The 60,948-nt window shown below is 27.3% G+C and overlaps 5 protein-coding genes and 2 pseudogenes across 5 annotated transcripts; 1 reads left to right on the forward strand and 6 right to left on the reverse strand.

Moving 5' to 3' along the window:
- Positions 1-26,565: 26,565 nt before the first annotated feature.
- LOC149060238 (zinc finger MYM-type protein 1-like) lies at positions 26,566-29,958 on the reverse strand. The gene is made up of 3 exons (XM_089220431.1): positions 29,808-29,958; positions 29,600-29,733; positions 26,566-26,814 (listed from the first exon to the last, which is right to left on the reverse strand). Exons 1-3 carry the CDS (start codon positions 29,872-29,874, stop codon positions 26,602-26,604), a joined length of 414 nt encoding a protein of 137 aa, XP_089076557.1. The 5' UTR covers positions 29,875-29,958; the 3' UTR covers positions 26,566-26,601.
- LOC149060239 (zinc finger MYM-type protein 1-like) lies at positions 27,070-28,969 on the reverse strand. The gene is made up of 7 exons (XM_089222976.1): positions 28,924-28,969; positions 28,811-28,844; positions 28,649-28,759; positions 28,284-28,509; positions 27,865-28,117; positions 27,475-27,729; positions 27,070-27,377 (listed from the first exon to the last, which is right to left on the reverse strand). The coding sequence occupies exons 1-7, from the start codon at positions 28,967-28,969 to the stop codon at positions 27,070-27,072; spliced, it is 1,233 nt and encodes a 410-aa protein (XP_089079102.1).
- Positions 29,959-32,010: 2,052 nt separating the features above from the next.
- On the forward strand, positions 32,011-36,988 carry LOC149060240 (uncharacterized). Its single transcript, XM_089220340.1, has 3 exons — positions 32,011-32,751; positions 36,611-36,796; positions 36,875-36,988. The coding sequence occupies exons 1-3, from the start codon at positions 32,085-32,087 to the stop codon at positions 36,979-36,981; spliced, it is 960 nt and encodes a 319-aa protein (XP_089076466.1). The 5' UTR covers positions 32,011-32,084; the 3' UTR covers positions 36,982-36,988.
- A 9,771-nt stretch (positions 36,989-46,759) lies between these two features.
- LOC149060241 (uncharacterized) lies at positions 46,760-47,973 on the reverse strand. The gene is made up of 4 exons (XM_089228454.1): positions 47,584-47,973; positions 47,268-47,515; positions 47,022-47,181; positions 46,760-46,929 (listed from the first exon to the last, which is right to left on the reverse strand). Exons 1-4 carry the CDS (start codon positions 47,630-47,632, stop codon positions 46,760-46,762), a joined length of 627 nt encoding a protein of 208 aa, XP_089084580.1. The 5' UTR covers positions 47,633-47,973.
- A 3,066-nt stretch (positions 47,974-51,039) lies between these two features.
- On the reverse strand, positions 51,040-52,392 carry LOC149060242 (uncharacterized; annotated as a pseudogene).
- Positions 52,393-52,441: 49 nt separating this feature from the next.
- LOC107171058 (zinc finger MYM-type protein 1-like) lies at positions 52,442-53,383 on the reverse strand. The gene has a single exon (XM_089228466.1). It carries the CDS (start codon positions 53,381-53,383, stop codon positions 52,442-52,444), a length of 942 nt encoding a protein of 313 aa, XP_089084592.1.
- Positions 53,384-55,355: 1,972 nt separating this feature from the next.
- Positions 55,356-57,601, reverse strand: LOC149060243 (E3 SUMO-protein ligase ZBED1-like; annotated as a pseudogene).
- Positions 57,602-60,948: the final 3,347 nt, after the last annotated feature.

Raw genomic sequence — 60,948 nt, forward strand, 5'->3', positions numbered from 1 at the left:
TTATCCCAAAAAATTTCTATGTATACAATAAAATATTAATAAGTTATAATATTGATTATAGTATGTATTGTTTCTATAATATTTAATTTTGACATAAAGTTATGAAAATACTAAAATAGTAGTATTACTTCTAAACAATCTTGGTTTAATTTATCAGTAAGTACATAAATGAATCCATAATCATTTAGTAAATCATTTACTAAATCTATTGTGGATTGTATTGTAATTTTAAGACCGTCTGCAGTTGTTCTGGTTAAAAATTCACTTTCATGAATAGGATTATTTTTTAAATTTGATTCTCATTCTTTAATCCATAATAAACCTTGTTTCAAAACCTATAACAAAAAAAAAATTGCATTTGATCATTATTTATTTTGATTAATGAATTACACATTAAAATATTTCACCTGGATGTTTTTTATTTTTTCAAAATTATTATAATAAAATCTATAAATTACTTTCACGTGTACCTAGGTTAGCAATTAATAATTTATTTAAATGAAACTAAGTAATACTATAAACTATATACTATAAACAAAATTGTTTAATTAAATGTCACATCATCTAATATAAAACACAAACATGCAAAACATACACACAGATATGAACATTTAAGAAACCTCTATATCGTTACTATTCTTCTTTATTCCTTCAGCAGGAAACTTGCGATTAAGAACATCAAAAATGTTATTCATCATAACCGTAAAATTAACTGCTTCTTCAGAATCTTCAAAACCTTTAAAGTTTTTGCTTTTATAAAATTTGATACCTACTGCCATAGATGTGCTAAACAACTATTAATAATAATAAAAATAATATATTTTTTAATGATTAATTGTGCATTTGTAATGAATGTTTTTATTCACTAATTAATATATTACTTATTTGTACAAATATCAATCATACAGACAAACAAATCAACATTAAACTTTATAATAAATATAGACTTACTTGTACTGCTAGTTTGACTCGCATCATTGACAGGTTATTTAATTCAAAATGGTGCTTCCTTATTTTTGGACAAACTTTAGTCAGTGAGTGTTCTTCATTCTTATAAACATTATAATAATGCTCCCATTTGATACATGATTTTTCAGGATGAAACTACAATTATACAAAAAAAAGTATAATAATATTAACAATGTCTTTAATAACTAATACTTAATAGTATATACTTTTTAAATGTATTACCCTGAGTTGCTTTTTCTCATACAAACGATTTCAGACGGTTTTCATAAGATGAGGTGCATCCGAAAACACATATATCTTGCGTGTATTATCAAATGGATTATTAAAGTAATTTTTAAAATTGTCTTCATTTGCACTTATTCCCAATAATTTTAACATGTTGTGATTGGTAGTAGCCCCATCACCTGTTAAGCCAACCACCTTTCCATCAGCTTTCTCTAATAATAGTATCGCTTTAACTATTAGTTTTGTAAGGTCAGTTCCTATAAATATAATAACCAATTAAATTAATAATAAAAATGTAATAATTGTAATAACACACATATTACTAATTTAAAATTTATTTAATAGATAAGTACCTTTTACTGGACCTTTGGAAACAAAGACAGCTATTAGCTGAGTAAAATTATCAGCCAAGCTTTGCCACATGAGGACCAAAGCATGATTTGCTTTTTCAGAGCTATTTATTTTAGTTGGTATTTCATCACCATAGTCTTGTAGTCCAACATAAATCAAACTTAGGCTGTTTACACTTATACTCTCTCGTAAAAAAATTTCATCATATATGAGGCAACCTAGTTTTTGATTTTCAGATTTAGAACTAAATTTTTTTTCCAAAAGTTTAAAAAAATTGAGATCAAAACCACATCCAATTTTTATTGCTAGAAGATTTCTTCTAATAGTATTTACGCTAGGCAAAGGGAGTAAATTTTGATCCCTTAAAAACCTATACCCACTTGGTGATCTGTTAAAAATAACACAAAAACTACTTTAATACAAAATAAATTATACTACAAATTAAATTTATGACATACCTAATTTGAAAAAGTAGGCACATGAGCATCCAATTTTCACAATATTTCCTTTTCTTTGGATTTTTTAATCTTGCTGCAGCAAATATCTCTAGAATCAATTCTGATTCGACATTTAGGTATAGCAGAATTTTCTAATATCTGAGAAATCTTTGAATCACTGAGCTCTTTCATTTTATTTTTACAATCATTTAAACTGCTTTGTAACTTATTAATTTAATACTACATTAGTTTAATAATACATTAGTTAAATTGTGTTGTATTTAATTATATTTTATATAGGTACTTACACTGTACTTTGACACTCCTTGTCCCGATACCCATTGATCAATAATGTCATCTTTTTTAAAGTGACCCACAGTGGTTTGCATATAATATTTTTTTACACATTTTTTAAAGTGGAAAACTTATTATTAATAGCACTATAAATGTATGTGTAGATAATAACTTGGTATAACCAATCAAAATACATTTACAAACGTTTAAAACTGTGAACATATTTTAAAGTATTTATTTTTTACTATGTTGAAACCCCTCACATGTTAAATTGTTGTCTATGCACAGTAATTAGAGGTGAAAAAGCTGGAAAACAATTGTAAGAACCACATGACACATCAGTTGAGCTCTGAATTTGATTTAATTGTCTGAATGTAAACATGACTTCCTAAATAAATAAAAATGGACTAATAAAATTCAAAAATTTTATTACCAAACTGATAAATGATAATACTAATACTTAACACATTATAGGCGTTACAAGTTCCTATATAGTTTATAATAACAAATATTATAAAATATATCATTCAATTTTCTAGCTTATAATTGGATAAGGTATAACAACTTTGAACTCAGTTTTGTATAATTTAACAAATAGTACTAATTACTCTACAACTATTTACTTAATAATATAATGTAGAGTAATTTCAATTTAAACTTCATGATTCCATAATGAAGACATAAAATATTTATTTTATTTAAAAATAATTATAATGTACAATGAAAAAACATCAAAAATGTTCAGTGACCTTTACCGTGGAATTTTGCATTTGAATGTCCTAAATTAATGTTTTTTCCAATGTTGTGTTGTTTTTTGGTGGCTTTATTTTGAGGAGCTGATGTTGGAGGTCTTCCAGCTGAAATTCTTTGAGATCCTCGAGTTACACCTTGTCATCGACGAGCAATTGAAGTTGGTTGAACTTGATTTGTCCTTTTCTTTTAGTTGCAACACTAAGTCCTCGGCAACATACCATCATTAATTTTGCCAATTGTTGTGCATTTTTTATCAGATTTAGATTTTTTGTCAATTTTTGACGTATATCTAATGGCATATCATTTAAAAAAATGTTTATTCTTAAAAACTCTTTTTCAAGTACATAATTTGCCTTGTTATTTGCAACTTTATTATCAGCTAATGATTGAAGGGCATTGGTGTCATTTTTATTTGAAATTACTTCAGATTTAGGGAAGGACTCAATATGATTATAGCATGGTTCACATTATCAATGTTACTACGCGCACCTTCTTCTTGAAATTGAATACCACTTCCATTTTCTTTTAAACCCAGGAACCATGACTGAGAAGGGCACTTGTAACCAAGTGCAAGTTGTCCAAGTGCATATCTTTCAGTGACAGTTATAGGTGGTGCATTAGGTAAAGATAAATTTAAATGTTTGTGTAAAAAGGCTTGGTGTTTGCAAAATACACCAGTATACTCAACGCAACAATCGCAAACACCAATTTGAATATCAATAGTATAAACAGAATTCTCAGTATTAGAACTTCACACTGAGTAACATGTTTCACTTATTAAAGTTACTTGATCAATATTAAAATTTAACTGTTGAGAACAAAGTTTAGCATAATTTTGTTGGATTTCCCGACGATTATGTGCATGATCTAGTATTCTAAGAATCAAATAGTCTTCCCACACATAACAAATGAATTCAACTAGAGCCACTACATTATATGCCTTAGTTCTGTTTAAAATAATTTCTTTCAATATTCGTATGCATGCTTCAGCATAGTTATTGGTATTGTTTTCCTCTTGTTATAACTTATAATATCACGTCTAAACATTAAAACCCATTCATTTTTTCTTTTGAAATAATTTTCAAAGCGTTTAACAAAATTAGGAAATTCAGCTTTTAAGTTAAAAATATGAGAAGTAGCTTCATTTAAATTGACTTCATCTATAACATACAATACCTAAAATAAATAGCTAATATAAATTATTTAAGTCTATATTTCCTGGACAATATCTATTAATGTCTAATGAATGTATTTATCAAGTATTTATTAGAAAATTTAAAATGTTATGCATGCGACTATGGATGGGTTTCATACTATTTATATTTTAAAATATTATTTCAAACATTTTTACTATTTTTGTGTCAAATGTTTAAATGACAATAATTAAATAAATAAATAAATGACAGTTAAAAGATATTCGATATGCTAATTAATTAGTAACTACTTACTTTTTGGAACATCCGCATTAAAGGCAAACGTTTCTCCTTCAACACCATATTTTTAGTCTCTTGTAGCCAACCCCATTCTTTTTGTAGTACATGAAACGGACATGGGAGTAATCTAGATGATGGCCAAAGTGTTTTTAATGCTGATCGTTCTGCAGCAGAGTCATCAGTCATAAAACCAATAGTCACCTATAATGTGATTAATATGAATAATTAAAAATATTAACAATATTTTTAGACACATTTAAAACATTTATTTTTAAACAAATATATTTCAATATCAAATGTAATAAAACAAGTATTTGTTTATTTAGATTACCTCATTACCACCAAAGCATAATGGGTAATGCTTTTTTAGAAGCCCAAAAGCATTTTTATAGCTATCACTTGATTGACCCTCATGCATAAGCATTGCTATGGGAACTGCTCCGGCGTTTGACACTGCAAGTACTGTTGTGAGAGTAGTCTCCATAGTATCACAAAAAATTAATTCTTTGGAGGATGACAAATACACTCTTTTCATCAGCGGAGTAATTACCAAGACTGCCCATGGTTTTTCTTCATGTATTATTATTGAAATACCTAAAAAACAAAAAACAAAAAAAAAAAATTCTAATTTAGTATCTATAAAAAGAATCAAATTTAAATGGTATAGTTAAATCTCATCAGAGTATTAGTTAATACATGAAGTTAATATTAATTAAATTTATCTATGTATATTGTGAACAAATATTTTACCTTTTTCAGCATATGATTGAGTCTTTTCTTTTAATTTTTCCAATGGGTTATTTACACAACCAAAGTTCTTTTTTCGCCATTTTTTGTGTAAATATGCCACAGTTTCTTTATTTGGATTTTTTGAGCCATTTGCTAAAGTCTCCCAACAATTTTCATTCAATAATATTTTGATTTCATGTAAGCGTATCGCTTCAGCTGCACCCATTCTATCTTCAAAATACATATTAAATACTTGCTCCACCTTTAAATAATAATCAAAATTATTAAATTTAACATTTATTTTGAATTATTAATAAAATATGCGTAGTATGAGATGAAAATTTCTTATTAAAAATAATATTTAAATAAAATATAATAATTTTACCTATAAAATATGTGCCTATATAATTTTATATTTCAAATTCTAAAACAATAGTTTCATAAGGTCATTTCTATAATGTTATTTATTGGTTTTGTTGTACATAATAGTATGTTGTATCCCATACAGCAATTTCATAACATAAATATTGTAATATATTTAATACTAAATTACATTTTAAATATTATAATTATAATGTTGGTTTAATATTTTAAAAGGTTTAAAAATGTAATATTATAACTAAAAATATTTTGTTAATGATAAAATGTAATTAGTTTTATAATATTTAAGTTCTAACCAAAAGACAATGTAATAATAATATTTAGATTTCAATTTTAAACAACATTATTCTAACAATATTATTCTGATATTTCAATTAAATTAATTTTGTAATATTTTGATTATATTTCTTGAAAATATTTTAAGAATAAAAAATTATCAATGTAAAATAATATTTCACATCAATTTTAGGAAAACATTTAAAATTAATTAAATTAATAATATTTTAATTTTAATTTTATTTAACATTGCAGTAACTATATAATTTTTTTATACCTAATTATATTATTCACAGTGTTCGGATTAGATAAGTATTTTTCTATCTAGATAAAGATAAAGATGATGCAACTCAAAAGTATCTAAATAGAGATGAAAGATGACTTAACTCATATTCATCTAGATAAAGATAAAGATAGATATTTTTTTATCTAGATAAAAAAAAAGATAAATTTTTTTTTAAATTATTTTAAAATAGGTGTACCATAATCTCTGACCTAACAATATAGTTATTTTTTGTTCATTTTATTTTTTTTAGTGTGTAAAAAATATTATTATATGTTAATGGATTAACATATATAGAACAAGTAAATCACATTTTTAAATTAAATATTAATAATAATTATGCTTTGTTATAATAATAATAATTATCATTTAAATTGTAATTATAATTATCAATAGACAAAAGTTAAATTATAATATAAGTATTTACTGTATGACATTCTATTTATGAATATCCATATTTTATAAGGCAAATTATTTAAAATTTTTAAATTTAAGTATACTTTAATTGGGCACTAGGTACTTACATAATAATTAATTAATAAATAAAAACAAATGAAAATTAGTTAAATTACTTTTGTTAATTTTGTAATTTGTATTAATTTAATGTAAAATAACAAATATCTTAATAAATTATAATAACAACATTTTTTTATAATAGACATAGCCAACAAATTACAATAAAATTAAAAATTTTGAAAAATGTATATATTATATAATATAATAATAATACATAATAAATGCTATTAAACAAAATTAAATATACTTCAATAAAAAGCTTTAATTACAATATAAGTAAAAATTACAATTTAAAATTAGTAATGTTCTTTTAAAAAAAAAATTAAGTTAAAAAAACTATAAAAATTATTTTTACAGAATAACAAACACATAATATTATCAGGTAAATTATATAATCTTAATAATTAATTTTAACACAATACAGTAATAAAAAGTACATAATATATAGATATTTTAAATATATGTAAAATGTAATGAACTTAATATATTATATATTTTGATTCCTACAACATAATAGCATTTCAAATGTTGAATCATTGAGCCTATTCCTTCTAGGAGTTAATATTTGGGAACCACTACTGAAAAGTCTCTCAACAGGAGCAGACGATGGAAGGGACGTATTATATTTAAAAAAAACTTGTTTGACAATAGGAAAGTTATCTAATAATGATAAATCCTTTTTTTTACAGTCTAAGTAAGATAGTGCTTGAACGCTAGCCAAATTATTTTTTTCCTTTCTTTTTTCTCCTACAGTATCCATAAAATTACATCCTTCAAAATTATTATCATCAGTTCCAGTTAGAATTTTATAAAATTCATTATCACTGACATCATCATTTTCATCATCAGATACATTTTGAGAATTTTTTTCAACTGCGTTTATTTTATCACATTCAGAAATAAATAGTTTTTTACATAAATCTGTATATCTTACAGGTACCCAATTAAGTTTAAAATTTGGATGGCTGATAGAAGCTAAGATAAAAGTTCTGCTTTTGGGGGTTTCTAAATGAAAAATATAATCAAACCGTTTTTCAAGACTAGCAATAATTAATAAAGATAATGGTCTGCAATATTGTAAATGAGTAGCTTGAATCAACTTTAGTCTAAGTGCAATTATTGTTGGAGCTACATAACCCAAGAAAGTTGATTTCTCCCCTTGTAATTTATCGAGGGATAATGCTAATGGTTCCATTACTAAACAGTATTCTTCAAGAAACTTCCATTCAACGCTTTTTAATTTATTAATTTTAAGTTCATCAAACCCACACAATAGTTTTTCTTTATTAGATAAAATTTTTTTAACCGCATAGAACATTGAATTCCATCTTGTTAAGATGGGTACTGGAAACTTACAATTGCATATATCATATATTTTGTCAGATGCAACAGTACTCCTACTTATAATATTCCAAAATAACTGTAACTTTTCAAATACAGATTTTGATATTTTTTTGTATGATGAATCCGAAATTTTACTGATATCAGTAGTGGCAATCAAACTTAGTGTATGTGAAGCACATGTCAAATGTTCTGGTAAAATAATATCATCATCATACTCATTTGTTAATTCATTTGAATTTAAAAAAATGTTTGATAATTGAACAACATCAACATTCGAATTTGTATCATCTAACTCAGATTCTATTTCAGAACTGCTCTCATGAAAGTATTCCAAAGGGATTGTTGGTATTACATTTGGTGTCTGTGGCTGCTTAGAAAATGTTCGAAAAGCTTTTCCAAAATTAGAAGCATTGTCTGTCACACAATGTGTAATTTTAGAATTTTTAATATTAAATGTTTTTAGGATTTCAAGTATACCATGAGCAATGTTTAAGTATGTATGGCTACCTTTAACACGTCTACATCCTAATATATAAGAGCATCTATTATAATTTGTTTCATTAATATAATGACAGGTCATTCCAAGATAACTCTTATTATTACAAGACCATATATCAGCGGTTATACATATAAAATATTGCTTAGATATTAATTCAGTTAGCATTGTGACATAGTTTTTATACCTTAATTGCAATTCTTTCTTCATAACTTTACCGTCTGGAAGATGAGCTACATCAGTTATACCAGTTAAACCCATAATTAAATTTCTAAAGGCTGCTTTTTCACAAGTTGCTAGTGGTCTCATTTCTTCTATGATATAATCAAATACCAAATTGACAATCTATAAAACAAAAAATTAAACAAGTTGATTTTAAAGATATTTATAGTCTAATTTATAAATTAGGATTACTAAAATTAAAAAATATATTTACATTTTGCTTTGATATCTGCTTTAGTTGAGATTGTTGAGAGTATGGTAATTTCAATTGTTTATTCGAACAACCTGGTAATGTTGAAATGTCTTTCTTACCTAATAAATAATAAAATTAATTTTTGAATAATAACAATAGCATAGGTACAACAAAAATGGTCTTGCTACAATGGGGCTGAGTTAGAATAATATTATAATTAGAGCGCGGATTTATATATATTAAAAAGGAACCAAATATGCGCTAAAAAATCTTAATTTGTATAAAAATATATGCACTAACATGCACTATGCAATGGTTTAAGTGAAGGGGAAGAGGGGGATGGAGTACCCCTTCTTATTTAAGGTAAGAATATGCGTCCCCTTTAATTTAAGCCTCCAAAGTCCGGACGCTTAAAAAAAATTATTTATTAAATATAAAATAGCTTACACAGACACACACATTGATTAAACATCGAATTTAAACATATTTTATTTTGCGCGAATTATCTCCACGTTCTGAATTTGGTTAAGTTTAGTGCGATAAACGATTATTAAATAATAAATTATTGTGTAGTAATATGTTATCCACATTCACGCGATTTCATGTGATATAATAATTATGATTTAAATAAAATATTGCACTAAAAGAATATAAAATATAAATAATGATATTATTTATTACAAATTGTTTTTTAATTTTTTTTTTTAATGAAATGTTTATAACTAAAATGTAAATGTATTTTTGTTTTTAATTCAGGCAATGAATTGCTATTTATTTTTAACATGGCAGGCATATATATTTAAAATAATTTTTCTTAGAATAACATTTGATTTTACATGCTATTAACATAAACTTTTTATGAACAATGTGTATGAAAAAATCAAATTATAGATTCATACCTAGTAGGTTTCTTAAAAAAGTTTAGTTAAATATAGGCTTTGGATGAAGAACTCGGGAACGCTCCTTAATTTTTGGTGACGTTAATCCCCGTCAACATTTTTCCCACTTTAACCACTGGTAAAATGTTAAAATATGAGTAAAAAAATAAGCAAAAAAAAAAACAATTATAATTATAGTGAAATAATGTCAATGTTCAATCATGATCATAATTGATATCTTATTTCCCCGATTAATGATTATTGACTCTAAGGTAGCTCTAAGCCCTAAGGTCATATTTAGAAAAACAGTTTATTCTTACAAGTATACCTACCTATTATTTTATTTGATATTATTCAAAACTATAAAAATTAAAAATATAATATTTTATTCTTATATTATAACAGACAATTATTGTATGTTTTTAAAAAATGTCCAAAAAGTGAAAAAAAATATCGAAATATGCACTAAATGATGAAATATTATCTATTACAATTTTTAAATAAGCCCTTAAAATAGAAAACGTTAAAATACCTATGTAAAATATGGAATAAAAAATTTTCATTTTTTAAATCGTTATGCCATGTAACAAATGTTGTTCTTAATTAAAATATCATACAATCAATCAGAAGAAATATGCAAATGCATACAAATCCACGCTTTATATATTATAATAAAAAAATGTCTTACTTAGACTAGCATTGATCAAATTTTTTTTTTCATTTTTATTTGCTTGTAGCTTTGATAATACTGAAGGATGTTTATTCTGAAACATAAATAATTTTCATTTATTTTGTTTTATATATTTTATACGTAGGTATTGATTTTTCCTATTCTAGCTTTAATACACAGATAAACTGAATTTAAAAATGATATCTTAAGTATTTGTTTTTTAATGTTAATTAATAAATAATACATAATATGGATTATAATTAACATACTTACCTTAATATGATTTAAAAAGTTTCCAGTGGAATTGATGTTCCCATGTATTGTTTTATTGCACAATTGACACTGAACAGCCAATTTATTTTCAATATTGGAAATCACTTTATAAAATGTACCGTCAAACAAATAATTGTTTATAAATTTATCAACTTTGGTAGTTGATTGAGCTAAAGGATTATGAACCATTGATTCATCTGAGCTAAGTGAAGCGGGTGGAGGATCATCGATTGCTTCTTGAACCAATTTTTTATTATTTACAGAACTTGTAACTAAAAAACGCTTCATTATGTTTAATAATTTACAGTTTTAACGGCGGCGTTTTGAAATTTTATTATTTTTCTGACGTATTAACAAATGCCGAAATCGGTAACGTGACACACTGATGACTGAAGACAGTGAAGACAGAAAAAATGAATAAATGACAACTGACAAAGAATGACAATCGACTATCGGGAAACAGAGACAACACACTCAACAAACCAAACTATAAATAAAATCTAAAATAATTCGAATGCGTATTGACTATATTGGTATATTGGTATATTGTGTATATTATGTTTTTCGCTGGTAAGTCATAGGCTGTAACATTGTCAGTGTGTTTTGTGGGCTTCGGCGACCGTTATTTTTATCTAAGTTGTAACTATATATTTAATATTATGATTGTATAAAATATAAATAGTCCATAATAGACAACCGTCGATAATAACCAGACAACGGCAAGCATCTATTGATCTATTCCTAAAATAGACGAATTGTACATTTTTAATTTCTACAGGCTACGATATCGATATGACGATATGTGACAATGGGAAATGAGTTTAACACAGTCGTTATTTTACGTTATTTGTACATATTATTATAAATTGTATTATTTATAAATAATACATTTAATAAAAATTAAAAAAAATCGTTTGGCCAATTCTTACGATTTTCATCAATAAAAAAAGTATCTAGATGAATTTATTTAGATTAGTAAATTATTTATCTAAGATAAACGTTTAGATACCTTATAACTGTTTATCTAGATAAGATAAAAGATGAACAAAAAACTATCTAGATAAATATCTAGATAAATTTATCTAGATAAGTCCGAACACTGATTATTCATTACTTTATCATACAGTAGGTATATATTATAATAGTAGGTATATTTTTATAGTAACTAGACATTTAAATTAAAATTTTTTCAATAACAATAATGATGATAACAAAATAAGCTAGAATCAATAATTATGATATGTATTATATAGACTTTAGAGGTACAGCTATCCAGCTAATATGTAATATTTTAATAATTTAATATTTATTATATTTTCTCAACGCTTATGCTACAGCTAAATACTTATTTATATTAGCCCATACATTGTGATAGTTTTAATGAATGATAATATATAATAGGCAATAGCAACGTTGCACGCAAATTTTGTTTTTAATCATATTGGTTTTTTGGATCAGCAGTAACCGGCGAGTTCTTTGTTAATTTATTTAACTATTTTAAGTGTTCTGAATATAGTTTGGCCAAAAAGATATAATCATTATTATATAAATATATATATAATATATATATATATACGCGACATATGTACTACGCGTATAGTTCCTAAATAGTAAATTCCTAGAAATCGTCAAAAGCTAAATAGATATTTTATTAGAAACCGATGGATATTGTACGCTTTTGTCTTCTTAGGATATTCATCCGCTCCTTATCAATGTATGTATCTACTGTGTATCGATATATAGGTAAGACTTATAAGGATATACACACGAGTCCCGCATTCGACATGCTATAGAATTATCAATATTATGATTAGTTTAAACTCCCAGATTACCGAACTTGGTTATTGATGAGTCATTGGGAGCACCACTTGTACTTACTTTAATAATCCTGATCTCAGTTTACCCGAGTAGCAATTGAGGTTCATAGAAGGTTCATTTACAAGTATAAATTTGCGGTGCGGAACACAGTTCAAGTTTGGTTCCTTGCCCCGACCGTTGAGAGATTTGAATACGGTTTTTAACACGGAGTGAACCGAGTTCAATCAAAGTGCAAAAAAGTTCATTTACGGTTCTTTAGTGCAGTTTTTAACCGTTCATTAATGGTTCAGTTGACAGTTTATTAACCGTGCACAAATTTAAAAATGACCGTATATTTTTAGTGCTTACGTCAGTTTTGGAACCGATTTTATATTATTATACATGATTTAATGCCATCACACTCATGAACCACGGCTTTGGAGTGCAATATCACCCCCTCAAATGGCAAAAATTATTTTCATTATATTTTTTAATGCTCAAAACAAATTTCAGTAAAATAATTCAGATTATATTATTATTTACAACTTTCCAATCAAATTCAATGTGTAAAACCTGATTTTTTAATTTATATTTTTTTTTAAGTTTATAGACCTATATAAAAATAATTTTACTAATTTTTCGAGCAGAGCTAATCGCTCTATCCACAAATAAATAAGTATAAATGTGTAATTTAATTTTAGTTTTGTGTACTGTCTAGATATTAATATATTATGGGGAATATCAAATGTTTCACGCAGTAGCTGCTATAGAGCTATTTCAGGATTTCAGCTTTTAGCTATACTATATAATATAATTGGGTCTTAGTCACGGATTAATATATTGGATACGCAACGATGCATTTTATCACTGCTTTTTTTGAGTCATTGTCCTTCTTCGACTGCGGCATGACACCTAGCGCTAATGAATGAAAATATGAACTAAGACAGTTTCACCACATGATAATTACTTATTATTGTATACCATAATATTGTATCAATATTACATTATTACATTATTCCATATTTATATTAATTATATTTTAATTTAAAAGTTAAAATTACATTTTAAAATTGTGATTTGTAAATAGTTTATAATATTTAAAATGTTTATAATGTTTATATTCTTCATATAAATATAAAAAAAAACTAAATATTAATTAAATACTACAAACAATTTTTAGAGTTTGAAAATGATTAATGAGGAACTAGTTTTGACAATTTTTTCTTCACTCTGTTCGTAGATTTTATTTTTTTATTACTCATCCAAGTGAATTGTCTCATTCGCATGGTTAAATATGACACAAAAATAAACTGAACTATATCATGTTTATGTTCATCACAAGGAAATGGAATTAAATAATTCTTGTTAAAAAAATGGTCTATAGTGTCATCAAAAGCATTTGGGCTTTGAGCATTAAGAGCAAATGAATTTTCAATTTGTCTTAGCAAAACATAAAAGCCACTATCTGGTTGTGTTAAATAACCTCGAGACTTAAGGTTTGTTAATTTAGCTGCAGGTAAGTTATTAATACAATCATTATTTTTAATTCCTGTTAGGCAAAGTTGACATTTTGTTTTCTTACTAAGTCTTCTTGCCAAATACCTTAAAAATACAAAAATTATACATTTAACTATCTATAAACAAAATCAAATTTCTGTTCTACAATTGGCACGGTACTGAACTTTTGATTTTGATTATCTTCACAACTTTTTATCAAATTTAACATTACCATTGGTACTGCACCTTTCTTTAAGCGAGGCTTTTTTAAACATATCTTGAGATATGTTAAAAGTAAAATTAATGAAATATAAAGTAATATAAAAATATACAGACTTTAATTCAATTATATAGTTAGGCAATACTTAATAGATTTATTCAAATTAGTAGTCATAGATGCATAAATCTTATAAATTGTAATGTTTAATCAATACTTACCGAGTACTTATTAGTCCCTTGTCCTGACACCCAGGTGTCAATTATATCTTCTTTAAGAAAGTGATCACCACAAATCCTTGACCTTTTATTTAAAGTCTTACCAATTACTCTTTCCCATTTTTCATGGGAGGCTATTGGAACACTAAACCTAGATTTAGAATTTCCTAAACAATTTTCAATGCAACATTTATCTAACCGAGGCGGCATGTTGATAGAAAATAATATATATTAGAATAAAAAATATTGGTCAGTTGCCTATTGCATAATATTATCTTTGATTTATTAGGTTATATTGTTAACACAGATTCAATTAAAATATAATCTCAAACCTTTGTGATTATTAATATATTAATCCATGATGATTATTATTATATTATGCTAATAGAGCTTACACAATACAGACTTTTTTTATAATATAATATATTACTATATATTTTCATGTGATAAAATCACGAATTAAAAATACGCGGGAATTAGTTTGTAAATACTACACACGATCGCGCTAGGAATCTTACCGCAACGTGAGAAGGTCAGTGCTTCACTTATCACAGGTTCGTTGCGTATCCAGTATATTAATCCGTGGTCTTAGTTGACCGTTTTGGTGCTGTGTACCGTAAATACTAAACAGATAAACATAATGTGGCAATATTAATCTAATATTATTATATTGATCGTTAATCGTTATTTCTTATTATATTGACTAAATTGTATTATATTTTTTATAATAAGTGTGCGTTGATTGCATCATTTGTAGATGGTTTTCCCCGTTTCCCGTACGATCGTTATCGACGTTATTTTATTTGTGTTGTTGTGAGTTGCGATAATGTACGCCGGGACGAATGATGTATTGATGTCTCACTACTCGACTACTCTCACTCATTGCTGTATACTTGTCTATCTATGGTACTACTTAAACTGCACTCGTATAATTTCGATTTTTTATCGTTTCATTACTTTGTACTTTTGTCGTCGGACGTCAAAAACGTTATTCAGTTTTAAAATTCCAGTAGTTTTGGTAAGTAAAATCTTAAGTTATTTTAATTGTATTGTAAGAAATAAATACAACTTTCACTTACAACGAATTATTACTTTCAATAACTTCAAAATACATACATAATGATACAGTTAGGAACGACGTGCGTCCCACATTCACACACAAAACAACTAGACAACTCAATAAAAAAACCATAACCTCTAACATGAGTAGAAAAGTAATAGTATGATAATGATAGTGATAATGATAATAGTAATAATATCACAGCTCGGCCATCCTGACCTATCCCAGTCTCTGGGATCATTACACAATATCTTTAACTTAACATCATAATTTTTAATAACATCCGACAATATTATAACAATACATAATATGATATTACATTCATAATAGTACATCATACATAAAATATTAATTAACCACAAAAAAAAAATAAATAATAAGTAAACAGTACATTTTAATATAAACATCAATACATAATAACATAATCACAACACATGAAATATAAGAAAGGATCATTTCTCCAAGCTCCTAACCCAATGTCTCATGTTATCTGAGCTAATGACTCCTTCATAAGGCACCTGAGTGTGCTGAAAACCTTCAACGTCTTTGACTATAAATCTATCATTTAGTAACACTTTGTCTATTATATATGGGCCCTTAAATTTTGGTATTAATTTTTTATTCACCCCCACACTAACATCTGTATTTTTAATTACAACAAAATCTCCTTTTTTATATAAAGTAGGTTTCTTATGTTTCTCATCATAATATTTTTTGTTAAATAATTGATTTTTTACTATCTTGTCCTTAGCCTCTTTTCTTATTTCCTCCAAATTCCTGTCCTTATCTACTTCCACCAATAACCTCCTAAACTCACCTTCCACCGTATCCCCTTGATACACTCCAAATAGTAACTTAGATGGGGCTTCACCCGTCGAAGCACATAACATATTGTTCAATGCGTACTCGACCTCATGCAGTACCCTGTCCCACCTATTGAAATCTACTGTCTTTTTTTCCAGCATTGCGGTTATACAACGGTTTACTCTCTCAACCTGACCATTTGCCCGGGGTGTTGCCGTTGCCACTAATACCAAATCTATTTTTTTCTGGGCTAAGAATTCTCTAAATGCATTAGATGTGAACGTTGAACCTCTGTCAGATATTACCATTCTAGGTATACTATAACACCTGAAGTAGTCATTCATATGCTTAATTACTTCTACCGTGTTAGTTGTTTTACAAGGATATAACCTAACAAATTTTGTAAATGCATCAATGATTACAAACAAGTATTTATTTTTTTTACCAGTCTTCTCAAGTGGACCGTAGTGATCGATATGGATTGTATCAAACGGTATTGGAGTCTTAGGAATAGGGTGCAACTCACCTTCCTTCTTACCATATACTGGAGAATATGAAATACATTTTAAGCAATTTGAAATAAAACTTTTCACTTTTTCTCTCAAATTAGGAAACCAAAATGTTCTCAACACTATTTCACTGGTTTTTTCTACATCCAAATGACCATATTCTTCATGCACCGATCTTATCACATTATCCTCCATGCTACTAGGGACGTAAAACAACAACTCACTTTTATACTTCCTATATACTAAACCATTTCTCATTTCAAAGTACTTATCCTCACATTTCTTCAACCGCTCTTTTAACTTGTTAATATCTTTATCTTCAATTTGTTTAATCGACAACGTTTGTTCAAAAGTATTTTCATACAACATTAATATATTGGTATTCCGACTTAATGCGTCAACGTGTTTCATTTTACTTCCTGTACGATGTTCAATACTGAAATCATAATTCTGAAATAACAACGCCCATCTTGCAATCCGAGGGTTTATATCTTTCTTGTTCATAGTCAACTTAAAACTTTCACAATCAGTGAACACTTTGAACTTAATACCATTGAGATAAACATGAAAATGCTTCACTGCATACACTAATGCCAAACACTCCAATTCATAGATATGATATTTAGCTTCTACCTCAGTGGTTCTCTTACTATAATAAAACACAGGATGCATTAAACCGTCTTTCTGTTTCTGTAATAGGATCACTCCATAACCCAATGCACTAGCATCACAATGCACCTAGGTTTCAGCTGACGGGGAATATAATGCCAAAATCGGCATTTGCACCAACTTATTCTTTAACAACTCAAAGGCCTGTGACTCCTTCTCCCCAAACTTAAATTGAGCTCCCTTCCTTAACAGCGCATACAGTGGTGCTGCCAAGATGGAAAAGTTTTCAATAAATCTCCTAAAATAACTGACTAGCCCTACAAAGCTGTGTACATTGGCTATTGTTTTAGGTATTGGGAATTGTGTCACTGCTGCTACATTAGCCGGATCAGGTCTCACTCCATCCTTATCCACCACATAACCCAAATATGTTATCCTTGACTGCAGAAAAAAACATTTATCTTCCCTCAATTCAAGTAAGTTATTATTACATGCTACTAATACCGATTCTATTATTTCCAAATTTTCTGCTATAGTTTATGTGACTATCAACAAATCATCTAAATAAACTAATAACTTTCCAGACCTTATTAATTCCCTAAATACTGTTTCAATATATCTCATGAATGCTGAGGGACTATTGCAGTACCCAAAAGGCAATCGGACATACTCATATTGCACCAAAAATGTTGAAAAAGAGAGATATCTGGACGACTGTTCCGATACTTTCACATGGAAATAGGCATTCTTTAAATCTAACTTTGTGAAGAAGATCTTCCCTCTTAAATTATCTAATAGATCATCTATATGTGGAATCGGGTAATGTTCTTTCACAACTCTTTTATTTAATTCTCTCAAATCCGCACATATTCGATATGTATTATCTTACTTTTTGACTAATACTATGGGAAAACAAAATTCTGATTCAAAACTCACAAATTATATCCTTCACTGCGTTCCTCTCTACATATGATAATCGTCGAGGTTGGTAATTAAAAGGAGTGTGGTCTTTTAAACTTATATTAACTTCGTAGTTTATCTCAGGAGTCTCTGGCTTTAACACCTTTGAGTAACAGTTATCATATATTTTTTTCAACTTACATCTATCACTAAATGATACCTCACCTATGTTCAACTCCACCTCATCTTCCAACTCATACTCTATTAACCCTAAATCAACCAAGAAGTCATTACCATTACACCGTTCTTGCTTCGAATTTACCATAATCCTACCATCTTCACCAAACCAAATATTCATCCCCTTAATAAAACCTCTACCCAATAAACATTCGGATAACATAGTCTGATCATCTACCACATAAAATATTTGTTTCTTACTTAAATCATAATCAACTAATAAAACCGTAGCATTAGTAACCGCTTCAATATTCAATTGAGACCCGTTGATACCCGAAATAAAAATATCATTATTAAACGGTTTTCGTTCACTAGCCCGGATAAGATGAGACTTAATCAAAGAAATTGGGCTACCACTATCTACCAATGCATTAACAGTAACAGTCTCGTTACATAATATTATACTTACCCTTACATTATATGCTGGCTCTAACAGTCTGATCTCTCCTGCTGATCCACTATGCTGCCACTCGTTCTGTCGTCGAGATTCTTCATTTGTGTCATTCCTATTTTTCTGATCACGTTCCGGACACACTGATCGCTGATGTGCTGTTGAACCGCAACCGTAGCATGCTCCTTTTGGTCTTACTGGACTGGGACAACTTGGCGCAATGTGTGTTCTGGATCCACAGTTGTAACATATCCGGCTTGTTGCTGTCTCAACACCCTTTTGACTCCTACTCGAACTTTCCACTTTGGGCTTAGGACTTTCTCCTCTGGGCCACTGCTTCTCATTTGAATTGGACAAAACTATTTTATTTTGAAATCAAACATTTCTGTGCTCCACTAACCGCATGTAGTCCATAATGTCAAATAGTAACTCATTCTCGTCATTATGAGTACGGCTTAACAAATATTGAAATAATTCTTTCGACTGGATACCGTCTAATAACTGTTCCTTGGTATCAAACAAATCTAATTCCAAATCTCGACAAAGTCGAACCTTTTCGTGGAAGTAGTCTAGAATACTTTCGTTTTTACCTTGTACCCGCGCTGCCAATGCCTTCCATCGACTGCCCGTATTAACCTTTCTGAAGAACGTTGCTTTAAACTGCTGTTCAAATTCTGCCCATGAATTGAATATTCGCCCAATATACCATTGGCGGGCTGGACCATCCACGTTTACTCTCGCCGCCTCCAACTTGAGTGCATCCGACCAACAATGTAATGACGCCACTCCACAGAGCGTGCTCAACCAATCCGCCGCTTCGTGGGGCTTACACTTACCATCAAACGTTGGTAGTATTTTTGACAAGTCCGGTGGAGCGTATACCTCCTCTGGCGGTTTCTCCTTTATCGCTAACATCCTCATTAGTAACTCATTCTGTTTGAGTAATGTCTGCATCAAAATCGTGTTCCCGTCTTCCTTTACATGGCTCTGAGTGTTCTGAGAACTCTGGCCGAAGATCACACGATTCACTTCATCCGTAGATTACTGCGTCTCACCGTCGACATTTTTATCCGCATTCATCTGACCATCCATAATTAACATTCGTTCTCTATCCCACTTCTGATGTAAGAAATAAATACAACTTTCAATAACTTCAAAATACATACATAATACATAATACAGTTAGGAACGACGTGCTTCCCACATTCACACACAAAACAACTAGACAACTCAATAAAAAAACCATAACCTCTAACATGAGTAGAAAAGTAATAGTATGATAATGATAGTGATAATGATAATAGTAATAATATCACAGTAGGTATATAAGTTTATTATAAGGACGTGAATGACACACACACAATTTATTGTTGCGTCTTGCCGTCTTACATAGGTACTATACATGTATTGCCTATCAAATTTACGTTTGTCAGAATTTTCAGAACCAAATATTTACATAGTGGTTATAAAGGTTTTTATTTTGTTTCTGTTTTTTAGAAATATTTAGACTTAGATTGTCTTGTCTGTGTTCAGAAAAGATCAGTTTACCTAATACCTACGTTTTATTATGTTTTTATGTCCTACGCGGACCTGGAATAATAAGTAAACTAATCTAACCTTTAAGTTAAAACATTATTTGTGTAAGTAGGTTGGTTTTTTTACAATGTTTTAATTTTAATCAGGTTATGTAATCGCTTTTAAATTGTAATGTTTTATATCTGTTTACTCACAGTTAAAATATTATAAGAAAAACCAGCATACAAACATACATAATATGTTAATAATGGTACTGGAATTGGAAATTAAATAAAAGGGGAATGCAAAAGTGTAAAGTATCTATTAACTAAGTATGCATAGGTATCTGAGAATATTAATGTGTTATTGTTTTGGGTACTGTTATATAATTAGAAGGGTACCACAATAATAGTTTAAAAGAAAAAAAATTGGAATTGGAAATATAATGATTTTAAGTTTGGGTTGGGCATTCTATATAAATTTAACTTAAAATTAAATCTTAATTTGATTAATATTTCTTAATAATTAATTTTAAAAAGGTATTATGATTATTAATAAAATAAAATTTTATCTACAAAATCCAATGTTAAATACAATTATTAGTATAATAATAGTAACTATATGTTTCAGCCTTTGCCATGTTTAGGTTATAACACAAAAACAAATTATTAGGTAATAAATAAAAAATACAAAAAAGTGAATTTGACTAGTAATAAATAATAATATAATATGATAATATGCATAGGCATATGCTTATGTAATACGGTAACATGACAATGTTAGCTATTTACCTACCAATAATTATTTTATTTGATACTGTAGTTTTTATAAATTTGTATTTATAATTGTATTGAATAGGAAAAGTGTGATAATAATTTTTAAACAATAGCAAATCCCTAGGGAAATTATTGTTGTACTCTTTACTTAATAATTATTTTTTACAATTATTATGATTTTTTTAAATCTTAGTTATAGGTATTTGACTTGCATTGCCCCTTACATATTTATAAATTATGTACATTATTGAATATTAATCTAGGGATCTAATACATAAGTATATATTATATTTATTTATTATTTTTAAATTAGAATCACAACAATTGTGATATTTTTATTGGACCTCAGCTACAACCAAGTACCTCAACATAATGTTTCTCTATATATTGTTTAATACTTTACTGCCCCAAAAGATGATGACTCAGAATAAAACATTTTATTGTAAAATCAATTAATCGGTTCAAGATATAAAACAGTTTTCAATATATTTATGTAAAGGATATAGGTATAGGTAGTTGGTAGTAATGGGAAAAAAAGGCAATTGAAAAAAAAGCAACGGAAAAAAAGCAGTGAAAAAAAAGCAACGGAAAAAAAGCAGTGAAAAAAAAGCAAAAGGAAAAAAAAGCAAATGAAAAAAAACAAAAGGAAAAAAAAGCAAGACCCATTTTTGTTTTTTCAAAAATATTTAAAACTCAACTAACTTTATTTAATCAGTGAGAAGCCTAATGTTTATTTTTTAAAATAATTTGGTACTATTTAGCAAACTATTTAAAAAAGGTTCCGCCCACGATGTAGATAAAACGGTGTAGTCACTCGAGCTCAAAAGTGAGTCCATATCTGACGGCACTTTGGTTTGCGCGCCTTCCGCCAGGTAGCGCTAAAAAGGCCGATCAACAACCGGCTGCTATAGAGAAGGCCGTATTAGGCCTATAATGCCGTTTTGCGTATTATCCACGGTAAAGTTTTAAAATTTCAGACTTTAGTATTCAATATTCATTCAAATTTATAATAAATATAATCAAATATGCACTTTATAATATTATAATTTATAATACTATTGACGTAAAAATAATAACTAAAGTGAAGAATGGAAGGATTCTCTATTCCTCTCTCGAGTCACGACCACTTTTACTGGAAGAACAATATGCATTGGTAAATAAATGCATTACTTTGTTACCTAATTAGTTACCTTTTTCTTTGTTATTTTTTCCTTAAAAATAACTTAATAAATCTAACAATGTTAATATCCTGCAAGATAAATAATTTTAAAACGTTCATGTTTATACCAGAATACCTGTATTAGTTGTTATGTAGCTTTTTATATATTTATTTTGTTTTTGTATTGTATAGTTTTCTTTTGTCTTAAAAAAAATGTTATATAAAGATCAGTAGAATAATAAAAAAATTTGTGGACGCAGGCTTCCTCTCGGTGGTCAACGTGTTAAGTTTCGTTAGAGGTATGTTACAGTACATAATTAAGTATACAAAATATTATTATTATTTAAAACAAAACAATAACTATCGGGTAAGTGTTACTCTTGGTGGATGGAACATGACTGGTACATTCTTCCCTGCTGATTTTAATATTTTAGTATTACTTAAGTAACTAGACTTGCATGCGGGAACAAAACATTTGTTGGGCATATTAGCACAATATGAAAAATGTTTAAAAATAATAAGTTTTACTAGTTTTAGGTAGGTGTGGGTTATGTTTCTACTATAGGTAGTGTGTTACTATATAATAATAAAATATAAATAAGCAATGTTCATCAATTTGTTAATAATATGCATATTATTCAAAACAAATATACTTAAATAGACAATATTGCTTATAAAATATTTTCAAATCGGCCTTCTTAGCTCTTCCTGGTGGACAATTCTGTAACTAAACTGCCGTAAAAATGGTACTCATTTATTTCTCATACGTATCATTGATAGTGACTACACCGTTTTATCTACATCGTGGTTCCGCCTTTACGTATAATATGTAGTAGTTGCCTATTTAAAAACAATTTAATTAAAACCTTGGATATGTAATTGTGATTTATTATTATTGTGTTAAAGTCTGTCTTCCTTTATAAACTGTGGATGCTCGTCAAAACTCATGCGGCTTTCCCTGACAACCGACTCGAAACCACGAGACACTAATCAAGTGATTATTTGCGATTAAATACCTCCTATATACGAGGGACTATAATAAAAATGTCAAAATCATATTTCAAACTTATCTTATAATGATTCAAGGACAGATGATGGATAAATAGGTAATTTAGGTTTTCGGGTTTTCAATAATTTATTGATAAAATATCAACAATAATATTATATTGGAATTTTGCTTTAATATGTTAGTACGCCTTGTTATGCTGTGTTCTCGACTGTTCTCTTATTTTACCAGAAACAATGGAAATAATTAAATCTAACAAAAAAAAATTTGTCTTGATGGTCATATGTATACGTTATACTATGAAACTTGTGAATTAATTAAATGGCGATGTTCAAAAATGTCTTCATTAAAGTGTCCAGCAGTTTTGAGTACGGATAAACAAATTACTAAATATGAAAAAATATGTGAAGAATATAGAGATGAGCAGCGTGATCTACCAAATTTTTTATTAGCTATATCTAGCTATATCTATATCTATATCTAAGGCTTATATTATAAATTATATTATGATACATTATTTATGTTTTATATTGACGCAATATTTATGCAATATGCATTTATTTTTATATTTTTAGTTAAATTTTAAATTATTAGTTTATATTTTTTTCATTTGCTTTTTTTTCATTGCTTTTTTTTCCGTTGCTTTTTTTCCTAGATTCGTAGTTGGTATCTATTTAGAAAAATTTAATTTATTATGCCATAGCTAGATAAAATAACAAATCTGAGTTAAAATCCTTATCTTTATAGTAATATAATTTATATACAATGTAAAAAGTAGTTTATAATTAATTGAATTTATTACATGTAGCCAAATGCAAAATATTTTGATTATTTATTGATTTTATAATTAATTTTAGCTTGGAATTATTGGCAATTAACCTGTAAAATTTCTTCAAAAAATATTTGATGCAAATGTGAGTATTGAGTTTTTATTTAAAATGTTTTATTTGTTAAACTAATAAATCTACTTATATATTTTTCATTTTAGTGTTTCCTTAAAAATAATTTATTCTACAGTTTGCAGTCACGTAAGCATAATATGTATTGTCATATTAATATATTATTAATGTAAATTGTATGTAAACTAATTTGTTCCTATCAAAATATTCCTACAATTTTCATATTATTTGTATTAAAAATGATTAAAAGTAGTCGTACTAAAAGGAGACAAATAAAAGAATGTTTAGACATGATAATTAGTACAACTGAAAACCATCCTTTTACATCAAAATGTTCAAATGTGATAATACTGCTGATAATACTATATCTTCTTATGATAATCCTATGGGGTTTATGACTTTCAGTTCATGTGATGCTACCTTAAATGTTGATAGTGAACCTTCAAATTTTATTGATCCACCTGCAAATGTTATCGAACCTATTACTGATATTGAGCAAGAGCCATTACCCGTAGTAGACTTTAAGGATGATTTAGCTACTTGGGCAGTTGAGTACAAAATACCTTTGAACGACGTGAATGGTTTACTTTCTGTATTGAAAAGGCATGATTGTTTCACGGTGATGCTAAGCCTAAAGACAGTTATGATTTTATATTAGATTTTGTAAATGAAGCTGTACATTTATCTATTAATGGTTTAGATATAAGTGATAAACACTTTAAAATTATATTTGATCTTTTATGTTGTGATGTTCCTGCTAAAAGTTTTATTCTTAAAATTAAAGGTCATTCTGGGTTCTCTTCATGAACTCAATGTTTAATCGAAGGTGATTATATAAATAATAGGGTTTATTTTCCGTATTGTAAAACTGAGTCAGCCATGAAAAATGATTATGATTATCGTAATGTTGTACATGAAGAATTTCATACATCCCCAAACATATCTATTATTACTAAAATCCCAAACTTGGATATTACTAAATCATTTGTATTGGATTATATGCATTTAACTAATCTAAGAATAATGCGTAAAATATTTCATTTTGGGTATCGAAAGGTCCATTAAATGTGCGTCTTTCTGGTAGAATGACAAATGAAATTACTTCACGGTTATCACACATAAGATCTTCCATCCCTTGCGAATTTTCAAGAAAGCCTCGAGAAATCCAAAGTTTTCTTCAATGGAAAGCAACCGAATTTCGATTGTTTTTAGTTTATCTAGGGCATTTTGTTCTAAAGAATATATTGTCTCATGATTGCTATGTTTATTTTATGTCCTTAAATGTGGCCATGATAATTTTATTAAGTCCAAACAAAAGTAATTTTACCGAATATGCACAACAATTAATTGAATATTTTGTGATGACCTTTGATCAGATTTACGGAAATTACAATGTGTCACACAATGTTCACAGAATTCTTCATCTTATAACTGACTATCATAATTTTGGCCCATTAGATCAGTGCAGTTGTTACCCTTTTGAAAATTATATGAAAGTATTAAAATCTGCACTTCGTAAACATGAAAAACCATTACAGCAGTTTATCCATAGGTACGAAGAACAGTGTAATTTTCCAAAAAAAAATAAAATCCAAAAAACCTATTTTGAATAAAGATAACTTTATGTTTAAAAAAATGCATTCTATGGGTCCCTTTTCCAAGGATATAATAGGTCCTCAATATCATTGTTTACATTTTAGTAATTTTATGTTAAATACTACTGTTGATCGAGAAAGTTACCTAATGACTAATTGTGGTAAAATAGTAAAATGTATAAACTTTGCTAATAAACAACTTAATAATAAGAAAGTCCCAGTTATTGTAGGTCAATATTTCATTAACAAAAGTCCAGCTTACATTAATCCCCTTTCTACTGACTTGTTAGATATCTATAAAGTTGAAAACATTTCATCTGATGTAATTATTTTAAATATAAAATAATGGTCATTAATGTCGAAAAAGAAATTTTTGCCATACCAATATTCCATTCAGACTGTTAATTTTACCTTATGTCAAACACTGTTAACACTATTAATAATATGTAAATATTATACCATAGGCGCAATTTCAATAAAAAAACTGAGGGTGCTTAAGCTCTGCATTTTCTGCAATTTTCTTAAATTAAAATTAAATTATAACTATGAGGCATTAATGACTTTTTAGTTTTTCGAGCAAAAATGTTTTATAACAATTTAACCTTGAATATTTAGTTTATTAAATTTTTGAAAATTAATACAAAAGCCATAAGTTTTACAATTTACAGAAATAAGAATTATGTATAAGTTTATACAAGATTAATACGCCTGTCTTTTTCTGCAAATGAGTCAATAACTTTATTAACATTAATTAATTTTGTCAAATCTTTTTCTATATATAGAATTGACAAATCCGTTAATCTTTCCTGGCCCATTGAAACTCTAAGCCATGACTTTATCTTGCGTAAAGCAGAAAACGATCGTTCGCATGTTGCAGAACTAATTGGTAGTGTGAGTGCCACCTAAAATTGATACATTCTTCATTACTATTTTATAATTAATTTTAGTTATAATATACTAAAAAAGGTTGATAAATTACCTGTAATAACTTGTATACATTTGGATAAACATTTTTTTCTATTATAGTTTTTAAGTGTATCAAATCAAAATCTTTGTTTATCTGTTTTAGACAATTTTTTGTAACCATCATTTCTGCTTTGAGTGATTCAGTTTGAATATTAAATAAAGCCTGGAATTGTATACAAAGTAATGCAATGTTATAAACGTACAATATTGTTAGCTAGAAATTTATTAATATTTATTTTTACTTTAAAATGGTTAATAAATGGTTGACTTTCATCAAAATTCATCAAGAAAAAGTTATCTACAGCAGAAGCCAATATCAAACTTTCATCAGAAAAACGTTTCTTTAAATTAATTATTACAGTATCAAGTATAACAAAATATACTTGATTTTTCCAATATTTTTCAACAGAATCATCAAGACTTTCATTATCACCAGATGTTGATGTAGTTAGATAAAATTCTTTCAAGCTGTGTGGTTCTTTTCTTATTCTTTTGGAATCTAAAAACACAAGAGTAAGTAATGGTAAAAATGTGTGCAATTCTATGACAGTAGACATTATTATAAATCTTAAACATTTCATTAACTGGGTACATACTTTTCAAAGGTACTTCTAAAGAAATGTCATGATTGTCAGCAAACTCTTTTATTTTTATCCATAATACCAAAAATGAATCATCATTTCTTTTTTTTTCAAAAGTCTCAATCACACCTTTAATAATTCCGGCTGCGTTTCCTAGAGTTGCGGTTTTTTGTTGTAATTTATTGCTCAGTACATTAATTACTATCAATACATCATGAAAAATAAATAAGTTCACAATAAACAATCCTTTAGTTATGGTTGAATAAATACCTAAAAAAAAGAACAATAATATTTTGTAAAAAATTATTCATTATTCAGTGTTTATAGTTTATACACCAACAATTAATATTTATTTTTTAATATTTAATTAAGATGTTTAAATAATTAATACATTTTATACTTTACCAATAGCTTGACTGACATTCCTGTCAGAATTGGCTTCAATTTCTTCATTTAATACTTGTAGAATTGCTTTAAAATTATTTAAAACCACATCACAGTTTTTGTATCTGCAAACCCAACGTGTGTCAGATAAATGGGTCATAGATCTATTTTTAAGTCCCAAATCATTTTGTATGTCTTGCAGCTTAATATTTTTTGAAGGAAATGAAAAATAGATATGTATTGATTCCAACGCATTATATAAACTCCTTGCACTCTAAATAAATAAAATTATAGTAAAAAATTATAATTAAATTTGTTTTTCTAAATTATAAAAATATTAATACCGTTATATATTTGCACATGTCAACCACAACCAAGTTCAATCGGTGTGCCATACAATGGGTAAAAATCGCTGTGGGGTATTTTTCCTTAATTTTTGCCTGAACACCTCCTAAATGACCTAACATAACAGCCGCTCCATCATGCAATTGAGCAATTATATTTAAGTGACTTAATCCAGATTGTTCTAAAAATTTCAAAACTTCGGTAGCCAGAAAATCAGCATTATGCCCTCTAGAGACTTCCAAAAATCCCAAGAACCGTTCATGAATTTCTAGTCCTACAGTGTATCTAACACATACAGACATCTGTTGGCCTTTAAAACTCCTTTAATAAATAAAAAAAGAAATTGTATGATTTAATTAATGTCTAATGAATAAGTAATCAACAACAGCAGTCTGATTTCAATTTAAGTAGTCATCATCGGTTTTTATATATATAGCAGGTACTTGTAATTTTAAATTACCTAGCTTCGTCACACATCAATGCAAAAAACCCATTTGTTTGTACATCCAAAATAATATTCTCTCTGACATTTTCAGCACAGATACTTAAGAGTTGATTTTGTATCAGCCAACTAGAATAGTTTGTAGTACAATTGTATTTATTTGAAAATGTTTGATCAAACTTTGCAAATAATTTGCATGCTTCTTTAAAGTTACCTTTAATATTTTAATATGATGAATTATAATTTATTATCAATGTTCTATTTTTTTAATTTTAATAAAAATTATTACATACCTTGATTCAAGGCATTTTCTTCTTCAGAGTGACCTCTAAAAGCCATACCTTGCCCACTCAAATACAGTAAAATTTCAATCAGTTGTGAAAAGTAGTAACGATTTTCTTGAATTTGTTTTTTATATCCATCTGATAACTGACTTACAACTGATCCTTGTAATTTTCAACTTTTGTAGCTTTCAAATTTTGATTTACTCATAATATGATATTTTCGGGTAGAATGCAATTTCAATTTTTCATTTGTCTAATAATTTGAACGTTAATTAAAATACAATTTTTTATAACAGTCAACAAATATTCATATTTCATAATTTCATGTATTTCTATCTCTAATTAGAAGTAATAACCAGTTGGTAGTTATCGAAGAACAATTAAATGAAGTATAACAAAACTATTATGCATAAAATATAATACTTTTCTCCAATTTTGAAAGCCTTTCTCTGTGAAAGTGTCTTGACAATTGTTTCCCAGACCAAAATGTCGACAACAAAAACAAAATGCTAAGTCCTTACTTATACTATATTCTAGCCAATTTTATTCTGAATAATATTTACAAGAAAATGATCTGTTTTGGGATCCAAATCTTGTTAATGGATATTCCTAAAGCCGGTATTAAAAATATCTTATAAGTTATAATATGTATATTGCATTATTGTATTTTTATAGATATACTGACTTGTAATACAGGCTGCTTAGGTCCGGAATTCAAATCTCCTAAATCGACTGGAAATGAAACATTTTTTTCAGTTTCCTGGATTGTAACATTGAAACTGTCATCCACGTCTTGCTCACTTTGCTGTTCTACTAAGTCTAATAGTGTTTCATGTTTATTCAAAATAATTTATGTTAGAAAATTTGGAATATAAATTATAATTTATACTTACTAGAAGTTGTATTCGAATCACTGTTATTGACGTTTTTGTTTTTTAATTTATTAAAAATTGAAAACATTTTTTTTCTATTTAATTAAAAAAAAAATATGACGTGATATTATTGTCGTAGCTTCGAGTCGCTGCTGAACGTGATAATAATATAACCGACAGCGACGACCGTGTTTAGTGGAAGATAAAAATTGGAAAATAATAAATAATGATCTATAAATAGATTAGACTTCGAAAAAATGTCAATTGTTGAGTAACACATGTTTCATTCAATATACTCTGATAACTGATAAGTGATAATCTGGTGTCTGACGAATGATAATATTATGATAAACTGTTTTTGGTTTATTTTTTTTTTTGTAACTAGACGTTTTGATACATAAACACGACAATTATTTGAGGGTGCTAATTTTAAAATTGGGGGTGCTAATACCCCCTAAGCCCCCTCCCTATTTGCGCCTATGCTTCTAACTAAATTTTATTTAATAATTAAACTTAAAAATTGATGTATAAAATTATTAATTATTAATTATTGTTACTAATAATAACTAGGTAGGTAATAAAAAAAATCATTAGGTATTTTTACCTTGGCCTGGCCGCCAGTCGATTCCAGTGTGCAACACGAAGCACGTATTGTTGTGTGCGTGCAGAAATTATTATTTTTGAGTATTAGTTGTGCGGGCGCTAAGCGCCAAATTTATTATATTCTTCGGCGCAAATCGCCAGCTTATTTGTATTTGTGCGGACGCGAATCGCCGCATTATTTTTGTATACTTTACGGGCGCGAATTGCCATTTTTATTATATATATATATTATTGTTACGGCTCAAATAGCCAAAAATTTGTATTTTATTTGTGTGCACTAATTGCCACTCTTTTTATTATATTATAGTGTGTGTGTCAATTATAGTTTATTCCAGGCATAGGTAGCAGCTGGCCAGCCGAGCACCGCCAATTATGTGAGTTTTTCTTTATATATTATTATTTTGTATACCGCTCTAATAGCGGCTCTATATTATTATTTTGCATACCGCTCTAATAGCGGCCTTATATTTATATTATATTTTCATATAGGGGCTCGCATAGCAGCACCCTATATTTATTACATTTTTACCTGTTGGGCCAAAAGGGCCATATTATTATGTCTTTCTATACCTTTTTTGTTGCTGTGATTTTTATATTATTTTGTGTATTTTAAATTATTTGTATATTACAGCAACTTAGTTACCAAAAACCGTATTACCTTTTATTTTAGTTTTAAGTCCACACACCACATATATACACACCTACACACCCACCACACACTAGCGTTCAATAGTCTTGCTCGGCGATCCCGTCCACCTCTATTGAACTGCTATACACGTATACACACATACACAGGTCGATCGGTGTGTGAGTGTAGCGCGCGTAGTTTTTATTTCGGTGATCGGGCTCGCGTATTACAAATATACGCACCCGGCCCGTCCAGATATTATAGTTTGATTTTAAAACATATTAGTATACTATATCCTATTATGTCTATTACCTAAAGCAGAATCAATTTTTTAAAACATTTTATGCTTAATTTTTATCAATATACTGTCATATGTATATTGTATATAGCTTATATAATTTTAAACTTAAGAGACATAGCATACAGTTTATGCATAAATATTTACTTCAAATATTTACAGTGGGAATGCAAATAATAAGGTTTTCATTAAATAACTATTTACAATTTTCTTATAATTTTAAATATTTTATCTAACAGTTTTGAATTAAACCTTCATAATTATTGTAATGACTAATTATACACTTAATTGATATTTAACGTAATGATATGGTTTGGTTAGTTTAATATATGATTTAGATAATGTGGCAAAACAAATAATTTATTTTAATATCAATCAGATTTTGTCGTTTTTTCAATATAATATATGTGTATTGTATACCTATAGTATGTGGGTCGTCGTGCATTTTACAAAAGACAATAGTGTCGAGGCTGTACCAAGTACATGGTACAGTCATGGTACTTGTGCATGGCCAAATAAACTATAAATGCAGTTTGGGCTATTCAAAAAAGAACACTGTTATGGGAACACTGTAATTATTATCATCATTATCAATATTACTATTGTATTAAAAACTGCATGAAGGCATGTAGCATTTTCACTAATCAAAAAAGAATACAATACATAAATGTTCCAGTAAATTATTATAAACTTTATTAATTATTAAATATAACATGGCGCAGTCGAAAAGGATAAAAATATAAAATAATAGTTCAATTTCCTCATCACCATGAACCAATTACGGCAACCAAAGGATCTATCATCGGGAAAGGATTGGACTAGATGGAAAAATGTGTTCAGTCTTTACATGGTAGGATCAGGTGCAATTAAACTAAAAGAAGAAGAAAAAATAGCAATTCTCTTACATTGTATTGGTGACGAAGGAAGAACAGTAAGCGAAACTTTTGAATTTACGGAAAAGGACAGGACATATGATACCATAATTAAAAAATTTGATGAATACTATGTGCCAGCGCTAAATGAAAGTGTAGAGACTTTCAAATTCAACAGTCGAGTGCAAGGTGCAGACGAAACATTTGAAAAATTTGAAACAGATCTACGACAATTAAGCAACAATTGCAATTTTGGTTTACTACGTGATAGGTTAATCAGAGATCGTATTGTCGCAGGAGTAAAATGTAAAATTGTACAAGATCGACTATTAAGAACTCCAAATTTAATACTGAGTAAAGCATGTGAAATTGCTAAATCAGCGGAGCAAACAACGGAGCAAGCAGCAGCAATCAACAACGGACGACCAACCGAGGTTCAAACAGTTTTTCAACACCAGAAAACGAACAAAAAAGAACAAAAGCAGACTATATGTGGAAAGTGTGGAAAAATACATAACTTTAAAGAATGTCCGGCATATGGAAAGCAGTGTCACACATGTAAAGGTAATAATCATTTTAGTAACATGTGTTTTAAAAAAATAAATAACGGTAATCCAGCGTATGTAAAAAACAGATATGTGAGGAATAATAAAAATAATAATGTAAAGAACAGTAAAAAAGTGTTTGAAATGAAGGAAGATGAAGTATTATTTTTAGGCAACATAAATGTAGATTCGATAGTAGATAGAGGCTGGTTTATAAACTGTATGATTGAAAATCAAGAGATACATTTTAAAATAGATAGTGGTGCTCAGGTGAATGTATTACCAAATCATGTTTATATGAAGTTTGATAATAGACAAATAATAGAAAAAATTAAAATAAATTTGAGCAATTACAACGGAAGTTACATAAAAGTGTTAGGAAAGTGTAAACTAAAATTTTATTTTGAGAATGGTATGGTTGAATATATAGATTTTATAGTAGTAGATGAGCAAAGTCAACCAATTATTGGGTTTGAAACAATGATAAAATTAAATTTGGTTAAAAAACTATATGAAGTAAATGCAAACATAATGGATGATCCAAAATACAAATCAATAAGTGAGGGAATAGGACTCATGAAAGTAGAAGAGTATGATTTTAAAATACAACCTGGAGCTGTAGGGAATATTACGTATACAAGTAGAGTACCATTTACGGTTATAGATGAATTAAAAAGAGAGTTAGAAACAATGGTAAATAATGATATAATTATTAAAGAAGAAGAACCAACAGAATGGGTGAATCCAATAGTAGTTGTTAAAAATAAAAACAAAAAGGGGATAAGAATTTGCTTAGACCCATTTCACTTAAATAAGGTACTATTGAGGGAACATTTTAATTTACCAACATTTGAAGAAATCTCTTCTAAATTTAGTAGAGCTAAATTATTTACAGTATTAGATGCTAGTAAAGGATTTTGGCAACTCCCATTAACACTGAAGAGTTCAAAATTGACAACATTTATAACTCCATTTGGTCGGTATAGGTTTAAAAGACTTCCTTTTGGAATTAAAATAGCCCCAGAAGTATTTCATAAAACATTTAGTAGAGTTTTTGCAGATATAAAAAATGTATTTGTCTATATAGATGATTTAATTATTATAGCTAAATCTAAAGAAGAACATGATGATATTTTAAGAAAAGTATTAGATAAAGCATTAAGTGTGGGGATTAAATTTAATAGAGAAAAGAGTCAAATTGCTGTTAATGAAGTGAAATTTTTAGGACATATATTTTCAGAAAAGGGTATTCAAATTGATAAAAATAAAATAAAAGCTATTGAAAATATGGTAGAACCCAAAAATAAAAAAGATCTAGAAAGATTCTTAGGTATGATGACTTATGTACAAAAATTTGTTCCTAACATGTCTCAGCTAGCAGTACCCTTAAGAGAATTATTAAAAAAAGACTGTAATTGGTATTGGGGTGAAACTCAAATAAAAGCATTTAATGTATTAAAATGTGCTTTAACTTCTGAGCCTTTATTACAATATTTTGATTTAAATAAAAAATGTACTCTATCGGTGGATGCATCAAAAGATGGATTGGGAGCAGTATTATTACAAAATGATTATCCGGTAGCATATGCTTCCAAAACTTTAAATGATACACAAAAACAGTATGCACAAATAGAAAAAGAATTATTAGCTATTTTATATGGTTGTGAAAGATTTAAACAATACATATATGGTAAAAATATAAATATAGAATCAGATCATAAACCACTAGAAACAATTTTTAAAAAACCACTAGATAAAACCCCTGCGAGATTACAAAGAATGAGAATTAAATTAATGGCGTATGATTTAAATATAATATACAAGCCAGGTAAATTTTTAAAAATAGCAGATACACTGAGTCGTGCTCACATAAAAGACAATATAGATTTATGCGAATCAGAAATAGAATTGCAGGTGAATATGATTATAAAGAAATTAAACATATCTGAAAACAAATTGAGGCTGTTCAAAGAAGAGTCTAAGAAGGATACAGAATTACAAATGTTATTAGAATTTGTTAAAAATGGATGGCCTTCTATAAATAATATACCTGATCAAATAAAAAAATATTTGACGTTCTCAGAAGAACTATTTGAAAAAGATGGTTTATTGTTTAAAGGACAGTGCCTAATAGTGCCAAAAACTTTAAGAAAAGAGATGTTAGATAAAATACATTATACACATATGAGCATAGAAAAATGTAAAAGTAAAGCGAGAGAATGTTTATTCTGGCCAGAAATGACTAAAGAAATAACAGATAAAATAAATAAATGTTCAATATGTCTGAGTTTTAGAAAAAATAATAGTAAGGAACCAATGACAGTTAGAGATTTTGGAGATAACCCGTGGGAAATAGTAGGTACTGACGTTTTTCAATATCAAAACAGGCAATATTTGTTAATCATTGACTACTTTAGTAAATATGTGGATATAGAAATACTTGAGGATATGAGCAGTGAAACAACAATTAATAAATTAAAATTAATATTTTCAAGATATGGAATACCATTAGTTTTATTATCTGATAATGGACCACAATTTTCTAATAGTAATTTTAAAAATTTTTCTAAAGAATGGGATTTTGAACACAAAACATCAAGTCCTAGGTACCCACAAAGTAATGGTATGGCAGAGAGAAATATTCAAACAGTTAAAAACATATTTAAAAAAGTTGTAGCAGACAAAAAAGATATTTATTTAGCGATGTTAGAATTGAAAAATACACCCATTCTAAATGAAAATTACACACCAAATGAAATAATGTTCAATAGGAATGTGAGAGGGATTGTTCCTAAGATTTGGACAAGAAAAATTAACTATAACTCAGTTAAAAAGGCAATAACTAGTAAACAAAAAATTGATAAAAAACAATATGATAAAAATGCTAAAAAACTAATACCAATAAAGGAAGGTTATCATGTTTTTGTTAATATGGATAATAGGAAACCACACATTCATGGAAAAGTGATTTCGGTATGTAATAGACCAAATTCATTTGTCATTAAACTAAGTAATGGACAGACAGTTGAAAGAAACAGAAAACACCTAATATGGGATCCTGGATATGATTATGGTGATAGTAGTGATACTGAAATAAGAATAAAAAAAACAGAAATAGAGGATCAAGAGAAAAAGAAAAGTGAAAAGGAATTAAATAAAGGAAACCAAAAGAAAAGTGAAAAGGAATTAAATAAAGGAAATCAAAATAAAAAGGAAATAGTTAAAGGAACACAAACTAAGAGTGGGAGGATAATAAAAAAACCTAAGCATTTAGAGGAATACATGTAATAATATAAAAATTTAAGAATGTTAAAAAAAAAAAAAAAAAAAAAAAAAAAAATGTTAATAGGTATAAGAATTTAAGATTGTTTAATATTGTAATTGTTATTATTTTGTTAATATCAAAATTGAGAATGTTACCTATGTTTAAAAAGGGGGATGTTATGGGAACACTGTAATTATTATCATCATTATCAATATTACTATTGTATTAAAAACTGCATGAAGGCATGTAGCATTTTCACTAATCAAAAAAGAATACAATACATAAATGTTCCAGTAAATTATTATAAACTTTATTAATTATTAAATATAACAAACACTACCCAATAAATTGGAATTTAAATGGTTGAATGCTAGAAAACTTGGTTCTATGTCTGGTAATTATATTTTGAACTATAATCTATATGATGACTAAATTTTATTCCATTTTTTAAAATTAAAATAACTGTGAATTTAAAAATAAGGTACATTAACTAAACTTTAATTTTGTATATTTTCTATTTTTTCCTGTCAAAATTCTTAAATTTCTCAATACTAAAAATAAGTATAATCCACATACCTGATAAAATATATTATATATTTAAATTTATTTACAGATTCTTATGAAGAAGCAAAACGTAAAGCAAATATTGCTCTAGAATCATCTGATTTATCTGAAGTAGAACTAAAAGAAACAAGTAAACAACGAGCTAAAGTGGTAGAAAGTTCACCTTCACCTTCTCCTAAAAAATCTAAATCTAAATTAAAAGAAAGAAGTTTGTTAACACCATCCAAAGTATTTAGTTAGTATTTTCTAATTCCAAAATTAGAATACCATTAATATAATATAAAATAAATGCTTATTTTAATTTAATTTTTAGAAAATAAAAAACTGAATTCTTACGATGAAGATTCTCTTAGCATTAACTCATTTGATGGTAACGATAAAGATCCAGATTTCATTCTCAAATGTAAGAGTGATAATTGATTTCCAGAAGAATTATACTTATATATATACCAGGTGATTCTTTTATCATTGAACACTCATTATTTCAAAAATTATTAATGTTTTTGAAAATATTATTTTACAAAGTTTCAAGTTGTTAAAAAACCAACGTTTTTATTAAAAAAATTATATTTTAATTACTAAAATGCTGATCTTTTTTTTTGACTAACTGATGGTAATTGTTTTTAAGTATTAAGTAGGTCGCGTGGCCATTTACGTTTGAAAAATGCTGATCTTAAAAAATAATTTTAATATTACATATGGTATATTTAAAAACATAATTTTTTAATAAAAACGTTGGTTTTTTAACAACCTTAAACTATGTAAAATAATATTTTCAAAAACATTAATAATTTTTGAAATAATGAGTGTTCAATGATAAAAGAATCACCCGGTATAAGTTATTATATGTTATTTTTTAGCTCCAGATATTTGTGTAATAAGCTCACCAATCGGAAAGATAAGAGTAGAATCAATATCTGATTCAAAATTAATGAATAACAAAAAAACTGAGTTAAATTTTACTTCAAAATCTATGACTGATGTACTTCAGCGTTCCACATCATCCACTAGTAAGCACCAAAAAGTACATGCAAATAAAAACCTTTTCAATAACTCGCAACTATACAGTAAGATTCTTGATTTATTTACAAACTTTATTTATACAATATTAAAACTACCTATTTATCATAGCTATAAACACTATTAAGTAAATCATACTCATTATTCTTATTAACTTCAACAGGTTCCATTTTTAGTGTTCTATGGTATGTATTGTTATATGTCTTAATAATCTTCGGCAATTCAGAGATCCATACATTATTTAAATAAAGTACTTTCTTTAATTTATCACCTAATGTACGGTTAAAACGTTCGATCATAGAACTCTTTTTATCAGTACCAGTACTATACATTGTTATGTTATATTTGTTTAGTAATTGTTTTAAATCTTTATTATAAAATTCTTTTCCTTTATCAACATGTAATTTTTTTGGTACAATATATTTAAATATTTGTGAAAATGCTTCAGATACTTCCAATCCAGACTTTGTCTTCAAAGGTGTTGAATAAACATATTTAGAAAATGTATCGATAACACTAAGAATATATTTAAAACCATTATAAGCCTTATATTATATATTAGTCTTATGATTATCATTAACTTTAATTTCATTATATTTATTTCTTAAATAATAATTGGGATCAATGTTTTTTGATTTTGGTCTATTAAAACAGTATAAATCAGCTTGCCAAGTATCATTTATACCTCTTTGTATAAAATGTCTTGTATCAAAATGTTTTCTAGCTGGTTTAAATAACTCATAAACTTCTATAAGTTTGGGTGGTTTTGATATATTGTTCTTTTTTGTATTACATTTTCTACATACTGATAATCTCCTATAATATATTTTATTTTTTTCAATAAATTCTGGAATTCCATTATTTTTTGTTTTTGTTTTACATTTTTTACAATAATCCATTTAATTAAGATATTATCATCTATATATTTTCTCTAATTGTATTATTTGGAAGATTATAAAAAAAATTCTAAACCAGATACTAAACAAATATAACAAATGGTATTAACAGGCACATCTTCATTAAAGTCTGCATGTAAGACAATACTTGTTTTAGATCCAGAAATCTGTGATGGCTGCCGACTCATATTAATTACAAAAAATTGTGTGCTATCTTTAAATTGTTGTGGAGTTATATACATTAAAGACAAATCTTGATGTAATCTATTATGAAAATGCTTATAATCCATCAACATATCATAAGCAATATTAAATTTTTCTTTTTTAAAATCTAAATTCAATAGTTCTTCCGGATATCTAATACTATCAATATCAAGCCAAATATTTTTTAAATTACAATTATCAAACTGTATTGAATCTCTTAATTGATTATCTAGTTTATCTGTTTGGAAAGCTATGATAGCAAACAAAGGATTATTAATATTTCCAAGGCTGGGCATTAACGAGTTAAAAATTAAAATTAAGTTAAAACGTTAAGTTAATATTAACTAAGTTAAATAACTCGTTACTTTTTTTTTGAAACTAATTTTTAACTTAATACGTTAATTTTTATACATATTTAACGTGTTAACTTCAAGTTAATTATACACAGATTTCTTAAAATTAAGTTAAATTTTAAATTTGATACAACTCATTCATTTATAACTTTGTTGACTTCAGAAATATTAGATATAATAGAAAATAAATGGGAAATTGTTTAATTAACAAATAATAATATAATTGTATACACGATACGGGTCGCGACATTTGTGTACTCAATTAGTTTTCTTGTAAACCAAGGCATAAATCAACCTAATGACATTTTAACTCATACGCCACACATCCCGAGAAATACGTCATTACAATATTACTTATTACCTAAAATTATTAAAATAACTCATGGGGAAAAAATAATTTCTCAAAATATTTGTTAACGCTCCGATTCAAAGTATTTATACTCCAGGGTTTATAGTATATTTAAAAATAAATATAAAAATAAACTCCACGGTGATGTTATTTTGATGACTAAAAATGATGATAAAAATTGTATTTTAAATTATTATTTTATTTATTCAAACATAATATTACCATTTATGCATTTATCAATAAATTATATTATGTGCTTATGTAAGTCATATCCAATATACTTTTGTCTCTTATTTTACTGATTGTGTTTATACTGTATAATTTATATGGATATCCCAAATATTTATGTGTAGCAGCTTATGCCTAATAGTATAACTTGTATCATTTGTGTATTTATACTATTTTAACTTCCCCCCCCCCTTTCTTTAATGGGTGGGAGTGAATTGGATAAATCATCAACTGCCCACCCTAAATCCTCAGTAAATATTGCTAAGCATACTACATGGTTGTCCACGTGAGCCCAAAAATCTAAACTTGACCCAAATTCCAAATTTGTCATTCATTTCACCTATTTTTCTTATAAATTCAAAAAAAATTAAATTTTTAATTAAGTTAATTTTAACTTAGTTAATTTTTTTTATTCATTAATTATTAACTTAACGAAGTTATAAAAAATACTGTAGTTAACTTTTAACTTAACTTAACTTATTTTTTCTTATATTAACTTAACTTAACGAGTTAAAAAAAATCGTTAACTTGCCCAGCCTTGAATATTTCTATACATATTTGTTATGTCTTTGGTTAGTGTTTTACCACTAATATTTCTTTCTCTATACATTGCCATGATTTGAATATAAACATATATTCGTTCTTTTAGACAGTAAAGTTAGTTCATTTATCAACTTAGTTTTATTCAAATCATCATAAGTCACAATTGGTATTCTAATAAGTAATTCATCAATAACAATTTTTCCAACACTAGCTAGATCACCTTTTTCATTTTGATCTCTAAATAAAGCATCATTGTCAGAACGTCTTAAAAAACTTATTTCAAAACCTTCTTTATATACTGAATATTCTATATCTTTAAAAAATCCTAAACATTAATTAGACAATTTACCAACAGCACTAAAATAACCACCTTTATTAAATTTTGATTGAAATCCACTATTTTTGTGGGACCACTAAGATCTGCAGAATAACTAACTGTACCTTTAATTAAACTACATCTTCCAACATTATCAATTCTATCTATTTCTTTACCATGTTTTTTAACATAAATCTCACACCTTTTTTATTATTTTTAGCATTAATTAGTTTATTTTTTTGTCTATCAGTTAAATTAATGTATTTAATTTTAAAAATTTTACTTAAATAAATATATTTTTACCATTTCCAATCTGTGTATGTTTTAATTAAATAACTACATCAATCTTATTTTCATAAGCTTTTTTACTTGAGAATCATTCAAATCTAAATTCATTTAATAAGAATTAAAATTATAAAATAAAATTAAACCCATACCAAAATATCTCTTTGCTCTCATTGCATTTGCGGTGACAAAAGCAGCTGTTTTTTCACCTATAGATGCATTTGAATCTAAAAATCTATCCCATGCTTTATTTCCCAAAATTTTATCTCCAATATGTCTTGTTTTAATATCTTAATGTTTTTTATAAAAATAATCATGTTCCATTGCTGCCATATCTAGTTTATTTACTGGTTTTTTATTTTTTTCTAAATCAGTAAAAGGACCAAGATAATTATAACCAGGCCAATGTATTTCTGACATCAATTTACTGTTTTAAAAGATTATTCATAAGACCTGATCCTTCTACAATTTTTTCTGACAAACTTGTTACATAAGATATTAAATACTCAATTCCTTGTGGGGTATTGACTATTCTTTATAATTCAGAAGTAAAAAAATGCACAATACAAATTTTTTCATTATGAAAATTATTATGGCCTGCTTTTTCTTCACTAGCAATAAAATATAATCTCTTTAATAATTCATTTAAATTATGTATATATTTATACTCAATACGATCTTCTGAATACTTTTTTAAACCATCTCCTTCTTTTTCTTCATCTTCTTTTGGTAATCTCTTTTTTTCCTTTTTGGCTACATTTTCAGGTAAACTATGCCAAATAGGTTTAATCATTTTCAAATATTTTTCTCCTCTACTTGATTTAACAAGCCCAGTTTTTTAATCATTATTTTGATACATTGAATCAGTCTGAATTAATATATCTTTATAATTGTCAAAATCTGTCTCTGTATAATAATTAGGGTTTGCATACACAGAATAGCATAATAAATTAAATAATCCTGTTGTTCCTTCATATGCTTTTCCATTTATAATTAAATTATCATCATTAAATTCTACTACATCTTTTCCAATCATATATTGTTTATTATGAGTATTATAATATAATCCAAAAACTGAATCATTAATTCGAGGTAAATATTTGGGTTGTATTTGGACCTAAAGTTATTATATTCTTTGAGGGCATATTTTTTTTAATTGTTGACCTTATTTCTAGAGGTGATTTAATTGGAGTATTTGAACCATCTGCCAGCCTTAATATTTCTGGTCGTTTATATGGAACCATAATTTTTTTCATATCTTCATCAGTTTTAATATTTATTTCTTTAACTTCATTAACTGCATTTACAATATTTTTTAATTCATTTGTTACTGGTCCAAAAGATTTTTCCTTTTCTTCTTCAGCATATATGTTTCTTAAAGCCGCATTTTTATAATCCTTCTTTAGTTTATTTTTAAGTTCAATTATTCTGTCTATTTCCCTAATTAAAACTTTTTTCATTTTTTTCATTACAGAACCTCCTCTTTTTTCTATCTTTTTCTACCCCTTTCATTCCTTGTAAAAAAATATTTCTCATATGCTTTATATCCATTTAATATGAAACAATTTTAATAACCGTTTGCGTTTGCGTTTATGTTTGTGTTAATATCTACGTTTGGGTTTGCGTTTGCGTTAATATCTACGTTTGGGTTTACGTTTGCGTTGCTGAATTTGTTATAAATGTGTATAATGTATATCTGTTAAATCAATAGATATAAACCCAAACTTATTTTTCCAGCAAGTTGAACATAAAGATTTAAATTTATCAAAAGCTATATCATTACTCAAAAAATCTTTCCATATTCTCCCAATATAAAAATCTGACTGCATAAAAAAAATTAAAAAAATACAATTTGTTCTTATTGCTTTTAAATCTAATAAACTATAATTCTGACTTATATAAATACATGAAATATTTTTAGATCTAGATGTTACAAAATAATCTTTTATTCTATCTTGTTTATCTAAAATATAATCATCAAAAACAACTAAACTATCTGATTCACAATCATCAACAGATACTATCTCTTCATTAGATATATATACGTATGTCTCAACATCATCCACACCATCAAATATGGCTTTCATTTTTTCATAGATTGGTTGCTTAATATTCTTTGTAAAAATATAAAGATTTTCAAAAGGAATCCAATACTTAATAATAATATTACTTAATAAATTCGTTTTCCCCGACCCGGACGATCCTATAATTAAACATTTCATAGGTATTGGAAATATTGATTCTGATATAATATTATCATCTAAATGAAACAATGTAATTTCATATTTTTTATCCATTTAATATAGAAAAATAATATAAGCTTAAAAATTAAATTTCCTATTAAATTTTTCTCTTACTAAATATAATATAAAAAATAAAAATATCTGATTTAAAAATGTCTGACACTATACCTTTAAAAGTACGTTTAAATAAACCGGGTTACAAATATAAATATATTAAATTATCAGAATTGGAAATTAACAAAAAGTATGAAGTTACTGGTTTTGAAATTATTAACACTAATCAAAATGAAAAAATCTCTGTAATACTGGATAATAAATATAAACTCTTTTTACCAAATAGATATTTAAGAATTATCTCTAACAATCTATATGAAATGAATGATTTTCAGTGGAATACATTTTACATTTATTACAGATATGAAAAAATGTTTGATAATGGAAATACATACCATCATTTAGAGTTTGAAGCTGATATTCCAGATAATGTTGCAGATAATTTACTAAAAGAATTAAATACAGATATCACATAATCACATACAAATATATACAATTATCTGATCTAAATATCAATGAAAAAAATAGAATAACATCCTTTAAAAAAGTGACTACAAAATATGGAGAAAGAGTTTCTGTTTTATTTGTTTTATTTTAACTGAATGTTTATACTGGCATTTTCTATACATGATAAAATTTTCAAATCTTTTAAAGTTATTTTTAGACATTTGAAATTTTCAATCTTTTTTAGTTTTTTTTTTATAAATGACCATAAAATTTTATTCGTTGGGTAAAAAAGCTTCAAAATTTGATACAATACTTCTAATATATTTTCGCAATAGTAGTTAAAAAATATTAAAAATACATTGTCACAATTTTTTCAATAAGCATTGAAAGTTCGAATTTTGACAAAATACGTAAAAATCACGAAAATTCGCCATTTATTTTGAGTAAGAAATTCATAAAAATTTTTCTTTTTAAATCTAAGATTTGAAAATTCTATACAAGATTCTTCATGAATATGTTTATATTTATCAAGTAAAAAATGTCTACCGGAAAGTCAAAATAAATTTTTTGAGCATTTAAATTACAATATTAGATATTCACTCAATTTCTATTGTACTGATCTTATTTTGTTCTTATATAAAAACGAATAATTGTAGAAACATGAAATTTACACCAACTATTTATTTCATCAATTTCTATACTTGATAAAATTTTCTAAATATTTTATCAATTTTTAATTTATTTATAGACGTTTGAAATTTTCCGTTTTTTAGTTTTTTATTCTATAATAATTATAGAATAAAAAACTAAAAAACAATTATTGTCAATAAAATTTTATTCGTTGCGTCAAAAACCTTGAAAATTTAATACAAGGTTACCCCATAAGTTAATATAATAGCAGATACAAAATATTTTAATACATAGGCACGATTTTTTTTTATAACCATTTTAAGTTCAAATTTTGACAAAATTTGTGTAATTGAAAATTTACAAATTCTTTAGTTGTTAAACATTTATAAAATGCTTAACTTTTATAGTGAAGGGTTGAAAATTTGAAGCAAGGTTCCATGTAACATAATGATTTTAATTTGATTAATTTGGAATTTGTTTTATTTATAGGTACCTACATTTAAAAAAAAAATAATAACAATATAATTAACATTGTATAAAATATCCTAGAGTGGCAATAAATCGTCTCCGATCAGAATCGTTTTTCGTATACAATGATATTATATCATTGAATTAAAATTTGATACTATCCATTACAGTGACCACTATTAAACTACTGTACAGTAGAGCGACATCCACTTACTTACCTGCATTTTTGATTTTTGTAACTAGAAATTTTTCGCTAGCTAAAAAAGCTTAAAAATAGTAATTTAAAATTCTTCATCAATATTTAATTTACCTAATATAAAAAGTTAAGTGTAAACTCTTCAAATATTTTTTTATAAAGGGGTTAAGTAGCGTTAAATTTGTCGAAATTACGTAAGATTTCGTAGTATTTTATGGTTAAAAAATTATAAGATATTCAATAAGTCGTTTTTAAAAATAATAACATTATAAATTATTTTATATAGGCGATAATTATTGGATACCGAACAAAAAAATAAATACTTTTGATGGGAATTCGAAATAAATGTGCTGTTTGTCAAAAAGCTGAATCCAACGAGAAAGAAGTTTCTGTTCATAAATGTTTTAAGAACTGGGAAGGAACTTCCACTTCAATGGAAGCAGACATTATTGTTGAAGGTTTCCGCCAAAGCATGTCAATGCATAATGTAATTTTTAATAAACTTATTGGTGACGGGGACTCAAGTGTCATGAAAAAATTATCATTGGCAAAACCTTATGGACCCAATATATTTATTAAAAAAATAGAATGTGTAAATCATATTCTAAGAAATTATTGTAACCGTATTGTGGATATATCCACTTGTCGGAAGAGTACCTCCGGGATAGTAGTACCAGGAGTTTTGAGGAAAATTTTAAAAGATAGACGACTTAAATTACGGTTATGAGTTTTTATGAATATTTAACAAACCTATGTATAATAATAATTTTTTTTTTAAAGATGTGCAGTGATGAAGGCAATAGCTTTTAGAAAAGAAATGAATCTTAGTCGCGATTTTAAAACATGATATTTTGAATAGCCCATGCCACCCAGAAAACATTATAACATTTAAATATTATTTGTCAAACATTTGCTAGTTTTTTTAAAAAATTGTACATCATTTCTATATAACTTTATTTACATTTGCAAATATCAACCAAATGTTTGATAAATGTCATTTGAACCAGATCATATTATTTAATAAAAAATTGAACACAAACTTTGGCCAAATATCAGTCAAAAATTGTACAATATTTTAAAATTAATTGCCCAGAAAACATTCCAACATTTAAATATTATTTATCAAATATTTACTAATTTTTACTACAGTATTCCTATAAAATTGTATTTACACCTGCAAACATCAATTAAATGTTTGACAAACTTCATAATGTGACTCAAAAAATATGTTTTCAATTAAACACTAACTTTTGCCAAATATTTGTCAACAATTGTACCCTATTTACAAAATCATTGTTCATGATCGGTATTTATATATACTTGGAGTATATTAATATATATATATATATATATATATATATATTAAAATATTTTTCAAAAACCGAATGATAATAAGATAATAAATATTCATAAATTTCATAACAAACATAAGTAAAAGTGCTTTGGTATAAGATTTACAGAAATTTCTGTACTGAAGTATAATACTAAGTATTATTATGTCTTTTAGGTTAATTGATTCTTAACTTTAATATGATTAATTTTATTAATATATCATTAGAATGATAAAGTTATTTCATAAAAAAAACATGATTTTTTAAAGAAATAAAATAAATAAACAAACAAATTAAATTACATTTAAATATCATAAATAATAAAATATATTGTAAATTTATATATTTATGTAGGTATTAATATTAATATTATGCATAGTTCTGAATTAAAAATTAATAGCTTAAATTTAATCATATAAATTTACTTTAATCAAAATACTATAGTGTACTACATGGAAATATGTTTAATAATTAAATAATAAAAGTACCACAGGATAGGTTATATTATAATTATAGGATAGGTTAACCTATGCATTAAAATATTATTATCATAATAAACTTTATTATAATAATAATCCTTGTTAAAACTATTAATATTTAATTGAAAGTTATAAATTGTAAGCTGAAATATAAAGTTAAGACATAGATTCATTTGAGTTATTTATATCACATGTTAATCTATTCTTTAGTTTTCTGTTCTTAGGGTATTCTCCGCGGAAAGGAGCTTGAGAAATCCATTGCTTTAAATATTGTTCAATTTCATTATCTGTTATGTTGAAGAACCGTTTGTCTTTTCTGACTGTTTCTGAGAAAAAAAAGCAATATAATAAAAATAATAAATACAATTTTGAAGTATTGGTTAATGGTTATACATAAATTATGTTTTGCATAACATACCAAATATAACTCTGTTCAACATAAGATTATTAAATGGTTTTTTTCCTTTGAAACCAGTATATGAGTATTGATTTAGAATAGCATCTGAAAATATGGTTGCCATGATTTTTTTTATTATTTCTTTTGCAGTCTTTCCTCCAATTCTACCCAGCTGTAAAATCTGTTAACATAAACCAAAAATATTTATTGAAACTATTATAGTTATATTTTATTATTAGATTGTGTACTGTTTCTTTAAAACCTTACAAGTTTGTTTTTAAAATCTCTGTCACAAAGCTTATTCTCTATCTCCTCAAGCTCTTCAAATGAAGAAATAGGCCAACAATATGGTTCAAAATCATCTGAATGCTCAGTAATAATTATATTGGCAGTGTTGATTAAGTTTTTTATTTCTTCTTGTCCTTGAGCTAAATTTTGAAATTCTGTATTGCTAAAAGCCATAAAGTTGTACATTCTTTTGTAAAAATAATCCATTTTTGAAAAAACATGATCAGCTACAATAATTTGAAAAAGAAGTATCAATAATATTGTTTTAATTAATTATTATGTGAACTAGACATACCAAATTCTGAGATATTAATATTAGCAGTAGTATTCATTGAATTTTGCATATTATGTTGAACATTTTTTTCTTTTAATTTATCCACATCATCTGTAAGTGTAATATTAATTAGTTATTGGGATCGGAAACCAATGTTCTCTATCACACCTGCTACCAACAACATATGATATTAATATGTTTTATTTTCAACTTGGTAGATCCAGTGAAACAATAAGGACTCTAAAACCCAAAGCCTACTCGAGAATTCGAGATTGCCTCACATTTTTGATATTGTGATTTAGTCAACAGTTGAAATATAATAATTTTTAATGAAGTTTTTAGTATTTAAGGATAAAATTAAAATCAAAAATGTAGAAGTTAACTAATCGAAATATGTTTTCAAAAGTCTTATTGATTTACTACAGGTTAATCCAGTATGATGGACATATACGTATATGTACCATATCTATAATGTCATATGTGGCATGTGCGTTAGAAAAAGATGGATTTAAATTCAAATCCCCATAGTATTTAAACTAATTAATACTACAAGGGAATTATAGTCTATAGAAAGTATTAATTAAAAATAATTTTAACAAAAATAAGCTTATAGCTTGAATTATTTTCTTCTGGAACTATTTTTTCACTAGAATTTGCCAGTAGTTCAGTCGGCAGGCTTACATTAGATTTATATCTAATATTACGTTGATCTATGTTTTCAGAAATGTCAATAGAAGTCGTCGATAGTGGCTTATTCTTGTATTTATCTATTTTAGTTGATTCTTTTATATGATCAAATTTAAAAACAAAATAAAGATATATATTGACTAATGAATGTTTAGGTTTCCCTTGTCGTCAACACAAAGACGAAATAATTACTTACTCCATAAGGTACTATATCAATATGCGTATGCGCCAATTTACTAGGCAGCTAAATCAAAATAATCAAAAAGAAAATCAAAAAAGAAAAAAACTATCAAAATTCTGTACTATATAAAGGTTTTAAGTTTATATGTTAATATTTATACATTGTTGTTAAAGTGTTAAACAACTATACCTATATTAAAGATATTACTTGTTACTATTTATTATGCATAATTAATAATATTATACTTTGTCATTTGTCTTTTTATTCTCCACTTTCCAGACGTCTAATTCAAATTTCAATTTCAGTAGGTAACACAGGCAACACACAATTAATAAAGTTTTATAAAAATGAAATACAATAGGTACCTATTATATTATTATAATAATAATATAATATGTATAATGGTACTACTATTAATATATGGCCGTGTGTAGGCGATCACAGGGGAATGCTAAGTGGTGCTATCTACATTCATAGTATAGAGTTCTATACTATATAGTATGTCATTAATTTGTAAGTAGATAGCGCCACATAGCATTCCCCCGATCCCGTATACAATAACGGCACACAAAAATCGTCGAGTTGCCGGACCTATCTATATGGCCGTGATCGTTAGTAAGTTAACGAAATACGAGGCGTGTCCAGAAAGTAAGTGTACTCAATTTTTGTAGGCTTCAAAAAAATTTATTAAAAAAAAAAAATAACGTGGTTACATTAATATATTTGTGTGCTATTTTTCTACATAGTCACCATTTCTTTCAATGCAGGTTGTGAGACGGCAGATTAATTTTTTTATGCCTGCCTCGTAGAACTCTGCCGCCATCTCCTTTGTCCACTTTTCGACCGCCCCCTTCACTTCCTCGTCAGCTGAAAATTTTTTTCCACCCATGTGCTTCTTCAGGGAAGTGAACAAATGGTAATCTGAAGGCGCCAGGTCGGGGGAATACGGGGGGTGGTTCAAAACATCCCATCCAAATGAGTCCAACAATTGCTTCGTGACATTGGCTGTGTGGGGTCTGGCGTTGTCGTGCAGCAGGCAGACTCCGCTCGTTAACAGACCTCTCCTTTTATTTTGAATAGCTCTCTTCAATTTTTTTAGGGTCTCACAATATCTTGCTGCGTTGATGGTCTCCCCCTGAGATAAATATTCAATCAAAATGATGCCTTTGTGGTCCCAAAACACTGATGCCATGATTTTTTTGGCTGTAATGGTGGTTTTGAACTTTTTGGTTGAGGGTGAAGTGGTGTGACGCCACTGTTCGGACTGTCTCTTGGTTTCAGGTGTATAGTGTGCAACCCAAGTTTCATCTCCAGTAACAATAGACTTGAGAAAATTATCACCGTCCAGTTCATAGCGTTCCAAAAACTCTCTAGAGGCTTGGACTCGATTCAACATGTGTTGATCAGTAAGCTGTTTTGGGACCCATCTTGCGCACAGTTTATGAAATCCAAGTGTTTCTGTGATTGTTTCGTGGAGCAGAGACCTTGACAGTTGCGGAAACATTGCAGAAAGTTCATCCAGAGTCAATCTGCGATCGTCACGGACCGCATTCTCGACTTTTTTCACAATGTCGTCAGTCAAAATCGACGGTCTCCCACTCCTCAGATCGTCATGTACATTTTTACGGCCGTTTTTAAACTCCCTACACCACTTGTATACACTGGTACGATTCATATGGCCTTCACCATAAACCGTTCGTACCTCATTAAAAATCTCATGTGGAGATTTTTCCTTCGCAACAAGGTAACGGATAACGGCGCGGATTTCGCACTTGGCGGCAGACTTGATCGACATGTTTAACAAGAAAAATTCGTGCGACCACAGTTTTCAACGTACTGAACTTATTCTGGTCTTGTTTTAAAGGTTAGGAGTAAAGCTATACGGCAGTGTAGCCAACATAGTAAAAAAATATTCCCTATGGCCGTGAGAGCCTCAGTACACTTACTTTCTGGACACGCCTCGTACAACTAATCAGCAAACTGCAGTATGACATAAATACAAGTTATACAGGTTAAAAAAAAAGAACAGTTAATAATTGTCAAAACACATCGTGAATAATTGTGACCAGTGGCGCCCAAGATACATTTTTCAGGTGTAGCATGAAATAATTTTACCCACCCACCCCCTCAAAACTCAAAAATTTATTATTTTATACATTATTATATTTTAATTGATATTGATATAATATTAGTAAATAGGTACCAATCAATATGATCTGTGTTTTAATTAAACATTGTTAAAAAAAGGTGTAATAATTTGTAATAACAATTGAAATACTAATATTTCAATGAAACATTCATTCCAATAAGTATCAGGTAGGTATTATAGTTTTTAAATGTATTAAAACCTTTAAAAAAAATATTAAAAAGTATTGCGAAATAGCTTACCTTATTATAATCCTTATTCCTCAATCTCACTGTTGTAATACATTGTGTGGTTGTGGTAACACACTAAGACATATTCTTTTATGTTTAATAACCAGTTTAACTGGTCCAGTTATACCATATAGGTAGCATATGATACTATAATAATAATACTACATGTAAATAATACAGATATGACTATTTTGAGTTTGAATATTTGTTCATTCATGAATTAATTATTAAATTTAAAATGTAAGATTTTTAATTAACGATGAAGATTTTAGGCTAAATTTATCAATTACACACGTGTAATCAATATCAATATCTTGCTCACAATTTATCCTCATCAGTGACTCTAGTCTGTCATTGGACATGGTAGAACGAAGTCTGTTTTTAATAATTTTAAGCTTGGAAAAACTTCTTTCCGTCTCTACACTTCCCACTGGTAATGTTAAAGCAATTTTGTACATGGTAAATAATGTTGGAAACATAATTTTAAGAGAACCATGATTGCAAAATAATCTGAAACAAAAAGTTTATCTTATTTAGGAAATATTCAAGTAATCCTATACATCGCAGTTAATTCAATATTAACCAAATAACAAATTATTCTTGTAAAATATTTCAATTTGGATAAAATAAATTTATATATTTTATATAATATTTATTTTATTATACTATGATTTTTTATGTTTTTTTCTAATGCATCATTATATCTTTATTTTTTTTTTTGAAATGAAATTGTTGTCATTTTCTGAATCCAAATCCTCCTCTTGATTTATATCAGAATCTTCCAAATAAACTGCTTTATCTCTGTCATCATGAAGCATATTTGGCAAACTTTCACGTTTTTCCAATAGTTCAAAATAGTTACAAAATTTTTTATACTCATGTCTAGCATTATCTGGTTGAACAAATTTTGAATACATTTTTCCAAAAACATTAAAAGCATCTACTGGAAATTTTTTAGGATTTTGTTTTACTTCATTCAACCTTTTCTTAGACAGAAGACTAATATCTTTTAATAAACCAAGAGTAGTTTTATCAGGACTTTTTGAGTTGTTTGATGAAGTATTTTTGTTACCAATGAACTTTTCTGACTGAGTTATTATACAGTCCAGAGCTGAAAAGTATGTGTTAACTTTAAAATTTTGTATAGGTTGAATTATCACTTCATCGCTAGCCTTTTCATCAGCCATTTGCTTTCGCTTACGAGATCTTTGTAGAGGTAAAGGTTCAAACTCATAATCACTGTCTATAATGAACTTTTTTGTTTGATCAGTGATTTCATTAAATAATTCATTTGTTCGAAGTTTTTTTAAGGATTCCAAATTGTCTTCTATAAGCATGGTAGCACAGTAAATATCAAAATCTGGACTTTGCAAATGTTGAGATGTTTTATCTAAAATTTTAAATATACTTTCAAAGCTATAAGCTGTTAACAAAAATATTTCAGATGTAAAGTATTTAAGTAAACCACCAGCAGTGATGCCATATCGTCTGTCCCCTGGCCCTTCTGTATCTCTAATAACTTGAAGGGTTTCAATCAAAGCATTAAATGTTTTGAGTACAGTACATAATGCATAGTAATGTGACATCCAACGTGTAGTAGTAACTCTTTTAAATCTTCTAATAGGTAATTTTGGATTAATTTTTTTCATATAAAGAAATTCTTTTTTTGCTTGAACAAACGAAATCAAAAATTTCTTCCAAATTTCCAAATAAATCCATAGCATTGTTACCCGATGAAACAGCATCAATTACTACTAGATTTAATCTATGGGCCCAGCACCATATATACACTGCACATGTATTTTGTCCGTTAATAATTGATTGTAAGCCAGTATACTGCCCACGCATACTTGCTGCTCCATCATAAGCTTGCCCGATTAAATAATTTTTCCAATCCAGATTGTGATCAGTACAAACACTATAAAAAAGTTCAGCTAAATCTACCCCTCGTGTGTTTGAAGATTCTTTTAAAGCAATAAACCGTTCTTTGACAGTATCGTTTTGAACATATCTAATGACAAAGGAAACTTGTTCTTTTCTCGATATGTCAAAAGTACTATCGATTGATATGCTGAAAAACCTAGCACCAACTATTTCTTCATCTATGAATGTTGCTATACATTCAGAAATTGTATCAATTAATAAATTTTGTTTTCTCCAAGAGATAAATGAACATTCACTTTTGTGTGTTTGTGTTTTAATTTCAGTAACATACTGAGCCATAATAGGTGAATATTTAGAAATAAGTATAATAAGATCTTTAAAATTTCCTTTATTTTGTTCACACCACCCTTCACGATGTCCACGAAACGCCAATCCATGTCTACCGAGGTATAACGTAATATCAATTAATTGTTTCACAATTTCACGGTTTTTAAACACTTGTTCTTTTTTACAACATTGCAATGAAGGAATTATTGGTAAAATCGACTGTCTTAATAAACGTTTCATTGAACTTGCTATGTGACTTTCAGTACACTCATGACGTTCAATGCCATTTAATCCTCTAGACCATGCGTTGAAACCATTTTTTGTCCATGCAGTATTCGGTTGGTTATCAGAAGAAGAAAAAAACATACAATCAATACATTAAATACGGTCATTGGTAATGGAATAGCTAAGCCAATTTCTATTTTCTACACTTTTTCCATCTGGAAGAATTTTGTTATACCATTCGGAATGAAATCTTCTACCTTTTTCATTTATTGGAAATTGTTTTTACTATGAGAGTCAACACTAGGTTGTGATGGACTTATTTCTAATATTTTGTTAATCAATTCATAAGTTAGATTTTTTAGTAAACATAGTTTGGCAGGATCATTGTCCAATGTGTTTATATTAGTATCTGTTTTCTGACCTAAAATATGAAAAAAATTGTTAACCTTTTATTTTGAAATACCTACTCATAATTTGTTTAATGATATGTTTATGATATTTATTTATTTATTAACTTAAACTCACTAGTAATTATCTTTATAAAATTTAATGTCTTAATTGCTTTGCATGTTAAATGATATAGGTATGGCAAATTTAGAAAACAAAATATACCTGAAACTTGTGGAACTGAGTTTAATGAACCTTTAGTGAAGACATTACTAGAGTCTGGTTTACAGTCATCCACATAATCATTTTTCTCATAATCCGTTGGCTTTAACACTTGGTCATTAACTCCAGAATTGGCAGAATCGATCACAGTATCAATTTCTAAATATAAAAATCTTAGTTTAGTTATTGTTGTTACACATAATTTAGGTACATTAATAATAATGTTTAAGCAAATATTAAATATATTAGTAATTAAAAATCTAAATGAACATTAATCAATCATTCATGCTGTAGTCAATTTAAATCTGAAAAATTAAAATACCTGCAACTTGTAGAACTGAGTTAACTGAACCTTCGGAGAAGACATTACTAAAGTCTGGTTTACAGTCATCCACAACATCATTTTTCTCATAATCTGTTGGCTTTAACACTCGGTCATTAACTCCAGAATCGATCACAGTATCAATTTCTAAATATAAAAATCTTAGTTTAGTTATTGTTGTTACACATAATTTAGGTACATTAATAATAATGTTTAAGCAAATATTAAATATATTAGTAATTAAAAATCTAAATGAACATTAATCAATCATTCATGCTGTAGTCAATTTAAATCTGAAAAATTAAATTACCTGCAACTTGTAGAACTGAGTTAACTGAACCTTCGGCGAGAACATTACTAACTTCTGATTTTTCTACATTAAAATTTCATAAATATAAAAATTAGAAGGAACTTTTTATAGTTTTTCAACTTTTTCATTCAAAGTTAGTAATTTATTTAATTAATTTATAAAATGTATACTAATTAATATTTATTTATTTATTTTATTTATAATTGAAAATAACTGATTGAATTGAAGTAACTTACGTTACTAGACACATAATTACCTTGCATAGGTTTTTTGTTACGTCCAATTGTAAAAAAAGAAGTAATATCAGTATTCTTTAATTTAATTTTTGATGTTTGACAGGTATCTAAATGTCGCATCCAGTTAGTATCATTGATAAATTTAGTTTTTAGTAGTGATGTCAAAAATCCGGATTTTTGGATATCCGGATATCCGAATCCAAAATTTAATAACCGAATAATCCGAATAATTCGAATAATTTAAATGTTCATATATCCAATCTAATTATTATAAAGGAAGGTTTTAAAAATATGTTGACGGTTGATGCATTTGGTAGTAGTTATAATAATGTTTTATTTCATATTATAGAATATAGATCATGTCTTAGCAAATATTAAATATTTAAATAATAACAATAATTTTAACATTTATAATAAATAATAATCATAGCAAAATCAACTATAAAAATAATTAATACGTAATAAATACATAATAAATAAGTAATACGATATACATTATACACATATTAACACAATATAATATTTTTTTTAATAAATAAATTTAACGTACAGGCACATTTAATGCAATTTTAAGTATAAACGGGATACACACTATAATAATGAAAATAGTTGTTTTTATATTTTTCTAGTTTAGAATCAAATATTTTTATTTAAAAATACCAGGGCTGATAAATGTAAGGGAGTCATTCTATTTCTCTTTGGGGATAGAATTGATCCAGCAGTAGAAAAAACACGTTCTGAAGATGCCGAAGAAGCCGGTATACAAAGAATATTTTTCGCGAGAACAGATAAAGAAGGAAACGTAAGTTCACGCGATTTCCACCACAAACACGGATCATCATATGATTAATTTGTGGTTCAGCCAAGTACCTCGAAAATTCATCCTCAGAATTTAGTGGAACTATCCCCAATAAATCATCTAATACTGAACTTTGTTTAGTATTTGAGGTGTTTTCATTTTCAGATATATATCTAATTGACTGTATCTTTGAACGAATTTTTTGTTTAATAATTTCTCGTATACGATCTGATGATTCAAATTGTAAATTCTTGTACCTTGGATCTAGTAAACTTGCAATTTGTGCTATGTTTACTTCCCTATATTCCGAATAAATGTCTGCTGCAATTCCATTTTCTTCTTCAAAATCAATATTAAACCTCCGACGTAGTTCATTACACACTGTTTCTTTAAACACCATTGCTAGTGTTGAGTCTGTATCTTCGAGTTTTAAATGCTTTTCTATAAGGCTTTTAACAATTGGTCGTATCTAAAAAATATGTTTTTTTTATTAATATTTTTAATTCTGAGCGATACACAAAAGTTATTGGTTTTATAATAAAATGTTTTTTTTTAGAGAAAATTTAGAGATAAATATATATAATTTTGAGCTTGTTAATGTTGAATTTTGTAAAGCTTAATAACTTTTTTAAAAGTATTAAAATATAATTATTTTAAATAATTTAATAATTTAATTATGTTTATAAATTTACTATTACCTATTAAATTATAATATTAAATAAAGCATTTTATTATTATCATATATCAAAAAATGAATGCAAAATAATTACCATTGATATTGTAACTTGTCGTTCATAACATAAAACTGTCGTAGCTAATTGTAGTGGTTTTAAAAGTTTCACCAATATTTGGCAGTACTCCTAGTCTTCTTCGAGCATTTCTAATTTTTTTGCTGTTTTTGTGTTGAATAATGTACGATCTAACATTATCGATACAATAGCTGGCCGAAGTTCTAGTAAACGCATTAACATATCCATACTAGAATTCCATCTAGTCGGACATCTCTGTATTAAACACAATTTTTTTTGTCCTAATTCGCTGATTTTGTTTTCTAAAGCATTTGTTCGTTTTGGAGAGTGCCTAAAAGCAGCAACTATGTCCGAGGCTAATTTTAATAAATGGCTACACATTCTATTCTCAAGACCTTTATTAATAGATAATTGCAATGTATGGGCGGCACACGGACTTGAATAAATATCACGTTCTTGTAAGTTTCGTACAGCATTAGTTACATTTGCAGCATTATCGTGACTTATCCCTATGACTTTACCGGTTAAATTCCATGTTTCAATAATATTAATTAAACTGTCTTGTATATTATCTGCCGTATGGCTTTCTCGCATTTCTTCAAACCCTAATACTTGAGTACATAGTTCCCAATTTTCATTAAAGTAGTGACATGTGAATGTTATATAAGAATCTACAGCCAAAGACGTCCAGCCATCCGTAGTTAATGCTACACCTTTTATATTTTCTAGATTACGCTTTAGTTCCATCATTTTATCATCATACATTTTTTCAATACGAACGATGATTGTATTTCTACATGGTACTTTATAGTCTGGTTCAATAACTGACATCAATTTTCGAAATCCTTTGTTTTCTACCGTACTAAATGGTAGCATATCCATTGTAATCATTTGGCAAATACTCTGAGTAATCAGTTCGGCACGACTTTTATCTACAGGTCTAAATTTAATTGCAGATGAAACATGAGATCTCTTTAAACGTTTTTGGGGTGGTTGTGATACTACTGTTGTATTGATGTCGAAGATGACATATCTGAAGATGTCGATATCTGTTCTGTTTTGCTACTTAAGTTTAAAATTTGGAAATTTTATAAAGAATATTATATAATAGTTGTATTACCTATTTTTAACATAAAATAATTAATGATGGCTTACCTCTCCTCAGTTAATTGTACTGCATCGATTCCATTATTAGTATCATGCTACGATTTGTAGTGATACCACAAAGAAGAAGTAGACCCCATATTTTTCAAAATTTGACTACATATTTTACACGTCGCTGTTTCATTTGTTTCACCGCGATTAAAATATTTCCAAACGTTACTACGATTCATAGTTATTGTTCAAACGATAATAATATAAAATAATAATAATAATTAAGTAAATATTTATATTAATATTGTCTTATGATGTTGAATTGTTGATAGTTGACGAATAAAATACAGACAGAACGAAAATTAACATTAAATGCCATTACGACTAGAGCGATCATAAAATCGACAGTTGAAATAATTTTATCTAATCAAAATATAATCTAACACTAATATCCACAATAAGATAAAACTTACATTGCAAAAACGTATTAAAGCCTAATATGTTTGAGATAATTTAATACTCTCAACGATAAATAATTACATATTATGATAAAATGATATAACTTTACTAACATTTTTGAGTCAAACTATTATTTTTAAATTTTAAGTTTTACCATCTTAAATAAAACAGTGTAATACCTATAAATTAAATAGCAAATAATTAAGCAACAAGTTTAAAATATCCGGATTATTCGGATAATTCGGATTTTATCCGTTTATTATTTGGATTCGAATATCCGGATTATCCGAATAGTATTGGAATCCGGATATTAGTGACACCACTAGTTTTTAGTTTTCCGCAGATACACTTTTCAATCATCTTGAATGCGACGTCGAAGATGAAATTTATATAAATCTATAAAAAAAAATCTTAATAATTCATTTTTATTTAATAGGTACATTATTAAATAAAAATGAATAATTTGATACCTACCTACATATATAATAAAAATTAAAAATTGACATTTTTCAGTAACTATTGGTAATATTTAATACTCTAATTAAATATTAGGTACAATAAATGTAGGTACTTACCGATTTGTCAATTTAAATTGAAAGAAAAAAGGCTGCTCAGCTGCTGGACGGTATAAAACTGGACAAATCAAATGATTATAACTTATATTTATTCTAAGCACTCTAAATAATCAATACTCAATATTCAAGTTTCGAGAAAAACGGAATGAAATTAGACGGAACAATAAATTAATAAACAGGCAAACAGTTCATAATTTTACAAATACAAAGAAAAACACCCAGTACCGTGGCAGTGTCACTATGGAAAGGAAATATTACAGTGAATGACTGTTAATAATATTATAAGTTTTAACACTTGGGTTGATTTTGGTTATTTTTGGTGGCATTGTCGTTGGTCGACGACGACGACGATAACATCGATAACGATATTTATTAATAATTATAATACAATAATAATACTATTACAGTACGCTAGTCGCTAGACGACACTTATAAGCTGCATTTGGTCGGCCTGCGCCCGTCTGTGCGTCTGTGTGTGATGTCATACGCTGTTCTAATATGCAATAAAAATAAAATAATAAATTTCCGTTGGGCATCGACGAATACACGTTTATTTCTTTTTCGCATTTACCAATAATTATTACTATAGTGGTTATCCCCACAATATTATCTTTTGATTAATGATTTTCGAGTATGATGTAAATAGTATACTCTATACAGTTTAGCCAGTTTAGGTGGTTTAATGTTCATTGCAAACGGTTTACGATACTTATGTCTTATATGAAGATGAACAAAATACGTGATATATTGATATTATAATTATATTATAATAATTAATAATGAACATATTTGGAATTAATTATTTTATTTCATTATACCCACCCACCCCTTATTTTCAAGGTGTAGCGAACGCTACACCTAGTAATAGGGTTGGGCGCCACTGAATTTGTGACATTCGTGAAAAAAAAAACTGCACAACACCATAGAGGACAGAGGCATAGAATAAAAACGTGTGTAAAATGAAATATTTTGAAAAATAACACGCATAACCTAGAATAGTCTAGACGGCATCATGACAATCCGTTTTCATTGGGCATTTTTATCGTTTCGATTTTTGAGAATTCGACAGTATCTACTATATGATTGGAGAACTTACTATGGGTGAAGCATACTTTCAATAATGAACATATTATATTTATAGAATACATACCTTGCATTATAATATTGATAACTTTACTGATGAGTAACGTTACGGAACGTTTCGTATCTATACTCTGACCTTATTCCGCGCATCGATATTGACGCTCGCGACATCTGCCGGCCGAATTTCCACACAAATGTCAACGACGTTTATCGGCGATTGTTTCCGACTTATAAAAAAAAGTGTCGATATTTATTATTACGTCTGTGATTATTTATTCATATATAAATATATAAGTATACAATTAATATATTAATACAAATTTGTGCACATTTATTAATTATTGTTATTACTATACGTACTTACTTTAATTATTATTAGTTTTATATTAATTTAATTTATAAAAATAATCATTAATTGATCATTTAGGATTATTGTTTCCTTATTCACGTTCACAAGTCATGTTTTCATTGGATTCGCCTTATTTGGATTTATAACGTATTATTTTGTATTCGTTTTTTCATTGAATATAGGTGAACTTGAGGAGCTATTTTCTTTTTTTAGCATTTGTATTTTCTACTGATTGTGTATGTGATATGTTTTTGTTGTTATTTAAAATCTTCCTTTGAAAACAGCTATTGCTCCGGGAGTACAACTCGCAGCATTCGTGAGTAATGTAGTATTGGAGTAGTACATACCTACTAAGTTTATAAGTATATTTAGTTCGACGGCCAACATATTAATCTATTACAAATACTTGAATTCAATTATTAACAAAATAGATTTATTATATGATAATTATACTAGCAGCTAATTAGTTAGTATATATTTTATAGGTAATATATGTATATAAAAGTAGTATATTATATTGTATAATATAAGTAAAAGGGATACCTACCTTTTTAATTTTTTTCAATTGATTCACAATAATAATTCTTATTACAAAACACTCAATAACCAATGATTGTTTAGAGTTGAACAAACGTTTAAGGAAAACATTTGTGTGTTCTTTTTATTTAATTAATACAAAAAATGATTGATAAAAACTAATCGTTAAATATTAAATACCTAATGATTGTTTATAGTTGAACAAACGTTTAAGGAAAACATTTGTGTGTTCTTTTTATTTAATTAATACAAAAAATGATTGATAAAAACTAATTGTTAAATATTAACCCTTAAATGTTCACTAGGTGAAAAAAGCAACTGAAAATTTTAAAGTAAGGTTTTTCTGGCTTATTTAAGGTCATAAGTAACATCAATTAAATACATAAAAAATATTATTAAATGTGTTTACATAATTGTAAATATAAAAAATTCGATAACATAATACTTATACCTATGTAGGTAATAACAGAAAACAAATTAATTTTTTTCAGTCTTTAGTTGCAAACTAAAATTATCTTTTGTAATAAGACATAAGTAACATAAATAAAATAATTAACAAAAAATTATAAAATATATTTACATA

This window comes from Diuraphis noxia, unplaced genomic scaffold (assembly GCF_037042655.1).
Source record: "Diuraphis noxia isolate RWA-SAM2 unplaced genomic scaffold, SU_Dnox_SAM2 contig0001, whole genome shotgun sequence".
Taxonomy (NCBI): domain Eukaryota; kingdom Metazoa; phylum Arthropoda; class Insecta; order Hemiptera; family Aphididae; genus Diuraphis; species Diuraphis noxia.

Excerpts from the sequence above, each read along its gene's own strand:
- LOC149060239 (XM_089222976.1), bottom strand. The coding sequence starts at position 28,969 with ATGGCTTTTAGAGGTCACTCTGAAGAAGAAAATGCCTTGAATCAAG. Across the intron at positions 28,760-28,810 it reads GCATGCAAATTATTTGCAAA|TTGGCTGATACAAAATCAAC; the intron begins GTTTGATCAAAC and ends AAACTATTCTAG. Across the intron at positions 27,378-27,474 it reads TTTAGAAGTACCTTTGAAAA|ATTCCAAAAGAATAAGAAAA; the intron begins GTATGTACCCAG and ends TTGTGTTTTTAG.
- LOC149060238 (XM_089220431.1), bottom strand. The coding sequence starts at position 29,874 with ATGTTTTCAATTTTTAATAAATTAAAAAACAAAAACGTCAATAACAGT. Across the intron at positions 29,734-29,807 it reads TGATTCGAATACAACTTCTA|ACTTAGTAGAACAGCAAAGT; the intron begins GTAAGTATAAAT and ends AAACACTATTAG. Across the intron at positions 26,815-29,599 it reads CTAAGCAGCCTGTATTACAA|GTGGCACTCACACTACCAAT; the intron begins GTCAGTATATCT and ends TATCAATTTTAG.
- LOC149060240 (XM_089220340.1), top strand. The coding sequence starts at position 32,085 with ATGAACCAATTACGGCAACCAAAGGATCTATCATCGGGAAAGGATTGG. Across the intron at positions 32,752-36,610 it reads GCAGTGTCACACATGTAAAG|ATTCTTATGAAGAAGCAAAA; the intron begins GTAATAATCATT and ends ATTTATTTACAG. Across the intron at positions 36,797-36,874 it reads AACACCATCCAAAGTATTTA|AAAATAAAAAACTGAATTCT; the intron begins GTTAGTATTTTC and ends TTTAATTTTTAG.
- LOC149060241 (XM_089228454.1), bottom strand. The coding sequence starts at position 47,632 with ATGCAAAATTCAATGAATACTACTGCTAATATTAATATCTCAGAATTT. Across the intron at positions 47,182-47,267 it reads GAGATTTTAAAAACAAACTT|ATTTTACAGCTGGGTAGAAT; the intron begins GTAAGGTTTTAA and ends TTATGTTAACAG. Across the intron at positions 46,930-47,021 it reads GTTGAACAGAGTTATATTTG|AAACAGTCAGAAAAGACAAA; the intron begins GTATGTTATGCA and ends TTTTTTTCTCAG.
- LOC107171058 (XM_089228466.1), bottom strand. The coding sequence starts at position 53,383 with ATGTTTTTTTCTTCTTCTGATAACCAACCGAATACTGCATGGACAAAA.